The sequence below is a fragment of the Lepidochelys olivacea genome (genome assembly GCF_965140295.1).
Source record: "Lepidochelys olivacea isolate rLepOli2 genome assembly, chromosome: 24".
Classification (NCBI taxonomy): domain Eukaryota; kingdom Metazoa; phylum Chordata; order Testudines; family Cheloniidae; genus Lepidochelys; species Lepidochelys olivacea.
In genome coordinates, this window is record NC_140434.1 from 2,970,133 (window position 1) to 3,031,344 (window position 61,212).

The 61,212-nt window shown below is 46.7% G+C and overlaps 7 long non-coding RNA genes across 7 annotated transcripts; 4 read left to right on the plus strand and 3 right to left on the minus strand.

Annotated features, from left to right (window-relative positions):
• Window positions 1-3,127: 3,127 nt before the first annotated feature.
• LOC311512803 lies at window positions 3,128-4,470 on the minus strand. The gene is made up of 2 exons (XR_014709571.1): window positions 4,324-4,470; window positions 3,128-3,800 (listed from the first exon to the last, which is right to left on the minus strand). It is a non-coding gene; the product is annotated as an uncharacterized lncRNA (long non-coding RNA).
• A 17,410-nt stretch (window positions 4,471-21,880) lies between these two features.
• On the plus strand, window positions 21,881-24,467 carry LOC311512698. The gene is made up of 2 exons (XR_014709531.1): window positions 21,881-22,439; window positions 23,824-24,467. It is a non-coding gene; the product is annotated as an uncharacterized lncRNA (long non-coding RNA).
• A 13,422-nt stretch (window positions 24,468-37,889) lies between these two features.
• On the plus strand, window positions 37,890-38,899 carry LOC311512699. The gene is made up of 2 exons (XR_014709532.1): window positions 37,890-37,922; window positions 38,252-38,899. It is a non-coding gene; the product is annotated as an uncharacterized lncRNA (long non-coding RNA).
• Window positions 38,900-43,652: 4,753 nt separating this feature from the next.
• On the minus strand, window positions 43,653-45,577 carry LOC311512705. The gene is made up of 2 exons (XR_014709538.1): window positions 45,547-45,577; window positions 43,653-44,333 (listed from the first exon to the last, which is right to left on the minus strand). It is a non-coding gene; the product is annotated as an uncharacterized lncRNA (long non-coding RNA).
• Window positions 45,578-48,171: 2,594 nt separating this feature from the next.
• LOC311512701 lies at window positions 48,172-49,181 on the plus strand. The gene is made up of 2 exons (XR_014709534.1): window positions 48,172-48,204; window positions 48,534-49,181. It is a non-coding gene; the product is annotated as an uncharacterized lncRNA (long non-coding RNA).
• A 4,753-nt stretch (window positions 49,182-53,934) lies between these two features.
• On the minus strand, window positions 53,935-55,859 carry LOC311512709. Its single transcript, XR_014709541.1, has 2 exons — window positions 55,829-55,859; window positions 53,935-54,615 (listed from the first exon to the last, which is right to left on the minus strand). It is a non-coding gene; the product is annotated as an uncharacterized lncRNA (long non-coding RNA).
• Window positions 55,860-58,453: 2,594 nt separating this feature from the next.
• On the plus strand, window positions 58,454-59,463 carry LOC311512700. Its single transcript, XR_014709533.1, has 2 exons — window positions 58,454-58,486; window positions 58,816-59,463. It is a non-coding gene; the product is annotated as an uncharacterized lncRNA (long non-coding RNA).
• Window positions 59,464-61,212: the final 1,749 nt, after the last annotated feature.

The following is a 61,212-nucleotide window of genomic DNA, read 5'->3' on the forward strand; positions in this document are numbered from 1 at the left end:
TATGGTTAAGAGCTCATGGAAAAAAATATAATTTTCATACGAGTTCTTTTTTTAAAAATGTCAAAATTTCATGCAAACATGTTTTGCGATTTCTCAATGAAATAACAAACAAACAGAAAGCTGAAAAATACTCAGTCTGACTTCTGGTTTTTCATCAGAAACCCAGAAAATGTTTGACCAAAATTAGTTTTCCACCAACATTTTCATTTTTATTATCACCCCTTATTTCACCATAAAATATTTCTGTTGAATATTTTGGCCGGTTCTTGTGATGCAGTTTTTTACACTCTTTTCTTTAAACTTAAAAAAAAAAAAAAACTTGGGACAACACTTAGGTCTGCTTGGGGACTGTGGTTTCATAGTCAGGTTGAGTTGAGGGTGTTGAGAGAGCTGTCAGGGATGGGGATAAGCTATTACCAGCAGGAGAGTGAGTTTGTGTGTGTGGTTTTTGGAAAAAAGGGGGGGGGGTGAGAAAACCTGGATTTGTGCTGGAAATGGCCCACCTTGATTATCATACACATTGTAAAGAGAGTGATCACTTTAGATAAGCTATTACCAGCAGGAGAGTGGGGTGGGAGGAGGTATTGTTTCATGGTCTCTGTGTATATAATGTCTTCTGCAGTTTCCACAGTATGCATCCGATGAAGTGAGCTGTAGCTCACGAAAGCTTATGCTCAAATAAATTGGTTAGTCTCTAAGGTGCCACAAGTCCTCCTTTTCTTTTTGAAAATAGCAGAGGAAATTCAGTGCTGGTAAATTGTAGCCAGACAGCCAGCCCCCCCCTTCCCCCCCCCCCCCCCCCCCCCGTCAGACCAGCATTGCTGGAAACACAGGAGGAAGCAGGAACAGGGCACTTAACATATATTCCAGCACAGCCTTTGAAGCTGTGAAAGCACAGGTGTGCTGCTACAATGTGCCTCTGGGAACAGATACGACGATTAAGCTCACAGCAGGCAGAGGCCCTGTGACAGACATGGCTCTTAGCCCCTACTAAATAGCCTGATGCACACACACCAACATCCTAGGTGGGAAAATATTTACCCTGATAAAAGAAATGTCCAGTAGTCGAAACTTATTGTTTCTCTCCCTTGCAAGTGTAAACTACTCTTGCAAAAGCTGGCGTCACCCCGACAGACCAGCCTCAATTTGGCATAAGAAAGGAGAAAGAGAATAAAGGAGTACAGAGGTATAAGTAGGGGACCTACAGCACCATGATTTTTGAGTGCTTTTCACTATCTATCTGCTGGTCAGATAAGTGACAGCCTCCCAAGGCTTCTGCAGCTAAGAGGGTCCCTACGCCTTGTCCCTTATTCATCTTTCCGCGGAATTGAGTGACCGATCCTGGCTTGGCACCGCTGGAATCGAGAGATGCAAGGAGGGTAAGAAGCACCCACACCTGATCTCCTATCTTTAGTGTACACATATTTTGAAATAGAGCTCTATACTTTGTTTTCTTTCTTTGGGATTGTGGCTTCAGTTTTGTAACTTGTTTGTGTATGTAACATCTCTACATTTAAATAAGTAGGCACTAGCAATTTTGTAACCACATGATTAGAATCTAGCTTAATAAATTTTGGTAACCATTTGTGCATAAGCCTGACTTGTTTTCTCTGGTTTACTGTAAAGCAGCCAACACAATTAAAGAACCTCAGCCGTTTTGGCTCTAAAGCCTGGCCATTAGGTGAGAGGACTAAGAGCCTAGCGTTGAGTTGTGCCGCCTCCACGGGGCAAACTCTTGGGGCACCTGTCAGTCAATCCTGGCTGCCCGCTGCGAAGGAGCCCTGAGCTCTAGCAGTTAAAGTCACGGGTGTGGAGAGGCTCTTAGTGCTGCCATTGGGGCACCTGTCAGTCAGTATTGACTGCCCGCTGCGAAGGAGCTCTGAGCTCTAGCAGTTAAAGTCACGGGTGGTTAGGACCTTGGGGCATCCGTCAGCCTAGCCCGGGCTGCCCGCCGCGAAGGGACAGTGCATCCTAGCGGATAAAGTCATGGATGGTATAAACGGGCATAGCTGGCACCTCACCAAACATCCTTGGCCGTCGGCTAACAGAAATACAAAGGAATGCACACTGCAGAACATGATCCCATCTGTACATATCAAATGATGGGGTCTAAATTAGCTGTTACCATTCAAGAAAAGAGATCTTGGAGTCACCGTGGATAGTTCTCTGAGAACATCTGCTCAATGTGCAGCGGCCATCAAAAAAGCAAACAGAATGTTAGGACCCATTCGGAAATGGATAGCTAATAAGACAATAAATATTATAATGCCACCATATAAACCCATGGTACGCCCACACCTTGAACACGGTGTCCAGACCTGGTTGGCCCACCTCAGCAAAGAGATATTAGAATTGGAAACGCCAAGTCAACCTGTGGAACTCATTGCCAGGGGATGTTGTGAAGGCCCAAAGTATACCTGGGTTCAAAAAACAATTAGATAAGTTCATGGAGAATAGGTCCATCAATGGCTATTAGTCAACATGGCTAAGCCTCTGACTGCTGGATACTGGGACTGGACAACAGCGGACGGTTCACATGATAATTGCTCTGCTCTGGCCACTCCCTCTGAAGCACCTAGCATTGGCCACTATGGGAAGACAGGATACTGGGCTAGAGGGACCATTGGCCTGACCCACCACACTCCTGTTTCTTATGCCAGCCAATTGGAAGAGTTCAGAAATCATGAGTCAGGCCCCAGGGATGATGAGGTTTTAATAATGATCAATTTTGGTGAACTTGGAATTAGGAAAAACTAGAGTTGTGTGCCTCTAGAGTTGCATGCTGCTGCATGCAGTACCCCTCTGATGTCGAAGGGTTGGCTGGCCCCCCTGCCCGTGCTGTGGCATGCCTGGCTGATACCAGGGGCATTCTGGCCCTGTAGCACACAAACCACAGGCAGTGGAGAGGGGAGGCGCTGAGCAGGGAACACAGGCTGCTGCTGGGCCTGTCTCCCATGTTCCCAGCTGCCTCTGCAGCTCCTGGCTTCGTGCAGCCCCACCACTTCCTCGAGGCACCAGTGAGTACTCTCGAAGGGAAGGCTCTTTTGAAAAGGAAATAAAAGGAAGGAAAACCTGGGTCTGAGAGCCTGTGACTGCTCAAGAGAATGAAGCACCAGGAGGCAGACAATGCCATGGATCGTAGCTTTTATTACTGCACATCTACATGACAAGAAGGGGAAATTTCCCAACAACAATCACTCTACAGCACAAGTGACACAGGGTCTCTCTCCCGCCCATACGCAATATCCCAGGGGAACACAGTCGGTCAATTACACATTCCAAGGGAAGGCCTTGATACTGTGGGCAGAAAGAGTCTGCAAACTGAGGACAGAGATTGGAAACATTCCCAGAAACACGTCACACTGCAAGGGGAATGCCAGACAAGTGGAGTCAGGAGAGAGTTACTGCGCGAGAGGCTGCAATTCATTTTCATTCCGTTGACGTTGGTGGTTCCGTGGGCCCTAACAGAACTTCTTTTCTTTGCAGCAGTGCTGCAGAGGTGGGCATGGAGGGCACGGATCCACGCACTTAGGAGGGCACGGATCCACGCACTTTGGAGGGCACAGATCCACGCACTTAGGAGGGCATGGCCATTGATCCACGCACTTAGGAGGGCACGGATCCACGAATTTAGGGGGGCACGGATCCACGCATTTAGGGGGGCACGGATCCACGCACTTAGGAGGGCATGGGCAGGGATCCACGCATTTAGTCTTGCACTGCTTCACACAGCATGGAGGAGGCAGGCAGGGCTGTTTGCATTGATGCTGGTAAGACATCTTCCTGGGACGTGGGCAAAACTGAAAGAAAAAGGAGTTTTCAGGGTTTGCAAAATCAAGACAAACAACTGTATTTTCTTGTTAACATCATGCACCAGAACATTCAGCAGAATCAGAGGCTGGTGCCCTCGGGAACACTTCTCCAGAGAGAGCATTGCCATTGCAAACCACTTCAGAAAGAACAAACATGGGAGAGGATGGACTGAAATCCCATCCTGAAGCCCTTCAGTGGGATTAGTGAATTAAAGTCAAGATACTTAAAGAAAGCCCTCTTGTGAGCAGTAATATCTTTTGGAAGAAGAAACCAAAAAATGAAATCATAGAATATCAGGGTTGGAAGGGACCTCAGGAGGTCATCTAGTCCAACCCCCTGCTCAAAGCAGGACCAATCCCCAATTTTTGCCCTGATCCCTAAATGGCCCCCCTCAAGGATTGAACTCACAACCCTGGGTTTAGCAGGCCAATGCTCAAACCACTGAGCTATCCCTCCTCCCCCCCTGTCCCAGCCATAAAGTTAGCTCCCAATAATCAGAAGGAGACTTACCCAATTCACCGATGGGAGCAAGTGAAGAAGCCTAGTCGATTGAGGATCATTCAGGTGTGAGCCTTTTTATATGGTTCCTGTGGCTTGGTGTCCGGAAATGAGACACCTCAGAGCTATGTGGTTGAGGTTTTTCACAATCCAAACCTCCTCCATGTACAGACTCTTCAATTGCTTGGTTGCATCACTATTTTTAATAATTATTTTAATAATTATAATTATTGTAACGAGACACGTGACATTATTTGAGGAAATGCTGTGTGTGAGTTGTAACACCTGATCTACGTAATTCAAATTGGAAAAAAGAATTCAATAAAGAATTGGATCCTTTTGCTTTCATGAATGAATTCTTATGGATTTCTATAAATTCCTTCTGCGTCTTTGCTTGCGTCTTCCTCTGAGGCATCTGATACTAGTCATTGCCGGAGACAGAATCCTGAACTAGATGGATCTTTGGACTGACCCACGATGTATGTTGCTCTTTCCTGCTATTGTACAAATAGGCACGGAGTTGACATTGGAATCCTGGATTCCCCAGTAGGACACACTCCACGCCGTTTGTCCTGCTAAAATAAAGATTTGTCAGATAACTCCCGATGATAGGAGGTTTGGTATTTATTCTCTGACGCTGTGTCTTCACCTAGTGGTGGCTTCTTGCCATTTTACGCTGCAACGTCGTTCTAAGCCTAATATATGCTAATGTAATATAGATTGTAAATTCTTTGTGGTGGGGGTCCCTCTTTATACATATGGGGTGCCAATGCCCCCTAAATTGATAGCAGTCTCCTATCCATTTTCATTACATTAATGTCTTTTACATACCTAAGATGCCAGGAGCATGTGCATGGAATTGCAATTATCCTAAAATATGTATGTCTACTTGACATGAGTAATTGGTCATGGGTGAGGCCTCATTTCTGGGAAGACAGAATTAGGGAGCTAAATGGGTCAGCAGCCTGGAAACAGAATGTCTGTCCTAGCTGAGGTAAGGGGAACACCATAGGACAATGGACAAGATAAAAATGGATAAGATAAGCCTGAAACATATGATGATGTAAGGAGTAAGGTATGCATGGACAGAGCATGCTTTACAGGGACTGGCTCCTACAAAGTGACCATAGGAATCCCCAGATGTGTGATGCAATGTATAGTAAATGCAATGGAACATATGAACATGTATAAAGGAAGAAGTTTCTGTGTAACATTGACTGCCCCACACCCATGCCCTAGGCTTGTGGTGGATCAACTCAGCATACCTTTGCTGTGTGCAAAACAAAAAAAGCTGAGTGAAAAACTAGAGTAGAACTGAGCTCCGGTGGAAGCAAGTGGAATAGGTCTTGGGGAAATCCCAAAAATATTGACAGGAAAAGTCATGAGATTATGTGTTCTGGTGACAATCTTTACCAAATCAACTAATTCAATCATTAGTTCAGCACTGTAATGACTGACAACATGGAGCGAACCACCTAGTGGTGGTGTTATCCTGTTTACACAGGACAGTGAAGTGTTCTGAATACGAATGACAAAAGTTTGAAAGTTTTAATGTATTTAAATCAGGAAATGAGAACCTAACCAGGTATGTGTCAGGAAGTGCCTTTTTCTTTTTCTTTCTTTCTTTCTTTCTTTCTTTCTTTCTAAAGGAGAGGCTATTGCAGAGATTAAAATAGCTTGTAAGCTCACTGGGACAGGAACCATATTTTTATGTGCTTGTACAGCACGGGGTCAAGTGACTTGCCCAAGGTCACACAGGAGGTCAGTGGCAAAGTCAGGAATATAACGCATTTCTCCTCACTCTCAAAGCAATGACTTATATCATCTACATCATGCTTCCTTCTACAAGGTATTTAATTATTGTGACTCACTAAGGGAAAGTCTCCTTTATCAGAACAATCCTGACACAGGTAATTTCCCAAATCCATCTCCTGTAGATACGGCCTGGGCTCCTGGAATCCAGAGGCCCAGCTGTAAGAACCAACACACTGGAATGCTAAAGAGAAAGTTTCACCCATGTTGGCACATTCAGAGGCTGAGTCACCACCTCACAGGAGGATGACACATGCTCAGGGCCTTGCAGCATGTGAGTCCACAGTGCCCATTAACTGATTAAGTGGGAATAGCAAGTGACACAAAAGGAAGGGGCTGAAAGACGTCCTTGGATGTGCTCTTAATGCCTACAATTGTTTGGGGATTTTCATTTTAAATGTCAACACAAAGATGGCACCCCCAGCAGCACAGCACTCACTAGTGCTGCACCAGGGAGTTGGTTCAGTATAGAGTCAGAGAAGCATCACCAGTCACATCTCTCCTGGTTAAAGCTTAGGTCAAAGCCTCTCTGCTATTGGTAAGCATTGGCTTTCAATGGCAGGCTCTCTGCTAGACCCATCTGACTCTCCCCTGGACCAATATTCCAGTGTGTTCACATCAAATCGTAAAAAGCAAATGGGCCGTGAACATTAGCTGCCGTCCTGCAACACACTCTCTGCATCAGTCTTGGTAACTCCTCCGTAACTTCGGATGCCTTCTCCCCGGCCTGCGCCACCACAGCCTTTGCCTCCCTGAGAATTTTCTTCCCACTTTGGTATCCAAACCCACCTACTTCTGTCTCCCTGCTCCCTCTCCATACAGCATGCTCAGACACTGCGGCCATGGGCAGAGACTAAGAACCTATGACAGACTAGATCCTATTTCTTCAGAGCCCTATTTCCTCACAGCAGGCTCCTAAGCACTGAGACCCGTGTTGCTAAATACCTCTTCCAGGGATAGAGAGGGAGACAGCTGGTGCAGTACGACAGGGACCTTTCCATGACTGGATGCGATGGTCAGTTTTGTGGAGGGTTCAAATCAGCCACCAGGGAAACACACTAAGGCCCAAATTAATCTCTTGCATAAATCCATCGACCTCCATGACCCAGTGAAATTGGGGAAGGGATACAAAAGTCCATGACTACACCTCATTCTGAAGGGCTTTCTTAAAAATCCCCCTGTGTGTTAGCGCTGTTTGATGGACAAAGAGATGTAGTCACTAAAATAAAAAATCTCATTATGGAAACAAAATCTCTCCTAGTAGAAAGCTATTCAATGTGTAAAAAGAAAAGGAGGACTTGTGGCACCTCAGCGACTAACCAATTCATTTGAGCATGAGCTTTCTCCGATGAAGTGAGCTACAGCTCACGAAAGCTCATGCTCAAATAAATTGGTTAGTCTCTAAGGTGCCACAAGTCCTCCTGTTCTTTTTGCGAATACAGACTGACACGGCTGTTACTCTGAAACCTATTCAATGTGTGTGATTAATATGTTGTTTCACTTGGACTAAAACTCCTTGCTTCAAGTGAGAGAAGACTGAACTCCACAGAGAACATCCTAGCTGAGTTTTATTGTTTCTAGGTTCTTGTATCATCCTCATCATCTGACACCTTCCAGTAGTTTCTTAAGAAACCTGACTAACCTCTGTCACAGGTGGTTTATCCACTCTTTCACCATCTTGGCAGGGAATCCCCGGGTTAGTTTCTTCTTTCTCTCATCCTCGTCAGAGGGGAATTGTGGGAAGTGCAGTTTTGTTTCGGTTGGGGTTTGTTTATGGGAATTTTTTTTTACATGTATACGCTACTACCTGTCTATGTTACAGCTACACCACAGAGCTTGCACCTGCTCCACTTTACCCCTGCTAGTGCAGATGGTGTAAGCTGATGGGGGAGAGCTCTCTGTCGACTTTAATTACTCCAACTCCCACCAGCAGCGGTAGCTATGTCGGTGTGAGAAGTTCTCCTGCTGACGTAGCGCTATCCACCCCAGTGCTTAGGTCGGTGTAACTTCCGTCACGCAGAAGGGTGGCTTAGTCCCACCCCTGAGTGCCACAACGTACACCGACCCCAGCTGTAGTGCACGCATAGCCTTAGAGAAGGAAGGTCAAACAATTCTGTGCCAGGCACTTTTAGCATCATATCATGTCTTATGATCCTTCAATCCTGAGTGAGTTCATTCCAGGCTCAGACCCAGTCCCTGTGAAAGCTCTGTCTCCTAACAAAATGAACTTTACTCCCTGCATGACATTTCAAGCCCTTTTCTCTATAGGATTTATTAAGATATTGGTGCAATGTACTTCATTACCCTAAAATAGGCTGGAAAAGTCACACATTTCAGTGAGAGGTTTCAGAGTAACCGCCGTGTTCGTCTGTATTCGCAAAAAGAAAAGGAGGACTTGTGGCACCTTAGAGACTAACCAATTTATTTGAGCATAAGATGCATCCTATGACGTGAGCTGTAGCTCACGAAAGCTTATGCTCAAATAAATTGGTTAGTCTCTAAGGTGCCACAAGTCCTCCTTTTCTTTTTACATTTCAGTGAGATAGTGACATCCCTTACCAAACTGAGTAATTAACTCTTTTCCTCAAGGGCCCAAAGAACAGGAAGCACAGTGCGATTCTTTTGGGAGTGCTGTCCTTTTTACCTCGAAAGGCAAGAATCCCGAACAAGAATAAACAGGCGGTAAACATTTTTATTCTTAAACATTAGGAGGTGTTGAATATGTATAGCTAAGTCAGTCCCCATCCAACAGACTGAATTTGGAAGAGAGGGCTATATGCTAACGTGCTGAATGAAACATCCATAGAAAAGGATAAAGAGAAATTGATCACACTGTGTTTCCCTCTCTGCATTTTATCTTAAGGATCATCAATCCATGTAACTACTAGACAAAAAAAGCATTTTTTGGGGTGGGAGGACCAAGCAGGTTCTACCTGTATCTTGGTATCACTCATTAGCTTACTACCCATGGACAGGCAACCCTATTTCTGGTGTTTCCCAACTTTGAGTGACTGTCTTTGGATGCTTCATGTTCCTTTACTGTAGATTTTTCATGAGTAATACACTTGAAGTCACTGAATTGATTTTAAAGACTGAATGACCTAAAGAGACAGATCTCACTTAGAAAAAGCCGTAGCTTTTCTCCCTGCTACAACAAGCCCACTCGTAGTTGAAGTAAAGCTTAGTTTCAGAAAGGTGCCCAGTGTTGATTTAAAGCTCCCAAGTGGTGGCAAATCCACCCTATCCACTGGTAAGTTGACCCAGTGGACAACGACTATTTCTAGCTCAGAATTTTGCATCTTATTTCCACCTGGAATTCTTTTTAAACTTCAACTCCCAGCCACTGGCTCTTGTTCTGTCTGTGTTCGGTACATGAAAGAGATCTCTAGTGTACCTAGAGGGAAGTGATAACTTCCAGGTTATAGGAATATATACAAAAATGCCTTCAATATTGGTGTTTCACTTCCATGGCCAACTAGTGTTCTGTGCTTGGCAGGCTTCTACTCAGCTATTTCAGCGCAGTCCCACAGAGGCAGATTATGGGCCTGTCTCACATGTTCCCTGTTGCCTCTGCTCCTCCTGGCTTCCTGCAGCCCCAGCACTTCTTCTGGGCACCAGCTTCCACTTCCAGTGGAAGGGTCTTTTAAAAAGAAACCAAAGGAAGGAGAATCTGGGTCTGAGACCATATGACAGCTGAAGAGAATGAAACGCCTGAAGAAGAGCCCTGTGCGGCTCAAAAGCTTGTCTCTCACACCAAGAAACATTGCTGCAAGAATAGATATTAGCTCACCCACTTTATATCTGAAACACCAGGAGACAGACAATGCTGTAAACTATAGCTTTTATTGCTGCACATCTATGGTATGATGGGATAACATGATTTTGGCAATTAATTGATCTTTAACTATTCATGGTAACTAGGTCCAATGGCTTGTGATGAGATGTTAGATGGGGTGGGATCTGAGTTACTACAGAGAATTCTTTCCTGGGTGTCTGGCTGGCGAATCTTGCCCACATTCTCAGGGTTCAGCTGATCTCCATATTTGGGCTCAGGAAGGAATGTTCCTACAGGGCAGATTGGAAGAGGCCCTGGGGGTTTTTCGCCTTCCTCTGTAGCATGGGGCACCGGTCACTTGCTGGAGGATTCTCTGCATCTTGAAGTTTTTAAACCATGATTTGAGGACTTCAACTGATCAGACATAGGTGAGAGGTTTATTGCAGGAGTGGGTGGGTGAGATTCTGTGGCCTGCATTATGCAGGAGGTCAGACTAGATGATCATAATGGTCCCTTCTGACCTTAATATCTATGAATCTATGAATCTTCGTTACAAGATGGGATGGGAAAAGAGATCAGATGGGGAAATTTTCCAACAACCATCAGTCTGCAGCACAAGTGTTACAGGATCTCTCTCCCGGCCCTACGCAATACCCCAGGGGTACAAAGTTGGTCGTTTACACATTGTTAGGATATAGATATTCAGGCCTGTCTGCAAAGGCCTGTACTTTAAGAATTTAGGGGTATTCTTATCACTTGGCTAGTTCTAGAGGTATAAAAGAAAGAATCAAAATCACTGTCTGCTGGTGTAAGGGCCTTCTCTTACTGTGACAGTCTGAGGCCCTGTTCTTAGGCTAAGGCCTTTGGCTAAGCAGCAGAGGCAGCCAAAAGCTAGGAAGCGAACAGTCACATCCTCACATTCCAAAGTAGTCACATTGAAATAAGGTGCTATTGGGCTGTTAGGCACTATCAGGACAGGATTGTATTCCTATCACCTCCAGAGAAAGGGAAGTGCCTAGAAAATGTAAAAGGAAACTTAGTTTGATAGCATCCTGTCTGGCAAGAACTCACTTATCAATAGCTGGGATGTGAAATCCTCACTTCTGTATTATCTTGTCATTATACTTCCCACTTTGCTATTGTTTGTCTGTATAATCTCTGTCTGGTTCTGTGATTGTTCCTGTCTGCTGTATAATTAATTTTGCTGGGTGTAAACTAATTAAGGTGGTGGGATATAATTGGTTACATAATCATGTTACAATATGTTAGGATTGGTTAGTTAAATTTCAGGAAAATGATTGGTTAAGGTATAGCTAAGCAGAACTCAAGTTTTACTATATAATTTGTAGTCAATGAGGAAGTGGGTGGGTGTGGGTGTGGGTGGGAGGGGGTGGGTATGTGGGTGGGTGTGGGAGATGGGAACAGGGAATGGGGGTAAGGAAATTGCAATCATGTTTTGTTAAAGGGGGAAATGGGAACAGGGAATGGGGGTAAGGAAATTGGAATCATGTTTGGCTAAGGGCAGGAATGGGAACAGGGACACAGATGTAAGGCTCTGTGGTGTCAGAACTGGGAAGGAGGACCCTAAGGAAGGAAACTGGAATCATGCTTGCTGGAAGTTCACCCCGATAAACATCGAATTGTTTGCACCTTTGGACTTCGGGTATTGTTGCTCTCTGTTCATGCGAGAAGGACCAGGGAAGTAAGTGGGTGAAGGAATAAGCCCCCTAACACACATTCCAGGGGAAGGCCTTGGTCTCTAGGCACTGATAGCAGAAAGAATGTATGAAGTGAGGACAGAGATTGGAAACATTCCCAGAAACACGTCCCACGGCAAGGGGAATACCAGACCAGCGGAGCGAGGAGAGAGCTACTGCACGAGGGGCTGAAATTCATTTTCATTCCACGGACGTTGGTGGTTCCGTGAGCATTAACAGAGCTTCTTTTCTTTGCAACAGTGCTGCACAGGTGGGCATTTTGGAAAGCACAGAGGGCATGGATCCACGTGCTTAGGAGGACATGGGCATGGATGCTCACATGTAGTGCACTTCTTCAAACAGACTTTACAGCAAGGATCCAGGCATTTGGTAGTGCACTTGGTCACACAGCATGGAAGGGGCAGGCAGGGCTGTTTGCATTGCTGCTGATAAGCCATCTTCCTGGGACGTGGGAAAAACTGAAAGACAAAGGAGGCTCCAGGGTTTGCAAAATCAAGACATTGTCATTAGCGCCATGCATCAGGACATTCAGCAGAATCAGAGGCTGGTGCACTAGGAACCCTTCTGCAGAGAGAGCATTGCCACTGAAAATCACTTCAGGAAGAACAAGCCTGAGGGAGGATGGACTGAAATCCCATCGTGAGACCTTCAATGGGATTAGTGAAATGATCACAAGATACTAAAGCAAAGCACTCTTGTGAGCAGTAATATATTTTGGAAAGAAAAAACAAAATCCCAGCCATAAAATTAGCCCCCAGTAATTAGAACGAGGCTTACCCAATTCACCGAACGGGAGCAACTGAAGAAGCCAAGTGGATTGAGGACTATTGAAACACAAGCCTTTACATATGGTTTCCATGGCCTGGTCTCCAGAAATGAGACACCCCAGAGCTATGCAGATTTGATTTTTCACAACCTTGCACCACTTACAGTGTTTGAATCATTATTTAAATAATAACTCATCATTATTTTATGGAGACAGGTGACCGTGTTTGAGGAAATACTGTCTATAAATTGTAGCTCCGAGCTACGTAAGTCAAATCAGAAAAAAACCCGATTCAATAAAGAACTGGCTTTTGTGCTTTATACAATGGACTCAGATGGATTTCCATAGATTTGTTCTGCAGGCTTTTCTGTACCTTCCTCTGAAACATATGGTACTGCTAAATGTCAGAGAAACAGTACTGGATTGAATGGATCTTTGGTCTGATCCGATATTCAGATTCCTCTATTCCTGGTAATGTACAACTCCCCTCCATGATATAGCATTCTTGCTTCTGTAGACACAGAGCTGACATTAGAATCCTGGATTCCCCTGGTTTTTTAGCAGACACTCTCCACTCTGTTAGTCCTTCCAGAATAAACATTTGTCAGAAGACTCCAGATGATAAGGAGTTTAGGTCTTTATTATCTGACATTGTGTTTTCGTGCTCATTTGTGCTGCAACTTCTTTCTAATTTTAATATAGAATCATAGAATATCAGGGTTGGAAGGGACCTCAGGAGGTCATCGAATCCAACCCCCTGCTCAAAGCAGGACCAATCCCCAATTTTTGCCCCAGATCCCTAAATGGCCCCCTCAAGGATTGAACTCACAACCGTAGCTTTAGCAGGCCAGTGCTCAAACCACTGAGTAACATAGATTCATAAATTCCAAGGCAGGAAGGACCATTGGGATCATCTACACAGGCCAGAGATCTGCCTCAAAAGACAATTCCAAGAACATATATTTTAGAAAAACATCTAATCTTGATTTTAAAGTGGTCAGTGATGGAAAATCCACCATGACCCTTGGTAAATTGTTCCACTGGTTAATTGCCTTTCCTGTTGGAAATTTACACCTTTTTCCCAATCTGAATTTTTCTAGCTCCAGACTGTGTTAGTCTTTTCTGAGCTCGATTGAAGAGCCCATTATTAAATATTAGTTCCTCATGTACTTTCTTATAGACTGATCAACTCACCCCTTAACCTTCTCTTCATTAAGCTAAAGGCATTGAGCTCCTTAGTCTGTCACTATAAGGAATGTTTTCTAAACCTTTAATCATTCTCGTGGCTCATATCTAAACCCTCTCCAACTCCCCAGCATTCTTCTTGAACGGGTGGCCCAAGAACTGGACACAGGATTCCAGCGGCATCCACACCAGTGCAAAACATAGAGGTAAAACAACCTCTCTACTCTCACTCCAGATTCCCATGTTTATGAATCCAAGATTATGCTAGGTATTTTGGTCCCAGCGTCACACAGGGTGCTTGTATTCTGCTGATTATCCACCGTGCCCCCCAATCTTTTTCTGAGTCACTGCTCCGCAGGAGAGAGTCCTGTATGAACGGCTGACATTCTTTGTTCGTGGTTGTATACATTTACATTGAGCCATATCAAAATGTGTATTGTTTGCTTGCATGCGGATTATTAAAGCATGTAGACTGCTCTGAATCAAGGACACCTCCACTTAATTAATTACCACTCCCCCAATTTTCATGTCATTTGTAAATTTTTCACTGATGATTTTACGTTTTCTTCCACCTCATTGATAAACATTTTAAGTACGGTAAGGCCAGGAACCAATCCATGAGGGACCCCACTGGAAACTCATCCGCTCGATGACAATTCCCTGTTTACAATGACATTTTGAGACCTATCAGTAAGCCAATTTTTAATCCGTTTAATGTGTGCCATATTAATTTTATATCATTCTAGTTCTGGATTAAAATGTCATGTGGCACCAAGCCAAATGTCTTAGAAAATCTAAGGATATTACGGCAACATTATCAACTTTATCAACCAATCTTGTAATCTTATTAAATAGATATTGAATTAGTTTGACAGGATCTATTTTCCCATAAAACCATTGCATTAATGACATTATTCTTCTTTATTAATGAAGTCCCGTATCAGCCTTTCCAGTCTCTTGCCCGGGATCGATGTCAGGCTACAATTACAGTTGGTCATTACCTGGGTCATCCCATTTAACCTTTCTAAAAATTGGCATAACATTAGCTTTCTTCCAGTCTTCGGGAACTTCCCCATGCTACAAGAGATACTGAAAATCAACATTAACAATCCAGTGACCTCCTCAATCAGCTCTTTTAAAACTCTTGGGTGCAAGTTATCTGGACCTGCTGATTTATATATGTCTAACTTTTGTAGCTTCTTTTTAATATCCTCCAATGTAAGCACTTTGTGGTGGGGTCTGTCTTTATACAAATGGGATGCTAATGCCCCCAATGGTGATAGCAATCTTCTGTCTATGTCCATTGCACTATTTCTAGTCCAGACATGTCACTGTAATCAGAACCAGATGGCTCAGAGGAAGGTGAAAGAAAGCCTGCAGAAGGAATTTTTGCAAATTCATCAGTCTATTAATTAAGGCAAAGAAGCCAGTTCTTTATTGAATTTTTTTTTCTTATTTGAATTATGTAGCTCAGCAGTTACAACTTACAAACACTATTTCCGCAAACACTGTCACCTGTCTCCTTAAAATAATTATTAATTATTATTAAAATCAGGATTTGCACAATCAACTAAAGAATCTGTAGGTGGCGCAAGGTTCTGAAAAATCACATCTGCATAGCCCTGGGGTGTCTCATTTCCAGAGACCAGGCCACGGAAACCATACATAAAGGCTCATGCCTCAATGTTCCTCAATTCACTTGGCTACTTCACTTGCTCCCATTTGGTAAATTGGGTAAGTCTCACTCTGATTATTGGGAGCTAACTCTGTCTGTGGGATTTCATTTTTTGCTTTCTTCTTCCAAAATATATTACTGGTTACAAGAGTGCTTTGCTTAAATATCTTGTGACTATTTCACTAATCCCATTGCAGGGCTTCAGGATTGTATTTCAGTCCATCCTCCCCCATGTTTGTTCTTTCTGAAGCGGTTGGCAATGGCAATGCTGTCTCTGGAGAAGTGTTCCCAGTGCACCAGCCTCTGATTCTGCTGGATGTTCTGGTGCGTGACACTAATAAGAAAATACAGCTGTTTGTCCTGAGTTTGCAAACCCTGAAGCCTCCCTTGTTTTTCAGTTTTGCCCACATCCCAGGAAGATGGCTTATCAGCAGCAATGCAAACAGACCTGCCTGCCCCCTCCATGCTGCCAAATGCCTGGATCCCTGCTGCAAAGTCTGTGTGAAGAAGTGCACTACATGCGTACATGCATGCCTGTGCCCGTGCCCTCAAAAGTGCCCTCCATGTCCTCTGTGCCTTCCAAAGTACCCACCTGTGCAGCACTGTTGCAAAGAAAAGAAGCTCTGTTAGTGCTCACAGAACCACCAACGTCCGTGGAAAGAAAATGAATTTCAGCCCCTCGTGCAGTAGCTCTCTCCTCGCTCCGCTGGTCTGGCATTCTCCTCGCAGTGGGACGTGTTTCTGGGAATGTTCCCGATCTCTGTCCTCACTTTGTACACTCTTTCTGCTATCAGTGACTAGAGACCAAGGCCTTCCCCTGGAATGTGTAACCGACCGACTTTGTACCCCTGGGGTATTGCGTAGGGCCAGGAGAGAGATCCTGTAACTCTTGTGCTGCAGACTGGTTGTTGTTGGAAAATTTCCCCATCTGATCTCTTTTCCCATCCCGTCTTGTAATGTAGACATACAGCAAATAAAGTTACGATCTACAGCATTGTCTGCCTCCTGGTGTTTCAGATATAAATTGATTGAGCTAATATCTTTTGTTGCATCAACATCTGTTGGTGACAGATACAAGGTTTCGAGCCGCACACGGAGCTCTTCTTCAGGTACTTCATTCTCTTCAGCCGTCACATAATCTCAGACCCAGATTCTCCTTCCTTTGGTTTCCTTTGAACAGACCCATTCCCTTCTGGTGCCCAGAGGAAGTGCTGGAGCTGCAGGAAGTTAGGAGGAGCAGAGGCAGCAGGGAACACGTGAGACTGGCCTGTTCTCTGTCTCTGCGGGACTGGGCTGAAATAGCTGAACAGAAGCCTGCCTAGCAAAGAACACTAGTTGGCCATGGAAGTGAAATACCAATATTGAGGACATTTTTTCAATATGTTCCTATAAACTATAAGTTATTGCTTCCCTCTGTGTACACTAGAGATCTTTTTAATGTGTCATACAAGGACAGAACAAGAGCCCGTGGCTGGGAGTTGAAGTTTTAAAAAATTCCAAGTGGGAATAAGATGCAAAATTCTGAGCTACAAAGAGTCGTTAAGCACTTGAACAGCTTCCAAAAGGATAGGGTAGATTCATCACCACTCGGAAGCTTTAATTCAAAATTGGGCATCTTCCCAAAACTATGCTCCACTTCAAGCAGAAGTGATTGGGCTTGTTCCAGCAGGGGGAAAAGCTGTGGCTAGAATAAGAGAATCTTATGCATCTAGTCAAGCACTCAAAAGTTGGGAAACACCAGAAATAGGGCTGCCTCTCCATGGGTAGTTAAGATAATGTGTGATACTGGGATTCAGATAGAACCTGACAGGTTAACTCAAAAATTCTCTGTTTGTCTAGCAGTCATGCGGATTTGATCCGTAAGACAAAAGGCAGAGAGTGAAACACATTGTGATCAGTTTCTCTTTACCCTTTTCTATTAATCTTTGATTCAGCACTTTAGCATGCAGCCCTCTCTTCCAAAGTCAATCTGTAGGATGGGGACTAACTTAGCTATACATATTCAAACCTCCTAATGTTTACATGGGAAAACTTTCACCACCAGTTCTTCTTATTTAGGATTCTTGCCTTCCAAGGTAAAAAGGCCAGTACTCCCAAAAGAATCGCACTGTGCTTCCTGTTCTTTGGGCCCTTGAGGAAAAGAATTAATTACTCAGTTTGGTAAGGGATGTCACCATCTCACCGAACTGTGTGAATTTTCCAGCTCATTTTAAGATAATGAAGTACTTTGCACCAATATCTTAATAGATCCTACAGAGTAAAGGGCTTGAAATGTCATGCAGGGAGTAAAGTTCATCTGGTTAGGAGACAGAGCTTACACAGAGACCGTGTCTGAGTCTGAAATGAACTCGCTCAGGAACGAAAGACCACCAGAAACCATATCACGCTACAAGCGGCTGACATGAAATTGTTTGACCTCCCTTCTCTAACATAGATACTGGGGTGTACATTTCAAAGCAATCCCCATAAACAAAACCCTACCAAAACAAAACTCTGCACTTCCCACACAATGCCCCTTGGAAGAGGATCAGAGAAAGACCAAACCACAGGTGATTCCCCTTGCAAGTGGATGACCGAATGAATAAACCACACGAGAGAGGTGAATCATATTGCTTAAGGCACTACTGGAACATGTCAGATGTTAAGGCCTTTACCAGAAACTATAAACAATAGAATAGAATACAATGCTAGTATGTTGCTATTGTGCTGGGTGGCACAGACATACCATGTGAATCTCAGGAAAACAAACACAGAACATTGTCTCTGGACTCTTTTCCCTCCTTTAGAAGAAAATTATTTTATTCCAAGTTAAAGGAAATATCCATTGTATAATTTTAATACATTTTTAATGATAGACATTTCATTTTCATGATGATATCTTTATCTTAGCTCTGCCCAGGTGACATCATTTTACCCATCAATCATCACCAAAACACAGGATTTTTAAGAAATCCTTTCAGAATGAGGAATAGCCATGGGCTTTTGTTTCCTTTGCCCAGTTTCTCAGAATCATGAAGAGTAATGGAATTATACAAGTGATAAATCTGCTCCTTCACATGTGTGGCTGATTTGAACCCTCATCAAAACTGAGCAAGTCATCCAGTCACAGAAGGATCTCTCTGGACCACACCTGATTGTCCCAGCTCTATCCAGTGTCCTGAAAACCTAAATAGCATCACAATTGGCAAGGTGGCAGCTGCTTTCACCAGCTTAATGGTGATTTGGCCATCAAAAATCTATAACTAAAAGCCCAACACATGAAACTTCAGCTCAAATGTTATACCCGTCTTAACGTATGGGTGTGAAATCCACCATAGGTTCAGACATACACCTAAATGCCTTTGAAAGCAAATGCCTTAGGAAATACAAGGTATTAATTGGAATGATTTTATAACAAATGCTGGGATTTGTCAGAGAGTTCGACAAGCACTTGTGTCTAACTTTATCCTGAAAAGAAGATGGAAATATCCAGGATATCCTTCTCTTTTCCTTCTGCTACGAAGGTCAATATAGCTTTTTAGAGCTTAGCCATGTGAGAAAGGAAAGCACTCTTTTCAGCCACAGAACCATCAACAGTCATGGAATGCAAAGCAAATCCCACGTCCCCGTGCAATTTACTTCTCCTCCCACTGCTTAGCTCATGTTCTCCTAGCTTTGTCTTTGTTAGTGATTTCTCTAAAACTGCCAGAGTTTTATGTTAATTCTCTTACTACTGTGTAGGGATCAGAGTCTTCCCACGTAATATGTAACTGACTGACTCTGATCTTCTGGGACATTGCTCATACCCTAGTGAATCACTCTGTACAATTCAACTGTAGCATAGTCAGTGGTGGAACAATTTGATTCCCCAGCTCCCATCCCAACATTTAATTGTGGCTGTGCTTAAATCAAACTTGCAATTCCTAGCTTCATCCGCCTCTTAGTGTTTCCTTGATCTTCTCTCTCTTTTTAAGAGGTCTGGGCCCCATTCTGTCAGGTGCTGAGCAGCCACTTAACAAGACACCATCCTGCTCTGAAGAGCTTGCAATCTAAATAGACCAAGAATCACAGGAGAAATAACTGACCCGAGGTCACCCAGTAGGCCGGTGACAGAGCTGGGAACAGACTTCCAGTCAAGCGTCCACTAGGCCACACCAACCACTGAAGAAGCACTCGAAAAGCTTTGGCCCTGTGTATCAATGTCTGTACCCCCATGGCAGGGCTGACTTGCGCTTGAGGAACTTAACCCTCAGAGTCACACCTCTTTTGCTCTGGCACACGGCACCTGGAGGAGGCCTTGAGCAACCCAGGTCTCCCGGTGCTTAGGAGTCTGCTAGGGAGTGCAGGGCTGTGAGGACTTAGGGCTCTGAAGAAATAGGATCTAGTCTGTCATAGCTGGGTTCTTAGTCTCTGTCCATGGCCGCAGTGTCTGAGCATGCTGTACGGAGAGGGAGCAAGGAGACAGAAGTAGGTGGGTTTGGACAGGGGCGGGTATCAAAGTGGGAGGAAAATTCATGGGGATGGAGGCACAGGGGGTTCAGGAGCAGGCTGGGGACACGGTTACAAAGACTAATTTAGAGTGTGTACTGTTAGGCGAGGATAGCTAATGCTCAAGGCCCATTTACTTTTTACGGTTTGATGTGAATACAAGGGAATATTGGTTCTGGGGAGAGTCAGATGGGTCTAGCAGAGAGTCTGCCATTGAAAGCCAACCCCCACCAACAGCAGAGAGATTTTGACCGAAGCCTATAACCAGAAGGGATAGGATGGGAAGGGAGAGGATTCTCTAATTCGATACAAAACCAACTCACTCTCTGGCACTAGGGGGTGCTGTGCTGCTGTAGGTGTCATCTCTGCGATGACACCGAAAACCAAAATCCCAAGCACTTGTGGGTCCTTGAGAGCCCGTGCAAGGGCGTCTTTCAGCCCCTTCCTTTAGCGTCACTTGCTATTCTCGCTTAGTCAGTTAATGGGCACTGTGGACTCTCACGCTGCAATGCCCTGTGGTGTGTGATCCTCCTGCGGCTTCAGATAGCAGCAGCTGGATTAAAGACCTTCTGACTCAACCTCTGAAGCTTCCGACACAGGTGTATGTTCCTCTTTGGAATTCTAGTGTGTTATTCTCACGAGCTGGGCCTCAGGGTTCCAGGAACCAGGTCTTATCTAGAAGAGACGAGTTGGGACATTACCTCTGGATTCTTCTAGTAAAGGAATCTGTCCCCTAGTGAGTCACAATAATTAAATACCTTACAGGAGGCACAGGGATCTCCTGGATATGGCATTGCACGGGGAGTCAGGAGAACTGGACTATATCCCTGCCTCTGCCACTGACCACCTGTGTGATCTTGGACAAGTCATTTCACCTCCCTATGCCTCTTTCCCCTCCAGCCTTTTATCAGTCTAGATTAAAATTTTTGGGGCAGGCACTATGTGTTTGTACAGCACCTAGCACAATGGGTTTCCTGTCGCGGTTGGGGCCTCTCGGAGCTGCAGTAATACAAATCATTAATTTTAAACAAAGCCTACCACTCTTCAGTATTTCTAATTGCCTGGCATCTGAGAACACTCAAAGTAACTCTCCTAAAGGGTCTGTTTGTCACAGAAATTGTTATTTCCCGACCAACAGAAAGGAGAGAGATGAGATATAAAACGAAAAGCACAGGGGGGAAGAAGCTTTGCGTTCAGATAACACTTCCCCTTGAAATAACTTTTCCTGGAATTACTCTGCTTGTATTACAGTCGCTTTCACTTCAACCTTTTCTGTGAATTTGGCTATTCAGAACTCACTGCTAGACCCTAAAGGGCTGAGCCCAGAAGCAGTAAATGGACATCCAGGAAGTAGGGTCATAGAAATCCAAGTAGGACAGCTTTGGCTTTCTCAGGTTGGAGTACTATTTCACCCTATGGTTACACGCATGGAAATCAGTGGTACGGCCTCTGAGAAAAGTGTAGCTCAACATGGGAAAGGGTGGCAGAATCCAGCATACAACGTGATGCATTGTGGTAGAGGACCTAGACACTGCTGTGTTAGGTTTGGTGCCTGTGCCAAAGATGTTACAATCTCAGTAAATCTCTGCCATAGCTTCTCATCTTGAAAGAAAGAAAGAAAGAAAGAAAGAAAGAAAGAAAGAAAGAAAGAAAGAAAGAAAGAAAGAAAGAAAGAAAGGCCCCCACTAGAGGTAAAAGGGGAATATGAGCGTCCTGACACAGGCATAGATGGGTTCTTGTTTCCTAACTGAAATAAATTAAACCTTTCTTTCCTTGACATTATTCTTCAGAACAGTCAACGTCCACGGCAACAGGATCACATATGTGTTTTTTCCAGTCCATATTAGCATAATTCCCATTCCACACTCATGTTGATGGCGTGTTAGATATGTAAAATTGTATAATATAATGGAGATGGACAGAAGATTGCTTTCCCCATTGGGGTCACTGGCATCCCATATATAGCAAGATAGCCCATGCCACAGCAGTTTACCTTCATTTTTAGAAAACACAACAATTAGAATGAAATTTCAGTGCAAAATGGCAAGAAGCCACCCTTAAGTGAAGACTCAATGTCAGATAATAAAGAGCCAAACTCCGTATCATTAAGAGTCACCTGACAAATATTTATTCTAGCAGAACTAACAGGGTGGACTGGATTTGAAGTGTCCTCCTGCTAAAAATACCAGGGAATCCATGAATCCAAGGTCACCTCTGTGTCTATAGAAGCATGGGTGGTATACCATGAAGGGAAGTTGCACATTAGCAGGAATAAAGAAATACGCATAATGGCTCAGAGCAAAGATCCATCCCGCCCAGTGTCCTGTCTCCAATAGCAACCAGAACCAGATGCCTCAGAGGAAGATGCACGACAGTCTGAAAAAGGAATTTATGGAAAACCATAGAGCAAAGAGTCCTGGCATTAATTGAATTGCCTTTTTCTAAGGTAGAGTATGTGGATCAGGCAGAGAACTTACAAACAGCATTTACTCTAATATGTAACGTGCATCCGCTTAAAATAATTATTTAAAATAATTAGCAACATTAGTGATGCAAATGATCAATTGAAGGCTGTGTCACTGGAGCTGAACAGGATTATAAAAATCATATCTGCATACCTGTGGGGTGCCTCATTTCCGTGGAGCAGGCCATGGAAACCATATAAAAAGGCTCGTGTCCCAGTGCTCCTCAATCCACTCGGCTTCTTCATTTGCTCCTGTTGGTGACTTGGTAAGTCTTATTCTTATTACTGAGAGCTAACTTCATGGCTGGGCTTCATTTCTGGCTTTCCTTTCCTTGCTCTTCACAAGAGCGTTTTGCATAAGTATCTTGCTGTGATTTCTCTAATCCCATTGCAGGGCTGCAGGAAGGGATTTCAGTCCATTCTCTGTCAGGGTTGTTCTTTCTCAAGTGGTTTGCAATGGCAATGCTCTCTCTACAGAAATGTTTCCCACGGCACCAAGCTCTGTTTGTGCTGAATTCTCTCTGTCCATGATTTCCAGAGCCCTTTCTAAATCAGGAGATTAAATTAGTGGGTGTGACAGCGAATTACAGGGCGGGGCTCAGTGCTTCAGAAGAGAGAAGTGGGAAAGGGAAACCTCTAGGTGGAGGCAGCGGTCAGAGACTTGAGGGCAGAGGAGTAAGATGTGTCTGGAAGTAACTCAGACTGACACGATATGGAGGGGATATAGCCCCTGCAGTCTCACTGCCCGATTCCTCACGAGCGAAAACCTGCTCAATTCTGTGGATGTCAATGGAGCTCCACTGATTTACACCAGCTGCAGAGCTGGAGGGGAACAGAAGAGAATCTAAAGGCCTTGTCTGCGCACACATCCTCCCAATGAAAGGAAGGCAGTAAGTAGATTCAAGGAATCACCACCCATAAAAATCAAGCTGCTCTGTACTGGAAATGCAACTCCAGATACATTCGTGCAGCCTAAGGACCTGGGAAGAAAACATTTGCACAAATGCACTTCCATTCTGGACTATTTAGTTCAGAACACAAGAGGCCAAAGGAACTGACCGTTCATTTGTGGCTTTGGAAAAGTTCAGCTGAAAAGTTGACCCTTGGATCAGTTGTGTTGGGCTCAGTCAGCCCTACAGACTGTGATAATGACGAGATAGTGGAGAGTATCTTTACCAGTGCCACTTGCCACCTGCACGTTCAGAAGCACTGAGTGGTTTATTTAACTCTTCTAGCAGAAAAACATTTGAATGCAGAAATGATCAATGGTTACATATACTGCTAAACCCATTCTGTATCTCTCGCCCTGCCATTAATCTCAGGATAACTCTTTCAACCGTAGAGTACATATTGCACTAGATGTTTTGCTTTCTTCTGCAGAGATATATTACTGGTCAGAAGAGTGTTTTGCTTAGGTATCTTGAGGTTATTTCACAAATCCCATTGCAGACCTTTAGAATGGGATTTCAGTCCATCCTCCCCCATGTTTGTTCTTTCTGAAGTGGTTTGCAATGGTAATGCTCTCTCTGGAGAAGTGTTCCCAGTGCACCAGCCTCTGATTCTGCTGAATGTTCTGGTGCATGGTGCTAATGAAAAAATGATGCTGTTTGTCTTGATTTTGCAAACCTTGAAGCCTACTTTGTCTTTCAGTTTTGCCCACGTCCAGGAAGATGGTTTACCAGCAGCAATGCAAACAGACCTGCCTGCCTCCTCCTTGCTGTGTGACCAAGTGCACTACCAAGTGCCTGGATCCCTGCTGCAAAGTCTGTGTGACGAAGTGCGTGACAAAATGCGTGGATCCTTGCTGTAAAGTCTGCGTGAAGAAGTGCACTTCGTGCGTGCATCCATGCCCGTGCCCTCAAAAATGCATTCCGTGCCCTCCCTGCCCTCCGTGCCTTCCAAAATGCCCACCTGTGCAGCACTGTTGCAAAGAAAAGAAGTTCTGGTAGGGCCCACGGAACCACCGACGACTATGGAATGAAAATGAATTACAGCCCCTCGCGCAGTAGCTCTCTCCTCACTGTGCTGGTCTGTCATTCCCCTTGCAGTGTGACGTGTTTTCAGTCTCTGTCCACACACTGTGCACTGTTTCTGCTTCTCCTGTCCAGAGTCCATTCCCTTGTAATGAGTAACTGACCATCTTTGTGCCATGGGATATCAGCTGTGCCTGGGAGTGATCCTGTAACACTTGTGCTTGTAGACTCTTTAGTGTTGGAGATTTCCCCACTCTGGTCTCTTTTCCCAACCAGTCTTTTAATGTAGATGCGCATCAATAAAAGCTACTATTCATGACATTGTTGGCCTCCTGGTGTTTCATTCTCTTCAGCAGTCACATGCTCTCAGACCCAGATTTTCCTAGGGGCGGGGATTTTTGAAAGGAAACCCAAGGAAGGAGGTGGTCGCAGGTGCCAAGAAGAAGTGATGAGGACAGAGGTAGGAAGGAGGAGTAGAGACAGTAGGGTACAGTTGAGACAGGCCGGTTCTCTGCTCCTGTGGGAGCGAAAGAGGAAAACAACAGCCCGTGTTCCCTGCTCAGCGCCTCCCACATCTGCTGACTGCGGTGTGTGTGCTACAGGGCCTGAATTCCCAGAGGATATCTGGGTGCGCTGCACCAGTGGGGGCCAGACCAGCTCAGCTGCCAGACGGGTTCTGCCTGCTGCAGCAACTCAGCCAGAAAACAATTTAGTTTTTCTTAATTCAAAGTTCATCAGAATGTATCATTTTTATGAATCTCATGATTTTGGGGTCCCACTGCTGCCTTTTTAGCTCTTTGGCCTGAAAGTTCTGCTGACGCACACAAACTGGTTTCCTAATATTCTGCCATATTCAACTACTGCCACCAGCTACCCACCTTGTGCTGTAACTTCCCTTTACGTCCACATCTGAAAGGTGTGTCAGGCTAAGGGTGACCAAATGTCCTGATATTATTGGGACTGTCCCAATTCTTAGGGGATTTGACTTACATAGGACCATATTACCTCCTCATTATACTCATCCCCCGTCCCCCCATCCCGATTTTTCACACTTGCTCTCTAGTCAATCTAGTCAGACTCCAGGTTTCTGAGTATCCGTCTTCCAGCACATTGGGTGCAGCTGTGAAAATCAGGACAGGTCCACGTGTTGTTTGTACAGCACCTAGCACAATAGGGTCTAGGTCCACGCATAGGACACCTCGGTGCAATGACAATTCCGGTAAATGATAATAATGCCATTTTAGAAGGGACTGGGAGTTTATCTTTGGCCATCAATTTAGGGTGTTCACATCCACTGCTGGCTGCAATCTGATGGCCAAATTCATCTCTGGAGTAACTCCCTTGATTCCAATGTCAGACTGGGCCAGGAAAACGAGATGTATTGCCTGGTGACATTCAAGTGGCTCAACAGGCAGAACTAGCATAAAATAGGGCTGTTGTTTTTTATTTATTAAATCCTTTTCTTTGGAAGGAGCAATAAGACTGAGCTCTGCAGGCAATGCCCCGTATTTGTTTTCATGCCTTGCCCATGGAGTACAGTCTTTGAAGGGGTGGACCATGAGTCCGTCCCTGGGAACCTGTATCAGAAAAATAACAATGAGGGGCACAAGCTGATGCAACACCCCCACAACAGGTCTGGAACTGTTTTTGATTATGGGATGTCAGGATTATAACTCGGACCTCAGCCACCTGAGCTAAGTGGTAACACCGTTACCTAGAGTAGCCTGTCACCTTGAAATTCCATTTTCTGTTGAGTAGCCACTAGAGAGAGATACAACCCACCCATGACTGTACAATTGTGAGAGGAGAGCAACAGGGGATCACTGGTCAACTTGGCCTCTACCAATTAATCAGAAAAACACAAGGTCTAAAGTACTTTAGTTCTGGCACTTCCTCCATACCAATAATTCTCAACATTTTCTGTAGTCTCCAATATTTGAGGTAATCATCATCTGAAATTGTGTCATCGCTGAGTAGTGGCCAGAGGAGCTGCTGGAGCAGCCCCGGGGAAAAATTGGAGGGTTCTCTGCACCCACCGGCATCCCCCTGCGCTCTGCCTCCACCTCCTCCCCTGAGCGGGCCGCTGTTTGGCAGCGGCAAGTGCTGGGAGGGAGGGGAGAGGAGGGGGAATGCGGCGCACGCCGGGAAGAGGCGGGACCGGGGCGGGGATTTGGGGAAGGGGTCCAATAGGGGCAGGGAGGGGGCGGAGTGGGGATGGGGACTTTGGGGAAGAGGTTGGAACGGGGGCAGGGCAGGGGTGGAGTCAGGGCGGGCACCCACCCACACTGGGAAAAGTCGGCGCCTATGGTAGTGGCTTCCTGCCATTTTGTGCTGCAATTTCATTCTAATTCTAATTGTGACAGGTTTTAATTGGTCCAGCGAGCCTAGAGGGGGCAATGGAGAGCTACTGTCCCACTGGCAGGCCTTAGTCACACCTTGCGGGCACTGGGGAATTAGCGGAGAAGGTGTGCCGGCTGGAGTCTGCAGCGCGCCCCTCAGGCAAGGGAGGGTCGGTTAGAGTCTGCGGCGCGCCCCTCAGGCAAGGGAGGGCCGGCATGGGTCTGCGGCGCGCCCCTCAGGCAAGGGAGGGCCGGTTAGAGTCTGCGGCGCGCCCCTCAGGCAAGGGAGGGTCGGTTAGAGTCTGCGGCACGCCCCTCAGGCAAGGGAGGGCCGGTTAGAGTCTGCGGCGCGCCCCTCAGGCAAGGGAGGGTCGGTTAGAGTCTGCGGCGCGCCCCTCAGGCAAGGGAGGGCCGGTTAGAGTCTGCGGCGTGCCCCTCAGGCAAGGGAGGGTCGGTTAGAGTCTGCGGCGCGCCCCTCAGGCAAGGGAGGGCCGGCACGGGTCTGCGGCGCGCCCCTCAGGCAAGGGAGGGTCGGCACGGGTCTGCGGCGCGCCCCTCAGGCAAGGGAGGGTCGGCACGGGTCTGCAGCGCGCCCCTCAGGCAAGGGAGGGCCGGCACGGGTCTGCGGCGCGCCCCTCAGGCAAGGGAGGGCCGGTTAGAGTCTGCGGCGCGCCCCTCAGGCAAGGGAGGGCCGGCACGGGTCTGCGGCGCGCCCCTCAGGCAAGGGAGGGTCGGCACGGGTCTGCGGCGCGCCCCTCAGGCAAGGGAGGGCCGGCACGGGTCTGCGGCGCGCCCCTCAGGCAAGGGAGGGCCGGTTAGAGTCTGCGGCGCGCCCCTCAGGCAAGGGAGGGCCGGTTAGAGTCTGCGGCGCGCCCCTCAGGCAAGGGAGGGTCGGTTAGAGTCTGCGGCGCGCCCCTCAGGCAAGGGAGGGTCGGCACGGGTCTGCGGCGCACCCCTCAGGCAAGGGAGCGCCGGTTAGAGTCTGCGGCGCGCCCCTCAGGCAAGGGAGGGCCGGTTAGAGTCTGCGGCGCGCCCCTCAGGCAAGGGAGGGCCGGTTAGAGTCTGCGACGCGCCCCTCAGGCAAGGGAGCGCCGGTTAGAGTCTGCTGCGCGCCCCTCAGGCAAGGGAGGGTCGGTTAGAGTCTGCGGCGCGCCCCTCAGGCAAGGGGGGGCCGGTTAGAGTCTGCGGCGCGCCCCTCAGGCAAGGGGGGGCCGGTTAGAGTCTGCGGCGCGCCCCTCAGGCAAGGGGGGGCCGGTTAGAGTCTGCGGCGCGCCCCTCAGGCAAGGGAGGGCCGGTTAGAGTCTGCGGCGCGCCCCTCAGGCAAGGGAGGGCCGGCACGGGTCTGCGGCGCGCCCCTCAGGCAAGGGAGGGTCGGCACGGGTCTGCGGCGCGCCCCTCAGGCAAGGGAGGGCCGGCACGGGTCTGCGGCGCGCCCCTCAGGCAAGGGAGGGCCGGTTAGAGTCTGCGGCGCGCCCCTCAGGCAAGGGAGGGCCGGTTAGAGTCTGCGGCGCGCCCCTCAGGCAAGGGAGGGTCGGTTAGAGTCTGCGGCGCGCCCCTCAGGCAAGGGAGGGTCGGCACGGGTCTGCGGCGCACCCCTCAGGCAAGGGAGCGCCGGTTAGAGTCTGCGGCGCGCCCCTCAGGCAAGGGAGGGTCGGTTAGAGTCTGCGGCGCGCCCCTCAGGCAAGGGAGGGCCGGTTAGAGTCTGCGGCGCGCCCCTCAGGCAAGGGAGGGCCGGTTAGAGTCTGCGGCGCGCCCCTCAGGCAAGGGAGGGCCGGTTAGAGTCTGCGGCGCGCCCCTCAGGCAAGGGAGCGCCGGTTAGAGTCTGCGGCGCGCCCCTCAGGCAAGGGAGGGTCGGTTAGAGTCTGCGGCGCGCCCCTCAGGCAAGGGGGGGCCGGTTAGAGTCTGCGGCGCGCCCCTCAGGCAAGGGGGGGCCGGTTAGAGTCTGCGGCGCGCCCCTCAGGCAAGGGGGGGCCGGTTAGAGTCTGCGGCGCGCCCCTCAGGCAAGGGAGCGCCGGTTAGAGTCTGCGGCGCGCCCCTCAGACAAGGGAGCGCCGGTTAGAGTCTGCGGCGTGCCCCTCAGGCAAGGGAGGGTCGGTTAGAGTCTGCGGCGCGCCCCTCAGGCAAGGGAGGGCCGGTTAGAGTCTGCGGCGCGCCCCTCAGGCAAGGGAGGGCCGGTTAGAGTCTGTGGCGCGCCCCTCAGGCAGGGGAGCGCCCGTTAGAGTCTGTGGCGCGCCCCTCAGGCAAGGGAGGGCCGGCACGGGTCTGCGGCGCGCCCCTCAGGCAAGGGAGGGCCGGCTGGAGTCTGCGGCGCGCCCCTCAGGCAAGGGAGGGCCGGTTAGAGTCTGCGGCGCGCCCCTCAGGCAAGGGAGGGCCGGTTAGAGTCTGTGGCGCGCCCCTCAGGCAGGGGAGCGCCCGTTAGAGTCTGTGGCGCGCCCCTCAGGCAAGGGAGGGCCGGCACGGGTCTGCGGCGCGCCCCTCAGGCAAGGGAGGGCCGGCTGGAGTCTGCGGCGCGCCCCTCAGGCAAGGGAGCGCCGGTTAGAGTCTGCGGCGCGCCCCTCAGGCAAGGGAGGGCCGGTTAGAGTCTGCGGCGAGCCCCTCAGGCAAGAGAGGGCCGGTTAGAGTCTGCGGCGAGCCCCTCAGGCAAGGGAGGGCCGGTTAGAGTCTGCGGCGCGCCCCTCAGGCAAGGGAGGGTCGGCCCGGGTCTGCGGCGTTCTGGATTCTGCTACCCAAGGCAGGCTGGCCGGGGGAGGGGAACGCAGCCCCCCCCCCCCCCCAACTCCACTGCGTTCCAGCCCAGGGCCCTGACAGTGGTGGGAGGCGAAGGTCCCGCCGCTGGGTCAGCGGAGGACCCTCCGCGCCCCGCTGACCAAATACGCCCACCCCACAGCGCAGTTCTGCCCCTGGGCTACTTCCTACCCGGTCTCTCAAGCGGGCCTCTTCGGTCCCCCCAGCTCGTCCGGGTCTCCAGCCGCTGGCAGCTCCAGCTCCCCCTCTGTGTCGGGCTCACGCTGGCCCAGGCTACAGCCGGGCCCCTCCAGCCCCTCCAGGTACTCAGCGGCTGGCAGTCCTGGTCGCCACAGGCCTTCCTCCCGGTCAGGTTCCTCCTGGCCCAGGGCCTCCCCTGGGTCGGCAGCAGGGTCTGGAGGGAGCCGCCAGCAGCCTGGGTCTGTCTCCCACCCTAGTGCTGCCCGCACTGGGCCACGGGCCCCACCCTTTGTACTTCCTGTCCCATCCCGCCCCTTCCAGGGATTGGCGCAAGCTTGGTCTGGCCCCGCCGTCTCAGGCTGAGAGGGTGGCTCTTTACCCTCTTGTTCGGAGGGAAGCCACCCTGGCTCCCTACACTAATCCATTGAAATACACTCGACATTCATCGATTCCTAGGCCAGAAGGGACCACTCTGATCATCTTGTTGGGGACACTGGGGCATGGCCACTAGGTAATTCGAGGGGATGGAAGACCACGAGTGTCGATGAAGCCTCCTCGCACTAGGCCCAAGTGTCCTTGCCCCCCCCTCCCACCTGGAGGCACTCGCAGCAGCTCTGCGGACTAGGCCCAAGTGTTCTTGGCCCCCCTGCCTGGAGGCACTCGCAGCAGTTATGCTGAGAATCTGCAACAATATGCTGCAGAGTCAGACTGCCTGAAACTAAGCAAGGCCACACAGGGCAGATATGGAAGAACAATGGTGAATAAAGCAGCTTTATGTATGGTTTAATAAATGATACAGAGAACCAGGGAACTAGCTGGGAACTGGATTGGCTGGCTATATGGATATTTAGGGCAGCTTGCTATTGGATAAGTATGCTGGGGAAAAGGATGTATAAAAGCCTGTGTAACTTCCTGCTCTGGGTGCAGGATTTGAGATTCTGTTCTCCCTGTACCTTTTTGCAGCTGCAAATAAACTTTTCTGCTTCTCCACCCTGTTGTGATTATTGGCTATAGCATACCGGGTAGCGAACCAACCCCAGCTGTTGTTTAGCCTCTCGGCACCGGGTGCCAGCAACAATCTCATCTGATCTCTTGTACAACATGGGCCATACAACTAACCCCGAATAACTTCTAGAGCATAGACTTGAGACAAACATGGAATCTTGATTTAAAACTTGTCAGTGATGGAGAATCCACAACCACGGCTGGTAAATGGTTCCAATGGCTAATCACACTCACTGTTAACATTTTATGCCTTATTTCCGGTCTGAAATTTTCTAGCTTCAGCTTCCAGCCATTGTGCATATTAGACCTTTCCCTGGTAGACTGGAAGAGCCTGTTATGAAATATTTGTTCCACAGGCAGATACTTGTACACTGTGATCAAATCATTCCTTACCAGTCTCCCCCCCCCCCTCCCCAGTACCATACTAGTGCATTTGTTCTCTATTGAGCCAGAGGGGCGTCACCCTTTCCATCCCTCCTGGTTAAAGCTTAGGTGCAAGTCTCTCTGCTGTTGCTAAGTGTTGCCTTTTTAATGGCAGGTTCTCTACTAGTCCCCATGATGATCCCCAGGCCCATTATTCTGGTGTAGTCACACCAAATTGTAAAAAAGCAAACAGGGCTTGAGCATTCGCTATCCAACCCCAACACCACACGCTTTCGATGTACATCTTAGAATCATAGAACCCTAAGGTTCGAGTGCACCATGAGGGTCATCTAGTCTAACCCCCTGCAAGGTGAAGGATAAGTGGTTTCTAAACCATCCAAGGCAGATGGCTCTCCAGCCTCCTTTTGAAAACTTCCAGTGGAGAAGCTTCTACGACATCCCAAGGCAACCTGTACCATTGCCTCCTCTTCGTTCACTTAGCAAGTTTGTCCTGAGATTTACCCGAAATCTGCTCTGCTGTAGTTTGAACCCATTGCCTCTTGTCCTGCCCTCCGTGGCAAAACACAACAACTTTTCTCCATCTTCACTATGACAGCCTTTCAAGTAGTTGAACACCGCTATCATATCCCTCCTTCATCTCCTCTTTCCCAAACTAAACATACCCTGTTCCTTCAGCCTTCGCTCCTATGGCTTCCATTCCATCCCTCTGATCATCTTTGTCGCTCGCCTCTGGATCCTTTCCTGTTTCTCTACATCCTTTCTATACTGTCCTCAGCGTGGAATAACTGCTCCCCGGCTTCCAGACAGTCTTCTGGAACTTGCTCCTGAACCCCCTTTCCCTTAATCCCTGTCGATTTTCCTCACACTTCAATAGCCTCCCCAACTCCCACCAATCCACTTCTGTCTCTCTGCTCCCTCTACATACAACATGCTGCTTAGGACCTCAGCATGTTTGGATACGGCAGCAAGGGGCACAGTATTAGGACCCAGCTATGATAGATTAGATCCTATTTCTTCACAGACCCCTATTCCCGAGCAGGCTCTTAATGCTCTGAAAGACCCGTGTTACTAAAGATCTCTTTCTGGGATATCTGAGGAAGCAGAGTGTGCCACAGGGTAAGGTGTGAGATTCAGGGGTAAATGTGGAAGCCTCCACTGGGGTCTGGTGCATATGTTGATCCACAGGACCAAAGCTTTTTGAGCTCTTTGGAATGTGGGCTTCAGATCATCCAAACCTGCCCTCTCTTTAGACCACTAATGTTTGTTATTGCTGTGGGCACTAAGTGGCTACCCAAGAAAAATGTCACATCACATCATAGAGACCATACATAGCAAAGACTTGGAGCTGTGGTAGGGGATGGTGTGGCCTAGTGGATAAACTCTTGACAGGCAGAGAGAGGAGATGGGTTCGCTGCTAGCTCCATCACACACCTGCTGTGTGACCTCGGGTGAGTCCGTCCCCTCCTCATTTTCAGTCTGTTTAGATGGCCAGCTTTTCAGGGGAAGGGACTGTGACCTGCTGTGTTTCTACTCAGCGCCTGACGCACGGGGCCCCGGTCTCAGTGGGCCTGGAGGAGCGAATGAAATATGAAGTAATAATAATAGCTCTCCTGTTCTTCACCAGCACTGACAGAGCCTTAGGTGAAAGGTTGGCAAAGAGCTGGGAGGGCTTGGCTGATGCGGGTTGAATTATTTGTGGCACCCAGAGAACACTGCAGCGTAAGAAATGATCCGATGGTCTTTTCTCAGTTCTTTCTTTTTAGGTTCGTTGGTTTCTACGAAGTCACCCAGGCTTCTCTCGGAAATATTCTTTCCCCTCTTTTCATGCTATGTGGGTCTTTTAAAGCAAATACAAAAGAGCTATTGATGTGTCAACGCAACAATAATTCGAGGTTGGATGGAAGCTGGGGAATGAAATTATTCCAGTGCTGAAGACGTGACGGTGGAATTGTACAGAGTGAGTGTCTCGGATGTGAGCAATATCTGAGGGGTACCTACGCAGTCAGTTACATCCTACATGAGAAGGTCCTGATCCCATAAGAGAATTAACAGTCTGTGAAAGGATAAACCTCTGGAACCGTCAGTGAAATAAGGAACAAAGCCCAGAAGAACATGAGCTAAGCAAGAGGAGGAAAAATAACTGGCAAAGGGATGTGAGATGTGTGAATTTTTGACAGGGAGGTTGCTTAACCATTGGAAAAACATTGCAAGGGAAGGGGGAGGATCCTCCATCACTAAAAGTCTTCAGATCAAGACCCTTCTGGCAGAGATGCCTTAGAGAATCACAAGATATGGGGTATAAGTATACAGGGGTGACTGGGTGAAATTCTCTGTGCATTATCGTACAGGGTGTCAGTCCAGATGGCAATGGTCTCTTCTCACCTTATGCAATTTAAAGGTGAAAATGTAGATAGGGGAATACAGCAATCGAGTTTCCAGCAAATGTGAAACAGAGGTGTACATTTTGAAAGGCAACGCTTGAATGCACGTGGTGCTTGCAAAAGTCTCCCCCATAATGTATAATCCATGGCTGTCCTTATGCATAGCATCAGTAACCCCCTATTGAAGGAGGCATGAATTCTGTGGAAGATTAAGATCTAGTCTCTTAAAAGACGCCTTTTTTCCTAGACTTGCATTGGTTTTCTAGGACGGCCAAGTCCCCATGGGGTCTATTCGGTATCTACGACAACACAAATAAATTGGAGGTGCATTATCGTACAGTGTGTCAGTCCAGATGGCAATGGTCTCTTCTCACCTTATGCAATTTAAAGGTGAAAATGAAGATAGGGGAATACAGCAATCGAGTTTCCAGGAAATGTGAAACAGAGGTGTACATTTTGAAAGGCAATGCCTGATTGCACGTGGCGCTTGCAAAAGTCTCCCCCGCATAATGTATAATCCATGGCTCTGCTTTGACAATACAAATAAATTGGAGGTAGGTTCAGCTGACCTAATAAGACCTCATTTCAGAGCTTTGGCCCACAGTATGGAGACTTCTGCAGCAGGTCCTTCTGCGAAGGAGAGTGAAACACCAGGAGACAGACGATGCCAGGAATCACAAATTTTATTGTAGCACGTCTCCATTACAAGACATGATGGGAGAAGAGAACAAAGGGGGAAAATCTCCCACACAAAAAAGAGTCAAAAGCACAAGTGTTACAGGATCTCTCCCAGGAACAGTTGACATTCCAGGGGCACAAAAGACGGTCAGTTACTCGTTACAAGGGGAGGCACTGACCTCTGGAGAGGAAAAGGAGAAACGGTGCGCAGTGTGCGGATAGAGAGTGGAAACGTTCCTAGAAACACGTCCCACTGCGAGGGGAATGCCAGACCAGCGGAGCGAGGAGAGAGCTTCGGCGCGAGGGGCTGTAATTCATTCTCATTCTGTAGATGTCCGAGGTTCCATGGGTCCTAACAGAGCTTCTTTTCTTTGCAGCAGTGCTGCACGGGGGGACATTTTTCAGGGCATGGAGGGCACGGAATGCACTTTTCAGGGCACGGAATGCACTTTTCAGGGCACGGGCATGGACATGGATGCACGCATGTAGTACACTTCTTCACGCAGACTTTACAGCAAGGATCCACGCATTTTGTCACACACTTGGTCACACAGACTTTGCAGCAGGGATCCAGGCATTTGGTAGTGCACTTGGTCACACAGCAAGGAGGAGGCAGGCAGGTCTGTTTGCATTGCTGCTGGTAAACCATCTTCCTGGACGTGGGCAAAACTGAAAGACAAAGTAGGCTTCAAGGTTTGCAAAATCAAAACAAACAGCATCATTTTCTCATTAGCCTCATGCACCAGAACATTCAGCAGAATCAGAGCCTGGTGCACTGGGAACACTTCTCCAGAGAGAGCATTACCATTGCCAAACGCTTCAGAAAGAGCAAACATAGGGGAGGATGGACTGAAATCCCATTCTAAAGGTCTGCAATGGGATTCGTGAAATAACCTCAAGATACCTAAGCAAAACACTCTTCTGACCAGTAAAATATCTCTGCAGAAGAAAGCAAAACATTCGGTGCAAAATGTACTCTAAGATTGAAAGAGTTATCCTGAGATTAATGGCAGGGCGAGAGATACAGAATGGGTTGAGCAGTATTGGTAACCATTGATCATTACTGCATTCAAATATTTTTCTGCTAGAAGAGTTAAATAAACCACTCAGTGCTTCTGAACGTGCAGGTGGCAAATGGAAGTGCATTTGTGCAAATGTTCTCTTCCCAGGTCCTGAGGCTGCACGAATGTATCTGGAGTTGCATTTCCAGTACAGAGCAGCTTGATTTTTATGGGTGGTGATTCCTTGAATCTACTTACTGCCTTCCTTTCATTGGGAGGATGTGTGCGCAGGCAAGGCCTTTAGATTCTCTTCTGTTCCCCTCCAGCTCTGCAGCTGGTGTAAATCAGTGGAGCTCCATTGACATCCACAGAATTGAGCAGGTTTTCGCTCGTGAGGAATCGGGCAGTGAGACTGCAGGGGCTATATCCCCTCCATATCGTGTCAGTCTGAGTTACTTGCAGACGCATCTTACTCCTTTGCCCTCAAATCTCCGACCGCTCCCTCCATCTAGAGGTTTTCCTTTCCCACTTCTCTCTTCTGAAACTCTGAGCCCCGCCCTGTAATTCCCTGTCACACCCACTAATTGAATCTCCTGATTTAGAAAGGGCTGCGTAAATCATGGACGGAGAACATTCAGCACAAACAGAGCTTGGTGCCGTGGGAAACATTTCTGTCAAGAGAGCATTGCCATTGCAAACCACTTGAGAAAGAACAACCCTGACAGAGAATGGACTGAAATCCCTTCCTGCACCCTGCAATGGGATTAGAGAAATCACAGCAAGATACTTACGCAAAGTGCTCTTGTGAACAGCGAGGAAAGGAAAGCCTGAAATGAAGCCCAGCCATGAAGTTAGCTCTCAATATTAAGAACAAGACTTACCAAGTCACCAACTGGAGCAAATGAAGAAGCCGAGTGAATTGAGGAGCACTGGGTCATGAGCCTTTTTATATGGTTTCCATGGCCTGCTCCACGGAAATGAGGCACCCCACAGGTATGTCTCGCTCGAATCACACAGCCTTCAATTGCTCATTTGCATCACTAATGTTGCTAATTATTTTAAATAATTATTTTAAGCGGATGCACGTTCCATATTAGAGGAAATGCTGTTTGGAAGTTCTCTGCCTGATCCACAGAGTCGACATTAGAAAAAGGCAATTCAATTAACACCAGGATTCTTTGCTTTTCCATAAATTCCTTCTTCAGACTGTCTTCCATCTTCCTTTGAGGCATCTGGTACTGGTTGCTGTAGGAGACAGGACACTGGGCGGGATGGATCTTTGCTCTGAGCCATTATGGGTATTTCTTCGTTCCTGCTAATGTACAACTTCCCTTCATGATATACCACCCAGGCTGCTATAGACACAGAGGTGACTTTGGATTCATGGATTCTCAAGTCTTTTTAGCAGAAGGATACTTCAGATCCAGCCCACCCTGTTAATTCTGCTAGAATAAATATTTGTCAGGAGATTCCTACTAATATGGTGTTTGGCTCATTATTATCTGACATTGTGTCTTCACTTAGGGGTGGCTTCTTGCCATTTTGCTCTCAAATTTTATTTCAGTTCTTGTATTTTCTAATACAGATGGCAAGCTGCTGTGGCAAGGTCCATCTTGATATATATGGGATGCCAGCGACCCCAGAGGGGAAAGCAATCACCTGTCCATGTCCATTATATTACAAAAAAATGGTAGACGATTTTTTTTATTTCATGATTTAAATGACTGAATCTCCTAGAAAAAGAACAGGAGAATGTGTGGCACCTTAGAGATTAACAAATTTATTTGAGCATAAGCTTTTGTGGGAAGTGGGCTGTAGCTCACGAAAGCTTATGCTCAATTTGTTAGGCTCAAAGGTGCCACAAGTACTCCTGTTCTTTTTGCAGATACAGACTAATACGGCTGCTACTGTGAAACCTGTACCTCCTAGAGGCCCCAACAATGAGAGCGAACTCATAGCTAGGTGCTGTACAAACACATGACACCTGCCCCAAAGATTTCCGTCTAGACAGATAAAAGGTTGGAGGGGAAAGAGGCGTAGGGAGGTGAAGTTCCTTGTCCAAGATCACACAGGTGGGCAGAGGCAGGGATATAGTCCCGTTTTCCTGTCTCCCCGTGCAATGCCATATCCGGGAGATCCCTCTGCCTCCTGTAAGGTATTGAATTATTGTGACTCACTAGGGGACAGATTCCTTTACTAGAAGAATCCAGAGATATTTTCCAGCCCTTACCTTACCAGGGAGGACCTCGTTCTTGGAACCCTGTGGCCCAGCTGGTGAGAACAACACACGGGAATTCGAAAGAGGAAGATACACCCGTCTCGTCAGCGTCAGAGCCTGAGTCACAGGGTATTGAATCAGCTGCTGCCATCTGAACCCACAGGAGAATCACACCCCCTCAGTGCCCTGCGGCATGAGACTCCACAGTGCCCGTTAATTGACTAAGCAGGAATAGCAAGTGACACCAAAGAAAGGGTCTGCAAGATGCCCTAGGATGGGCTCTTAATGACCCACAAGTGTTGGCTTTAAGGAGGAAAAGGGAACATGATCTTCCTGATACCTGCATAGAAAGCTCCTCATTTTCTGACTAAAAAAATTAAAACTTTCAACCCTTGTTTTTTTCTTCACAACAGTCACTGCCCTGTGTACACAGGATAAGCTGGGTATCTTTCCCTGCCCATATTAGCATAATGACAATTCCACACTCACGTTGATGGCCTCTTAGATCTGTAAATGTTTTGATGGAATGGACATGGACAGGAGATAGTTCTCACCCTTGCAATGCAGTTGTTTTTTGAATTGTATTTCTAATATGAATTTTGTAGGTCAGGCGTTTCCTCAAAGATGACACGTGTGTCCACTTAAACTAATTATTAAAAATAATGATGCAAACAAATAGTTGAAGGATGTTTAATTGGAGCAAGTTACTTTATTCAAATCATATTTGCATACCTCTAGGATCTCTCGTTTCCGGATGCCAGGCCATGGAAACCATATAAAAAGGCTCGCATCACAATGCTTCTCAATCGACTCGAAATCTTTACTAGCTCCTGTAGGTGAATTGGGTAAGTCTCCTTCTGATGATTGGGAGCTAACTTTAAGGTTGGGCTTTATTTTTGGCTTTCCTGTCCTTGCTGCTCAGAAGAATGTTTTGCTAAACTATCTTGTGGCTATTTCACGAATCCCATTGCAGGCCATGGGAATGGGATATCAGTCCATCCTCCCCCATGTTTGTTCTTTCTGAAGTGGTTTGCAATGGGAATGCTCTCTGTGGAGAAGTTTTCCTTGTGCACCAGCCTCTGATTCTGCTGAATGTTCCGGTGCACGATGCTCAGGAGAAGATGATGCTGTTTGCCTTGATTTTGCAAACCCTGAAATCTCCTTTGTCTTTCAGGTTTGCCCACGTCCAGGAAGATGGTTTACCAGCAGCAATGCAAACAGACCTGCCTGCCTCCTCCTTGCTGTGTGACCAAGTGTACTACCAAGTGCCTGGATCCCTGCTGCAAAGTCTGTGTGACCAAGTGTGTGAAAAAATGCATGGATCCTTGCTGTAAAGTCTGCGTGAAGAAGTGCACTACATGCGTGCATCCATGCCCATGCCCGTGCCCTCAAAAGTGTGCTCCATGTCCTCCGTGCTTTCCAAAATGCCCACCTGTGGAGCACTGCTGCAAAGAAAAGAAGTTCTGGTAGGGCCCACGGAACCACCGACGACTATGGAATGAAAATGAATTACAGCCCCTCGCACAGTAGCTCTCTCCTCGCTCCGCTGGTCTGCCATTCCCCTTGCAGTGGGACGTGTTTCTGGGAACGTTTCCAGTCTCTGTCCACATACTGCGCACTGTTCTGTCTCTCCTATCGAGAGGTCAATGCCTTCCCTTGTAACGAGTAACTGACCGTCATTGTGCCCTGGGATATCAGCTGTGCTGGGAGAGATCCTGTAAGATTTGTGCTGTAGACTCTTTCCTGTGGGAGATTTTCACCCTTGTTCTCTTTTCCCATCCCATCTTTTAATGTAGAGCAATAAAAGCTACAATTTACGACATCGTCAGCCTCCTGGTGTTTCATCTCTTCAGCACTCATATGCGCTCAGAGCCAGATTCTCCTTCTTTGGGTTTCCTTTTAAAAAGACCCTTCCCTAGGAAGTGGTGGCTGGTGCCCAGAAGAAGTCATGGGGACAGAGGGAGCAAGGAGGAGCGGAGACAGCTGGGTACAGGGGAGACAGGCCAGGTCTCTGCCTCTGTGGGACTGAAACAGTCAGACAGCAGCAGCCTGTGTCCCCTGCTCAGCGCCTCCCCCGTCTGCTGTCTGTTGTGTGTGTGCGACAGGGCCTGAATTCCCAGGGGGTATCCAGGTGCGCTGCACCAGTGGGGGCCGGACCAGCTCAGCTCTCAGAGGGGTTCTGCCCGTTGCAGCAGCTGGGCCGCAAAACAATTTCGTTTTTTTTAATTCTCATGATTTTGGGGTCCCACTGATACCTGTTTAGCACTTCGGCCTGACCATCCTGCCGACGCCCACAAGCTGGTATCCTAATATTCGGCAATATTCAACTACTGCCACCAGCGACCAGCCTTGCGCTGCAACTTCTCTTTAGTGAAGGGTGCGTCAGGCTTAGCGTGACCAAATGTCCTGATTTTATCGGGACTGTCCTGATTCTTTGGGGATTTGACTTATATACGACCCTAACAACTAATCAGTATGTCAAGAGAAAGGACTGTGTGGTACCCCCGAGCTCTGATTCAGCTGAGAAAGGACCTGCTGCAAAAGCCACCATGCCGGGAGGGTGGGGTGGGCAAAGCTTTGAAATGAGGCCTTGTTAAGTTAGCCAACCCCACCTCCAATTCAGTTTCTATTTTTATGGGTACTAAAGAGAGCTCACAGGAGCTTGGCCGTGCTAGAACATCAATGTCCGGTTGAGCAAAAGAAGAAACCGTGACGAGAAAAGATCTTGATTTTCCACAGTATTCGCACCCCCTTCAGTCAGGGATGACTGATGCTATCCGTAAACACTGGCATGGATCAGATATTATGTGGGAGATTTTTTATATGCTTACCAGGGCTGGGTGCCCAGAAATGAGACAGGCTAGTGATATACAGATGTGATTTTTAACAATGCAAACTTCCTCCACCTACAGATCCTTCAATTACTTGCTTGCATCAAGATTTTTAAAAAGTATTTTAACAATTAGTTATAATTATTTTAAGGAAACACACGTGACAGTGTCTGAGCAAATGCTGTTTGTAAGTTCTTGCGCCTGACCCACGTAATTCCAATGGGAAAAAAACAATTCAACAAAGAACTGGCTTATTTGCTTTCTAAAATGGACTCTTACGTATTTCCATAAATTCCCCTTCACAGGCGTTCTTGCACCTTCTTCTGAGATATCTTGGGGTGCTCACTGTCAGAGACACGATCCTGGCCTAGACTGATCTGTGGTCTGACCTGCTATGGGTATTTCTCCATTCCTGCTAATCTGCAGCTCCCCTCCACGCTTCTATAAACATGGAGTTGATGTTGGAATAATGAACACCCCAGTAATTTTAGCAGTAGGACAGTCTCCACTCTGTTAGTCCTGCTAGAAGACATATCTGGGGTCCTTATCATCTGACATTGTGTCTTCGCTTAGTAGTGGCTTCCTGCTATTTTGTGATGCAACTTCTTTCTCCTTCAAAACCAATCGAATACACTCGACATTCATCGATTCCAAGGCCAGAAGGGACCACTCTGATCACCTCATCTGATCTCTTGTCCAACACTGGCCACAGAACTAACCCGGAATAACTTCTAAAGCATAGACATTGGACAAACATCCGGTCTTGATTTAAAACTTCTCAGTGATGGAGAATCCACAACCACGGCTGGCAAATGGTTCCAATGCCTAATCACACTCCCTGTTAATATTTTACGCCTTATTTCCAGCCTGAATTTTTCGAGCTTCAGCTTCCAGCCATGGTCCAGTGACCTCCTCAACCAGCTCTTGTAAAACTCTTGCATTTGAGTTATCTGGACCTCCTTCTTTAAAAATGTCTAACTTTAATAGCTTCTCTTCAACATCCTCTATTTTAAGACCTTTGTGCTGGACAGGTGTCTATCCTTATACATATGGGATGTCAGTGCGCCCAGTGGTGAGAGCAAAATCTTGTTTATCTCCCTTATGTTAAAAATGTTTACATATCTAAGGTGCCCTCAGTCTGAGTTTGCAATTATAATTACCCCAATATGGACGGGAAAAGTCACCCATGTTATCCTCTTTATACAGCGTGATGAGCATTCTGAACAAGAATGACAGGAGTTTTAATTGATTTAAATCATGGAATGAGAACTTACCATACATGTGTCAGGAAGCTCATGTTCCCTTTTAACTGATCATAGGGTGGTTTTCTTTCTTGCTTGCTTGCTTGCTTTCTTTCAAAAGAGAGACTGTTGCAGAGATTTCCATAATTGTAAGCTACTTGAGACCAGAACCATAGTTTCCTTATGTGTTTGTACAGCCCCTAGCACAATGGGGTCCTGGACCACTAATGATGCTCCTTGGCCTTACCTCTATTCCAGGATTATGCCCCAGATTCTATCACCTTCAGGAGAAGGGACTGTTTCCTGTTGCATGTCTGTTCAGCCCTTGACGCACTGTGGCCCCGGTCTCAGGGGGGGCCTCGAAGAGCTAATGAAATTTGAAGTAATAATAACAGCTCACCTGTACTTCACCAGCACTGACAAACCCTTAGATGAAAGGCTGGCAAAGAGCTGGGAGGGCTTGGCTGATGCGAGTTGAATTATTTGTGGCACCCAGAGAACACTGCAGTGTAAGAAATGCTCCAATGGTTGTCAAGGTTCCTTCCCCACTCTGAATTCTAGGGTACAGATGTGGGGACCTGAATGAAAACCTCCTAAGCTTACTTTTAGCAGCTTAGGTTAAAACTTCCCCAAGGTACAAACTATTTTACCCTTTGCCCTTGGACTTCCACTGCCACCACCAAACGTTTATCTGGCTTTATTTATTAGGAAAGTGTTGTTTGGAAATGTCTTTCCCCGCAAAATCCTCCCAACCCTTGAACCCCACTTCCTGGGGAAGCTTTGGTAAAAATCCTCACCAATTTGCATAGGTGAACACAAACCCAAACCCTTGGGTCTTAAGAACAATGAAAAGCATTCAGTTTCTGAAAAGAAGGATTTTAAGAGAAGTAAAAAAGAATCAGCTCTGTAAAATCAGGATGGTAAGTACCTTACAGGGTAATTAGGTTCAAAACATAGAGAATCCCTCTAGGCAAAACCTTAAGTTACAAAAAGACACACAGACAGGAATCTTCATTCTATTCAGCACAGCTTAATTTCTCAGCCATTCAAAGAAATCATAATCTAACGCATCTCTAGCTAGATTACTTACTACATTCTAAGACTCCATTCCTGTTCTGTCCCCGGCAAAAGCATCACACAGACAGACACAGACCCTTTGTTTTTCTCCCTCCTCCCAGCTTTTGAAAGTACCTTCTCTCCTCATTGGTCATTTTGGTCAGGTGCGAGCGAGGTTATCCTAGCCTCTTAACCCTTTACAGGTGAAAGGGTTTTTCCTCTGGCCAGGAGGGATTTTAAAGGGGGTTACCCTTCCCTTTATATTTATGACAATGGTCTTTTCTCCTTTCTTTCTTTTTAGGTTTCTGCGTTTCTACGAAGTCACCCAGGCTTATCGCGGAAATTTTCTTTCCCCTCTTTTCATGCGATGTGGGTCTTTTAAAGCAAAACACAAGAGAGCTTGAAATGGGTGAGACAGGAGCCAAGCAGTGATTAAAGAGACAAAGAGAGGGCAAAGCAAACACCAGGAGGCAGATGATTCCAGGAAGAGCAAGTTACATTTCAACGCAACAATAATTCGAGGTTGGATGGAAGCTGGGGAATGAAATTATTCCAGTGCTGAAGACGTGACGGTGGAATTGTACAGAGTGAGTGTCTCGGATGTGAGCAATATCTGAGGGTTGACTACGCAGTCAGTTACATCCTACATGAGAAGGTCCTGATCCCATAAGAGAATTAACAGTCTGTGAAAGGATAAACCCCTGGAACCGTCAGTGAAATAAGGAACAAAGCTCAGGAGAACATGAGCTAAGCAAGAGGAGGAAAAATAACTTGCAAAGGGATGTGAGATGTGTGAATTTTTGACAGGGAGGTTGCTTAACCATTGGAAAAACATTGCAAGGGAAGGGGGAGGATCCTCCATCACTAAAAGTCTTCAGATCAAGACCTTTCTGGCAGAGACGCCTTAGAGAATCACAAGATATGGGGTATAAGTATACAGGGGTGACTGGGTGAAATTCTCTGTGCATTATCGTACAGGATGTCAGTCTAGATGGCAATGGTCTCTTCTCACCTTATGCAATTTAAAGGTGAAAATGTAGATAGGGGAATACAGCAATCGAGTTTCCAAGAAATGTGAAACAGAGGTGTACATTTTGAAAGGCAATGCCTGATTGCACGTGGTGCTTGCAAAAGTCTCCCCCATAATGTATAATCCATGGCTGTGCTTATGGATAGCATCAGTAACCCCCTATTGAAGGAGGCATGAATTCTGTGGAAGATTAAGATCTAGTCTCTTAAAAGAGGCCTTGTTTCCTTGACTTCCAATGGTTTTCTAGGACGGCCAAGTCCCCGTGGGGTCTACTCGGTATCTACCACAATAAAAAATAAATTGGAGGTAGGTTCAGCTGACCTAATAAGACCTCATTTCAGAGCTTTGGCCCACAGTATGGAGACTTCTGCAGCAGGTCCTTCTGCAAAGGAGAATGAAACACCAGGAGGCAGACGATGCCAGGAATCACAAATTTTATTGGAGCACGTCTCCATTAAAAGACATGATGGGATAAGAGAAAAAAGGAGGAAAATCTCCCACAGGAAAAAGAGTTGAAAGCACAAGTGTTACAGGATCTCTCCCAGGAACAGCTGACATCCCAGGGGCACAAAGACGGTCAGTTACTCGTTACAAGGGGAGGCATTGACCTTTGGAGAGGAAAAGCAGAAACGGTGCGCAGTGTGCGGATAGAGAGTGGAAACGTTCCTAGAAACACGTCCCACTGCGAGGGGAATGCCAGACCAGCGGAGCGAGGAGAGAGTTTCGGCGCGAGGGGCTGTAATTCATTCTCATTCTGTAGATGTCCGAGGTTCCATGGGTCCTAACAGAGCTTCTTTTCTTTGCAGCAGTGCTGCACGGGGGGGCATTTTTCAGGGCATGGAGGGCACGGAATGCACTTTTCAGGGCACGGAATGCACTTTTCAGGGCACGGGCATGGACATGGATGCACGCATGTAGTACACTTCTTCACGCAGACTTTACAGCAAGGATCCACGCATTTTGTCACACACTTGGTCACACAGACTTTGCAGCAGGGATCCAGGCATTTGGTAGTGCACTTGGTCACACAGCAAGGAGGAGGCAGGCAGGTCTGTTTGCATTGCTGCTGGTAAACCATCTTCCTGGACGTGGGCAAAACTGAAAGACAAAGTAGGCTTCAAGGTTTGCAAAATCAAAACAAACAGCATCATTTTCTCATTAGCCTCATGCACCAGAACATTCAGCAGAATCAGAGCCTGGTGCACTGGGAACACTTCTCCAGAGAGAGCATTACCATTGCCAACCGCTTCAGAAAGAACAAACATAGGGGAGGATGGACTGAAATCCCATTCTAAAGGTCTGCAATGGGATTCGTGAAATAACCTCAAGATACCTAAGCAAAACACTCTTCTGACCAGTAAAATATCTCTGCAGAAGAAAGCAAAACATTCGGTGCAAAATGTACTCTAAGATTGAAAGAGTTATCCTGAGATTAATGGCAGGGCGAGAGATACAGAATGGGTTGAGCAGTATTGGTAACCATTGATCATTACTGCATTCAAATATTTTTCTGCTAGAAGAGTTAAATAAACCACTCAGTGCTTCTGAACGTGCAGGTGGCAAATGGAAGAGCATTTGTGCAAATGTTCTCTTCCCAGGTCCTGAGGCTGCACGAATGTATCTGGAGTTGCATTTCCAGTACAGAGCAGCTTGATTTTTATGGGTGGTGATTCCTTGAATCTACTTACTGCCTTCCTTTCATTGGGAGGATGTGTGCGCAGGCAAGGCCTTTAGAGTCTCTTCTGTTCCCCTCCAGCTCTGCAGCTGGTGTAAATCAGTGGAGCTCCATTGACATCCACAGAATTGAGCAGGTTTTCGCTCGTGAGGAATCGGGCAGTGAGACTGCAGGGGCTATATCCCCTCCATATCGTGTCAGTCTGAGTTACTTGCAGACGCATCTTACTCCTTTGCCCTCAAATCTCCGACCGCTCCCTCCGCCTAGAGGTTTTCCTTTCCCACTTCTCTCTTCTGAAACTCTGAGCCCCGCCCTGTAATTCCCTGTCACACCCACTAATTGAATCTCCTGATTTAGAAAGGGCTGCGTAAATCATGGACGGAGAACATTCAGCACAAACAGAGCTTGGTGCCGTGGGAAACATTTCTGTCAAGAGAGCATTGCCATTGCAAACCACTTGAGAAAGAACAACCCTGACAGAGAATGGACTGAAATCCCTTCCTGCACCCTGCAATGGGATTAGAGAAATCACAGCAAGATACTTACGCAAAGTGCTCTTGTGAACAGCGAGGAAAGGAAAGCCTGAAATGAAGCCCAGCCATGAAGTTAGCTCTCAATAATAAGAACAAGACTTACCAAGTCACCAACTGGAGCAAATGAAGAAGCCGAGTGAATTGAGGAGCACTGGGTCATGAGCCTTTTTATATGGTTTCCATGGCCTGCTCCACGGAAATGAGGCACCCCACAGGTATGTCTCGCTCGAATCACACAGCCTTCAATTGCTCATTTGCATCACTAATGTTGCTAATTATTTTAAATAATTATTTTAAGCGGATGCACGTTCCATATTAGAGGAAATGCTGTTTGGAAGTTCTCTGCCTGATCCACAGAGTCGACATTAGAAAAAGGCAATTCAATTAACACCAGGATTCTTTGCTTTTCCATAAATTCCTTCTTCAGACTGTCTTCCATCTTCCTTTGAGGCATCTGGTACTGGTTGCTGTAGGAGACAGGACACTGGGCGGGATGGATCTTTGCTCTGAGCCATTATGGGTATTTCTTCGTTCCTGCTAATGTACAACTTCCCTTCATGATATACCACCCAGGCAGCTATAGACACAGAGGTGACCTTGGATTCATGGATTCTCAAGTCTTTTTAGCAGAAGGATACTTCAGATCCAGCCCACCCTGTTAATTCTGCTAGAATAAATATTTGTCAGGAGATTCCTACTGATATGGTGTTTGGCTCATTATTATCTGACATTGTGTCATCACTTAGGGGTGGCTTCTTGCCATTTTGCTCTCAAATTTTATTTCAGTTCTTGTATTTTCTAATACAGATGGCAAGCTGCTGTGGCAGGGTCCATCTTGATATATATGGGATGCCAGCGACCCCAGAGGGGAAAGCAATCACCTGTCCATGTCTCAAAAGAGTGGTAGACGATTTTTTTTATTTCATGATTTAAATGACTGAACCTCCTAGAAAAAAGAACAGGAGAACGTGTGGCACCTTAGAGATTAACAAATTTATTTGAGAATAAGCTTTTGTGGGAAGTGGGCTGTAGCTCATGCAACCTTATGCTCAATTTGTTAGGCTCAAAGGTGCCACAACTACTCCTGTTCTTTTTGCAGATACAGACTAATACGGGTGATACTGTGAAACCTGTACCTCCTAGAGGCCCCAACAACGAGAGCAAACTTATTGCTAGGTGCTGTACAAACATATGGCACTTGCCCCAAAGATTTCCATCTAGACGGATAAAAGGTTGGAAGGGAAAGAGGCGTAGGGAGGTGAAGTGACTTGACCAAGATCACACAGGTGGGCAGAGGCAGGGATATAGTCCCGTTCTCCTGTCTCCCCGTGCAATGCCATATCCAGGAGATCCCTCTGCCTCCTGTAAGGTATTGAATTATTGTGACTCACTAGGGGACAGATTCCTTTACTAGAAGAATCCAGAGATATTTTCCAGCCCTTACCTCTTCCAGGGAGGACCTCATTCTTGGAACCCTGTGGCCCAGCTGGTGAGAACAACACACGGGAATTCCAAAGAGGAAGATACACCCGTCTCGTCAGCGTCAGAGCCTGAGTCACAGGGTATTGAATCAGCTGCTGCCATCTGAACCCACAGGAGAATCACACCCCCTCAGGGCCCTGCGGCATGAGACTCCACAGTGCCCGTTAATTGACTAAGCAGGAATAGCAAGTGACACCAAAGAAAGGGTCTGCAAGATGCCCTAGGATGGGCTCTTAATGACCCACAAGTGTTGGCTTTAAGGAGGAAAAGGGAACATGATCTTCCTGATACCTGCATAGAAAGCTCCTCATTTTCTGACTAAAAAAATTAAAACTTTCAACCCTTGTTTTTTTCTTCACAACAGTCACTGCCCTGTGTACACAGGATAAGCTGGGTATCTTTCCCTGCCCATATTAGCATAATGACAATTCCACACTCACGTTGATGGCCTCTTAGATCTGTAAATGTTTTGATGGAATGGAGATGGACAGGAGATAGTTCTCACCCGTGGGGGAACTGGCATCTCATACGTATAAAGACGCACCTCCATCACAAGAGTTTACAATCTATATTAGAAAATATTAGAATTAGGATGAAGTTTCAGTGCAAAATAGCAAGAAGGCAACACGAGGTAAAGACACAATGTCACATAACAAAGACCCAAGCTTCTTCTCAGGAAACACCTGACCAATATTCCCTCTAGCAGGAGTAACAGCGGCGAGTAGGCTGCATTTGGAGTCTCCTACTGCTCAAACTACCAAGGAATCCATGAGCCCAGCATCAGCTCTGTGCCCAGAGAGACATGCGTGGTGTATCATGGACGGGAGATGTACATTAGTAGGAGCAGAGGAATACCCCTAGTGGATCAGCTCAGAGATCCATCCAGGCCACTATCTTCTCTCTGCAAGTGAGCAGTACCAGATGCCTCAGAGGAAGATGCAAAAGCCTGCAGAAGGAAGGAATGGAAATCCATAAAGACCATTTTTAAGCAAACAATGCAGTTGTTCATTGAATTGTATTTCTAATATGAATTTTGTAGGTCAGGCGTTTCCTCAAAGATGACACGTGTGTCCACTTAAACTAATTATTAAAAATAATGATGCAAACAAATAGTTGAAGGATGTTTAATTGGAGCAAGTTACTTTATTCAAATCATATTTGCATACCTCTAGGATCTCTCGTTTCCGGATGCCAGGCCATGGAAACCACATAAAAAGGCTCGCATCACAATGCTTCTCAATCGACTCGAAATCTTTACTAGCTCCTGTAGGTGAATTGGGTAAGTCTCCTTCTGATGATTGGGAGCTAACTTTAAGGTTGGGCTTTATTTTTGGCTTTCCTGTCCTTGCTGCTCAGAAGAATGTTTTGCTAAACTATCTTGTGGCTATTTCACGAATCCCATTGCAGGCCATGGGAATGGGATATCAGTCCATCCTCCCCCATGTTTGTTCTTTCTGAAGTGGTTTGCAATGGGAATGCTCTCTGTGGAGAAGTTTTCCTTGTGCACCAGCCTCTGATTCTGCTGAATGTTCCGGTGCACGATGCTCAGGAGAAGATGATGCTGTTTGCCTTGATTTTGCAAACCCTGAAATCTCCTTTGTCTTTCAGGTTTGCCCACGTCCAGGAAGATGGTTTACCAGCAGCAATGCAAACAGACCTGCCTGCCTCCTCCTTGCTGTGTGACCAAGTGTACTACCAAGTGCCTGGATCCCTGCTGCAAAGTCTGTGTGACCAAGTGTGTGAAAAAATGCATGGATCCTTGCTGTAAAGTCTGCGTGAAGAAGTGCACTACATGCGTGCATCCATGCCCATGCCCGTGCCCTCAAAAGTGTGCTCCATGTCCTCCGTGCTTTCCAAAATGCCCACCTGTGGAGCACTGCTGCAAAGAAAAGAAGTTCTGGTAGGGCCCACGGAACCACCGACGACTATGGAATGAAAATGAATTACAGCCCCTCGCACAGTAGCTCTCTCCTCGCTCCGCTGGTCTGCCATTCCCCTTGCAGTGGGACGTGTTTCTGGGAACGTTTCCAGTCTCTGTCCACATACTGCGCACTGTTCTGTCTCTCCTATCGAGAGGTCAATGCCTTCCCTTGTAACGAGTAACTGACCGTCATTGTGCCCTGGGATATCAGCTGTGCTGGGAGAGATCCTGTAAGATTTGTGCTGTAGACTCTTTCCTGTGGGAGATTTTCACCCTTGTTCTCTTTTCCCATCCCATCTTTTAATGTAGAGCAATAAAAGCTACAATTTACGACATCGTCAGCCTCCTGGTGTTTCATCTCTTCAGCACTCATATGCGCTCAGAGCCAGATTCTCCTTCTTTGGGTTTCCTTTTAAAAAGACCCTTCCCTAGGAAGTGGTGGCTGGTGCCCAGAAGAAGTCATGGGGACAGAGGGAGCAAGGAGGAGCGGAGACAGCTGGGTACAGGGGAGACAGGCCGGGTCTCTGCCTCTGTGGGACTGAAACAGTCAGACAGCAGCAGCCTGTGTCCCCTGCTCAGCGCCTCCCCCGTCTGCTGTCTGTTGTGTGTGTGCGACAGGGCCTGAATTCCCAGGGGGTATCCAGGTGCGCTGCACCAGTGGGGGCCGGACCAGCTCAGCTCTCAGAGGGGTTCTGCCCGTTGCAGCAGCTGGGCCGCAAAACAATTTCGTTTTTTTTAATTCTCATGATTTTGGGGTCCCACTGATACCTGTTTAGCACTTCGGCCTGACCATCCTGCCGACGCCCACAAGCTGGTATCCTAATATTCGGCAATATTCAACTACTGCCACCAGCGACCAGCCTTGCGCTGCAACTTCTCTTTAGTGAAGGGTGCGTCAGGCTTAGCGTGACCAAATGTCCTGATTTTATCGGGACTGTCCTGATTCTTTGGGGATTTGACTTATATACGACCCTAACAACTAATCAGTATGTCAAGAGAAAGGACTGTGTGGTACCCCCGAGCTCTGATTCAGCTGAGAAAGGACCTGCTGCAAAAGCCACCATGCCGGGAGGGTGGGGTGGGCAAAGCTTTGAAATGAGGCCTTGTTAAGTTAGCCAACCCCACCTCCAATTCAGTTTCTATTTTTATGGGTACTAAAGAGAGCTCACAGGAGCTTGGCCGTGCTAGAACATCAATGTCCGGTTGAGCAAAAGAAGAAACCGTGACGAGAAAAGATCTTGATTTTCCACAGTATTCGCACCCCCTTCAGTCAGGGATGACTGATGCTATCCGTAAACACTGGCATGGATCAGATATTATGTGGGAGATTTTTTATATGCTTACCAGGGCTGGGTGCCCAGAAATGAGACAGGCTAGTGATATACAGATGTGATTTTTAACAATGCAAACTTCCTCCACCTACAGATCCTTCAATTACTTGCTTGCATCAAGATTTTTAAAAAGTATTTTAACAATTAGTTATAATTATTTTAAGGAAACACACGTGACAGTGTCTGAGCAAATGCTGTTTGTAAGTTCTTGCGCCTGACCCACGTAATTCCAATGGGAAAAAAACAATTCAACAAAGAACTGGCTTATTTGCTTTCTAAAATGGACTCTTACGTATTTCCATAAATTCCCCTTCACAGGCGTTCTTGCACCTTCTTCTGAGATATCTTGGGGTGCTCACTGTCAGAGACACGATCCTGGCCTAGACTGATCTGTGGTCTGACCTGCTATGGGTATTTCTCCATTCCTGCTAATCTGCAGCTCCCCTCCACGCTTCTATAAACATGGAGTTGATGTTGGAATAATGAACACCCCAGTAATTTTAGCAGTAGGACAGTCTCCACTCTGTTAGTCCTGCTAGAAGACATATCTGGGGTCCTTATCATCTGACATTGTGTCTTCGCTTAGTAGTGGCTTCCTGCTATTTTGTGATGCAACTTCTTTCTCCTTCAAAACCAATCGAATACACTCGACATTCATCGATTCCAAGGCCAGAAGGGACCACTCTGATCACCTCATCTGATCTCTTGTCCAACACTGGCCACAGAACTAACCCGGAATAACTTCTAAAGCATAGACATTGGACAAACATCCGGTCTTGATTTAAAACTTCTCAGTGATGGAGAATCCACAACCACGGCTGGCAAATGGTTCCAATGCCTAATCACACTCCCTGTTAATATTTTACGCCTTATTTCCAGCCTGAATTTTTCGAGCTTCAGCTTCCAGCCATGGTCCAGTGACCTCCTCAACCAGCTCTTGTAAAACTCTTGCATTTGAGTTATCTGGACCTCCTTCTTTAAAAATGTCTAACTTTAATAGCTTCTCTTCAACATCCTCTATTTTAAGACCTTTGTGCTGGACAGGTGTCTATCCTTATACATATGGGATGTCAGTGCGCCCAGTGGTGAGAGCAAAATCTTGTTTATCTCCCTTATGTTAAAAATGTTTACATATCTAAGGTGCCCTCAGTCTGAGTTTGCAATTATAATTACCCCAATATGGACGGGAAAAGTCACCCATGTTATCCTCTTTATACAGCGTGATGAGCATTCTGAACAAGAATGACAGGAGTTTTAATTGATTTAAATCATGGAATGAGAACTTACCATACATGTGTCAGGAAGCTCATGTTCCCTTTTAACTGATCATAGGGTGGTTTTCTTTCTTGCTTGCTTGCTTGCTTTCTTTCAAAAGAGAGACTGTTGCAGAGATTTCCATAATTGTAAGCTACTTGAGACCAGAACCATAGTTTCCTTATGTGTTTGTACAGCCCCTAGCACAATGGGGTCCTGGACCACTAATGATGCTCCTTGGCCTTACCTCTATTCCAGGATTATGCCCCAGATTCTATCACCTTCAGGAGAAGGGACTGTTTCCTGTTGCATGTCTGCTCAGCCCTTGACGCACTGTGGCCCCGGTCTCAGGGGGGGCCTCGAAGAGCTAATGAAATTTGAAGTAATAATAACAGCTCACCTGTACTTCACCAGCACTGACAAACCCTTAGATGAAAGGCTGGCAAAGAGCTGGGAGGGCTTGGCTGATGCGAGTTGAATTATTTGTGGCACCCAGAGAACACTGCAGTGTAAGAAATGCTCCAATGGTTGTCAAGGTTCCTTCCCCACTCTGAATTCTAGGGTACAGATGTGGGGACCTGAATGAAAACCTCCTAAGCTTACTTTTAGCAGCTTAGGTTAAAACTTCCCCAAGGTACAAACTATTTTACCCTTTGCCCTTGGACTTCCACTGCCACCACCAAACGTTTATCTGGCTTTATTTATTAGGAAAGTGTTGTTTGGAAATGTCTTTCCCCGCAAAATCCTCCCAACCCTTGAACCCCACTTCCTGGGGAAGCTTTGGTAAAAATCCTCACCAATTTGCATAGGTGAACACAAACCCAAACCCTTGGGTCTTAAGAACAATGAAAAGCATTCAGTTTCTGAAAAGAAGGATTTTAAGAGAAGTAAAAAAGAATCAGCTCTGTAAAATCAGGATGGTAAGTACCTTACAGGGTAATTAGGTTCAAAACATAGAGAATCCCTCTAGGCAAAACCTTAAGTTACAAAAAGACACACAGACAGGAATCTTCATTCTATTCAGCACAGCTTAATTTCTCAGCCATTCAAAGAAATCATAATCTAACGCATCTCTAGCTAGATTACTTACTACATTCTAAGACTCCATTCCTGTTCTGTCCCCGGCAAAAGCATCACACAGACAGACACAGACCCTTTGTTTTTCTCCCTCCTCCCAGCTTTTGAAAGTACCTTCTCTCCTCATTGGTCATTTTGGTCAGGTGCGAGCGAGGTTATCCTAGCCTCTTAACCCTTTACAGGTGAAAGGGTTTTTCCTCTGGCCAGGAGAGATTTTAAAGGGGGTTACCCTTCCCTTTATATTTATGACAATGGTCTTTTCTCCTTTCTTTCTTTTTAGGTTTCTGCGTTTCTACGAAGTCACCCAGGCTTATCGCGGAAATTTTCTTTCCCCTCTTTTCATGCGATGTGGGTCTTTTAAAGCAAAACACAAGAGAGCTTGAAATGGGTGAGACAGGAGCCAAGCAGTGATTAAAGAGACAAAGAGAGGGCAAAGCAAACACCAGGAGGCAGATGATTCCAGGAAGAGCAAGTTACATTTCAACGCAACAATAATTCGAGGTTGGATGGAAGCTGGGGAATGAAATTATTCCAGTGCTGAAGACGTGACGGTGGAATTGTACAGAGTGAGTGTCTCGGATGTGAGCAATATCTGAGGGTTGACTACGCAGTCAGTTACATCCTACATGAGAAGGTCCTGATCCCATAAGAGAATTAACAGTCTGTGAAAGGATAAACCCCTGGAACCGTCAGTGAAATAAGGAACAAAGCTCAGGAGAACATGAGCTAAGCAAGAGGAGGAAAAATAACTTGCAAAGGGATGTGAGATGTGTGAATTTTTGACAGGGAGGTTGCTTAACCATTGGAAAAACATTGCAAGGGAAGGGGGAGGATCCTCCATCACTAAAAGTCTTCAGATCAAGACCTTTCTGGCAGAGACGCCTTAGAGAATCACAAGATATGGGGTATAAGTATACAGGGGTGACTGGGTGAAATTCTCTGTGCATTATCGTACAGGATGTCAGTCTAGATGGCAATGGTCTCTTCTCACCTTATGCAATTTAAAGGTGAAAATGTAGATAGGGGAATACAGCAATCGAGTTTCCAAGAAATGTGAAACAGAGGTGTACATTTTGAAAGGCAATGCCTGATTGCACGTGGTGCTTGCAAAAGTCTCCCCCATAATGTATAATCCATGGCTGTGCTTATGGATAGCATCAGTAACCCCCTATTGAAGGAGGCATGAATTCTGTGGAAGATTAAGATCTAGTCTCTTAAAAGAGGCCTTGTTTCCTTGACTTCCAATGGTTTTCTAGGACGGCCAAGTCCCCGTGGGGTCTACTCGGTATCTACCACAATAAAAAATAAATTGGAGGTAGGTTCAGCTGACCTAATAAGACCTCATTTCAGAGCTTTGGCCCACAGTATGGAGACTTCTGCAGCAGGTCCTTCTGCAAAGGAGAATGAAACACCAGGAGGCAGACGATGCCAGGAATCACAAATTTTATTGGAGCACGTCTCCATTAAAAGACATGATGGGATAAGAGAAAAAAGGAGGAAAATCTCCCACAGGAAAAAGAGTTGAAAGCACAAGTGTTACAGGATCTCTCCCAGGAACAGCTGACATCCCAGGGGCACAAAGACGGTCAGTTACTCGTTACAAGGGGAGGCATTGACCTTTGGAGAGGAAAAGCAGAAACGGTGCGCAGTGTGCGGATAGAGAGTGGAAACGTTCCTAGAAACACGTCCCACTGCGAGGGGAATGCCAGACCAGCGGAGCGAGGAGAGAGTTTCGGCGCGAGGGGCTGTAATTCATTCTCATTCTGTAGATGTCCGAGGTTCCATGGGTCCTAACAGAGCTTCTTTTCTTTGCAGCAGTGCTGCACGGGGGGGCATTTTTCAGGGCATGGAGGGCACGGAATGCACTTTTCAGGGCACGGAATGCACTTTTCAGGGCACGGGCATGGACATGGATGCACGCATGTAGTACACTTCTTCACGCAGACTTTACAGCAAGGATCCACGCATTTTGTCACACACTTGGTCACACAGACTTTGCAGCAGGGATCCAGGCATTTGGTAGTGCACTTGGTCACACAGCAAGGAGGAGGCAGGCAGGTCTGTTTGCATTGCTGCTGGTAAACCATCTTCCTGGACGTGGGCAAAACTGAAAGACAAAGTAGGCTTCAAGGTTTGCAAAATCAAAACAAACAGCATCATTTTCTCATTAGCCTCATGCACCAGAACATTCAGCAGAATCAGAGCCTGGTGCACTGGGAACACTTCTCCAGAGAGAGCATTACCATTGCCAACCGCTTCAGAAAGAACAAACATAGGGGAGGATGGACTGAAATCCCATTCTAAAGGTCTGCAATGGGATTCGTGAAATAACCTCAAGATACCTAAGCAAAACACTCTTCTGACCAGTAAAATATCTCTGCAGAAGAAAGCAAAACATTCGGTGCAAAATGTACTCTAAGATTGAAAGAGTTATCCTGAGATTAATGGCAGGGCGAGAGATACAGAATGGGTTGAGCAGTATTGGTAACCATTGATCATTACTGCATTCAAATATTTTTCTGCTAGAAGAGTTAAATAAACCACTCAGTGCTTCTGAACGTGCAGGTGGCAAATGGAAGAGCATTTGTGCAAATGTTCTCTTCCCAGGTCCTGAGGCTGCACGAATGTATCTGGAGTTGCATTTCCAGTACAGAGCAGCTTGATTTTTATGGGTGGTGATTCCTTGAATCTACTTACTGCCTTCCTTTCATTGGGAGGATGTGTGCGCAGGCAAGGCCTTTAGAGTCTCTTCTGTTCCCCTCCAGCTCTGCAGCTGGTGTAAATCAGTGGAGCTCCATTGACATCCACAGAATTGAGCAGGTTTTCGCTCGTGAGGAATCGGGCAGTGAGACTGCAGGGGCTATATCCCCTCCATATCGTGTCAGTCTGAGTTACTTGCAGACGCATCTTACTCCTTTGCCCTCAAATCTCCGACCGCTCCCTCCGCCTAGAGGTTTTCCTTTCCCACTTCTCTCTTCTGAAACTCTGAGCCCCGCCCTGTAATTCCCTGTCACACCCACTAATTGAATCTCCTGATTTAGAAAGGGCTGCGTAAATCATGGACGGAGAACATTCAGCACAAACAGAGCTTGGTGCCGTGGGAAACATTTCTGTCAAGAGAGCATTGCCATTGCAAACCACTTGAGAAAGAACAACCCTGACAGAGAATGGACTGAAATCCCTTCCTGCACCCTGCAATGGGATTAGAGAAATCACAGCAAGATACTTACGCAAAGTGCTCTTGTGAACAGCGAGGAAAGGAAAGCCTGAAATGAAGCCCAGCCATGAAGTTAGCTCTCAATAATAAGAACAAGACTTACCAAGTCACCAACTGGAGCAAATGAAGAAGCCGAGTGAATTGAGGAGCACTGGGTCATGAGCCTTTTTATATGGTTTCCATGGCCTGCTCCACGGAAATGAGGCACCCCACAGGTATGTCTCGCTCGAATCACACAGCCTTCAATTGCTCATTTGCATCACTAATGTTGCTAATTATTTTAAATAATTATTTTAAGCGGATGCACGTTCCATATTAGAGGAAATGCTGTTTGGAAGTTCTCTGCCTGATCCACAGAGTCGACATTAGAAAAAGGCAATTCAATTAACACCAGGATTCTTTGCTTTTCCATAAATTCCTTCTTCAGACTGTCTTCCATCTTCCTTTGAGGCATCTGGTACTGGTTGCTGTAGGAGACAGGACACTGGGCGGGATGGATCTTTGCTCTGAGCCATTATGGGTATTTCTTCGTTCCTGCTAATGTACAACTTCCCTTCATGATATACCACCCAGGCAGCTATAGACACAGAGGTGACCTTGGATTCATGGATTCTCAAGTCTTTTTAGCAGAAGGATACTTCAGATCCAGCCCACCCTGTTAATTCTGCTAGAATAAATATTTGTCAGGAGATTCCTACTGATATGGTGTTTGGCTCATTATTATCTGACATTGTGTCATCACTTAGGGGTGGCTTCTTGCCATTTTGCTCTCAAATTTTATTTCAGTTCTTGTATTTTCTAATACAGATGGCAAGCTGCTGTGGCAGGGTCCATCTTGATATATATGGGATGCCAGCGACCCCAGAGGGGAAAGCAATCACCTGTCCATGTCTCAAAAGAGTGGTAGACGATTTTTTTTATTTCATGATTTAAATGACTGAACCTCCTAGAAAAAAGAACAGGAGAACGTGTGGCACCTTAGAGATTAACAAATTTATTTGAGAATAAGCTTTTGTGGGAAGTGGGCTGTAGCTCATGCAACCTTATGCTCAATTTGTTAGGCTCAAAGGTGCCACAACTACTCCTGTTCTTTTTGCAGATACAGACTAATACGGGTGATACTGTGAAACCTGTACCTCCTAGAGGCCCCAACAACGAGAGCAAACTTATTGCTAGATGCTGTACAAACATATGGCACTTGCCCCAAAGATTTCCATCTAGACGGATAAAAGGTTGGAAGGGAAAGAGGCGTAGGGAGGTGAAGTGACTTGACCAAGATCACACAGGTGGGCAGAGGCAGGGATATAGTCCCGTTCTCCTGTCTCCCCGTGCAATGCCATATCCAGGAGATCCCTCTGCCTCCTGTAAGGTATTGAATTATTGTGACTCACTAGGGGACAGATTCCTTTACTAGAAGAATCCAGAGATATTTTCCAGCCCTTACCTCTTCCAGGGAGGACCTCATTCTTGGAACCCTGTGGCCCAGCTGGTGAGAACAACACACGGGAATTCCAAAGAGGAAGATACACCCGTCTCGTCAGCGTCAGAGCCTGAGTCACAGGGTATTGAATCAGCTGCTGCCATCTGAACCCACAGGAGAATCACACCCCCTCAGTGCCCTGCGGCATGAGACTCCACAGTGCCCGTTAATTGACTAAGCAGGAATAGCAAGTGACACCAAAGAAAGGGTCTGCAAGATGCCCTAGGATGGGCTCTTAATGACCCACAAGTGTTGGCTTTAAGGAGGAAAAGGGAACATGATCTTCCTGATACCTGCATAGAAAGCTCCTCATTTTCTGACTAAAAAAATTAAAACTTTCAACCCTTGTTTTTTTCTTCACAACAGTCACTGCCCTGTGTACACAGGATAAGCTGGGTATCTTTCCCTGCCCATATTAGCATAATGACAATTCCACACTCACGTTGATGGCCTCTTAGATCTGTAAATGTTTTGATGGAATGGACATGGACAGGAGATAGTTCTCACCCGTGGGGGAACTGGCATCTCATACGTATAAAGACGCACCTCCATCACAAGAGTTTACAATCTATATTAGAAAATATTAGAATTAGGATGAAGTTTCAGTGCAAAATAGCAAGAAGGCAACACGAGGTAAAGACACAATGTCACATAACAAAGACCCAAGCTTCTTCTCAGGAAACACCTGACCAATATTCCCTCTAGCAGGAGTAACAACGGCGAGTAGGCTGCATTTGGAGTCTCCTACTGCTCAAACTACCAAGGAATCCATGAGCCCAGCATCAGCTCTGTGCCCAGAGAGACATGCGTGGTGTATCATGGACGGGAGATGTACATTAGTAGGAGCAGAGGAATACCCCTAGTGGATCAGCTCAGAGATCCATCCAGGCCACTATCTTCTCTCTGCAAGTGAGCAGTACCAGATGCCTCAGAGGAAGATGCAAAAGCCTGCAGAAGGAAGGAATGGAAATCCATAAAGACCATTTTTAAGCAAACAATGCAGTTGTTCATTGAATTGTATTTCTAATATGAATTTTGTAGGTCAGGCGTTTCCTCAAAGATGACACGTGTGTCCACTTAAACTAATTATTAAAAATAATGATGCAAACAAATAGTTGAAGGATGTTTAATTGGAGCAAGTTACTTTATTCAAATCATATTTGCATACCTCTAGGATCTCTCGTTTCCGGATGCCAGGCCATGGAAACCACATAAAAAGGCTCGCATCACAATGCTTCTCAATCGACTCGAAATCTTTACTAGCTCCTGTAGGTGAATTGGGTAAGTCTCCTTCTGATGATTGGGAGCTAACTTTAAGGTTGGGCTTTATTTTTGGCTTTCCTGTCCTTGCTGCTCAGAAGAATGTTTTGCTAAACTATCTTGTGGCTATTTCACGAATCCCATTGCAGGCCATGGGAATGGGATATCAGTCCATCCTCCCCCATGTTTGTTCTTTCTGAAGTGGTTTGCAATGGGAATGCTCTCTGTGGAGAAGTTTTCCTTGTGCACCAGCCTCTGATTCTGCTGAATGTTCCGGTGCACGATGCTCAGGAGAAGATGATGCTGTTTGCCTTGATTTTGCAAACCCTGAAATCTCCTTTGTCTTTCAGGTTTGCCCACGTCCAGGAAGATGGTTTACCAGCAGCAATGCAAACAGACCTGCCTGCCTCCTCCTTGCTGTGTGACCAAGTGTACTACCAAGTGCCTGGATCCCTGCTGCAAAGTCTGTGTGACCAAGTGTGTGAAAAAATGCATGGATCCTTGCTGTAAAGTCTGCGTGAAGAAGTGCACTACATGCGTGCATCCATGCCCATGCCCGTGCCCTCAAAAGTGTGCTCCATGTCCTCCGTGCTTTCCAAAATGCCCACCTGTGGAGCACTGCTGCAAAGAAAAGAAGTTCTGGTAGGGCCCACGGAACCACCGACGACTATGGAATGAAAATGAATTACAGCCCCTCGCACAGTAGCTCTCTCCTCGCTCCGCTGGTCTGCCATTCCCCTTGCAGTGGGACGTGTTTCTGGGAACGTTTCCAGTCTCTGTCCACATACTGCGCACTGTTCTGTCTCTCCTATCGAGAGGTCAATGCCTTCCCTTGTAACGAGTAACTGACCGTCATTGTGCCCTGGGATATCAGCTGTGCTGGGAGAGATCCTGTAAGATTTGTGCTGTAGACTCTTTCCTGTGGGAGATTTTCACCCTTGTTCTCTTTTCCCATCCCATCTTTTAATGTAGAGCAATAAAAGCTACAATTTACGACATCGTCAGCCTCCTGGTGTTTCATCTCTTCAGCACTCATATGCGCTCAGAGCCAGATTCTCCTTCTTTGGGTTTCCTTTTAAAAAGACCCTTCCCTAGGAAGTGGTGGCTGGTGCCCAGAAGAAGTCATGGGGACAGAGGGAGCAAGGAGGAGCGGAGGCAGCTGGGTACAGGGGAGACAGGCCGGGTCTCTGCCTCTGTGGGACTGAAACAGTCAGACAGCAGCAGCCTGTGTCCCCTGCTCAGCGCCTCCCCCGTCTGCTGTCTGTTGTGTGTGTGCGACAGGGCCTGAATTCCCAGGGGGTATCCAGGTGCGCTGCACCAATGGGGGCCGGACCAGCTCAGCTCTCAGAGGGGTTCTGCCCGTTGCAGCAGCTGGGCCGCAAAACAATTTCGTTTTTTTTAATTCTCATGATTTTGGGGTCCCACTGATACCTGTTTAGCACTTCGGCCTGACCATCCTGCCGACGCCCACAAGCTGGTATCCTAATATTCGGCAATATTCAACTACTGCCACCAGCGACCAGCCTTGCGCTGCAACTTCTCTTTAGTGAAGGGTGCGTCAGGCTTAGCGTGACCAAATGTCCTGATTTTATCGGGACTGTCCTGATTCTTTGGGGATTTGACTTATATACGACCCTAACAACTAATCAGTATGTCAAGAGAAAGGACTGTGTGGTACCCCCGAGCTCTGATTCAGCTGAGAAAGGACCTGCTGCAAAAGCCACCATGCCGGGAGGGTGGGGTGGGCAAAGCTTTGAAATGAGGCCTTGTTAAGTTAGCCAACCCCACCTCCAATTCAGTTTCTATTTTTATGGGTACTAAAGAGAGCTCACAGGAGCTTGGCCGTGCTAGAACATCAATGTCCGGTTGAGCAAAAGAAGAAACCGTGACGAGAAAAGATCTTGATTTTCCACAGTATTCGCACCCCCTTCAGTCAGGGATGACTGATGCTATCCGTAAACACTGGCATGGATCAGATATTATGTGGGAGATTTTTTATATGCTTACCAGGGCTGGGTGCCCAGAAATGAGACAGGCTAGTGATATACAGATGTGATTTTTAACAATGCAAACTTCCTCCACCTACAGATCCTTCAATTACTTGCTTGCATCAAGATTTTTAAAAAGTATTTTAACAATTAGTTATAATTATTTTAAGGAAACACACGTGACAGTGTCTGAGCAAATGCTGTTTGTAAGTTCTTGCGCCTGACCCACGTAATTCCAATGGGAAAAAAACAATTCAACAAAGAACTGGCTTATTTGCTTTCTAAAATGGACTCTTACGTATTTCCATAAATTCCCCTTCACAGGCGTTCTTGCACCTTCTTCTGAGATATCTTGGGGTGCTCACTGTCAGAGACACGATCCTGGCCTAGACTGATCTGTGGTCTGACCTGCTATGGGTATTTCTCCATTCCTGCTAATCTGCAGCTCCCCTCCACGCTTCTATAAACATGGAGTTGATGTTGGAATAATGAACACCCCAGTAATTTTAGCAGTAGGACAGTCTCCACTCTGTTAGTCCTGCTAGAAGACATATCTGGGGTCCTTATCATCTGACATTGTGTCTTCGCTTAGTAGTGGCTTCCTGCTATTTTGTGATGCAACTTCTTTCTCCTTCAAAACCAATCGAATACACTCGACATTCATCGATTCCAAGGCCAGAAGGGACCACTCTGATCACCTCATCTGATCTCTTGTCCAACACTGGCCACAGAACTAACCCGGAATAACTTCTAAAGCAT